This window comes from Heteronotia binoei, chromosome 13, assembly GCF_032191835.1.
Source record: "Heteronotia binoei isolate CCM8104 ecotype False Entrance Well chromosome 13, APGP_CSIRO_Hbin_v1, whole genome shotgun sequence".
NCBI classification, from domain to species: Eukaryota; Metazoa; Chordata; class Lepidosauria; order Squamata; family Gekkonidae; genus Heteronotia; species Heteronotia binoei.
Window position 1 is genome coordinate 65,152,304 of NC_083235.1, and position 70,878 is coordinate 65,223,181.

Below are 70,878 nucleotides of genomic sequence, written 5' to 3' on the forward strand. Positions count from 1 at the left end.
GAGGGGCAGGGAAAGAGGAAGGGAAAAGGGCAAGCAGAGTTGGGCTCTCCCGGGCACGGGCGAAGGAACTCGGCGCGCCTCGGCTCGGCGTCGAGGGCTCGCGCCTGTCGTGACCTTGCCCTTCCGGCCACGCGCTCTGGGACCCCCCTCCCCGCCCCTCGGCTGGCGCAGAAGCACTCCCTCCCCCCCCCCTCCCCTCTCACACACTCTTTTCCGCCCGGGCTGCAGATAGCTCCGCTCGCCTCGCCGGCGTTACATAACCTTGCCGCGCTCCCGGCCGATCCCCGAGCGAGTGAGTGAGCGAGTGGCGCACGAGGGAGGGAGAAGGACACCCGCGCACGCACCTTGGCGCAACCCTCGGCAGCTGGGAGGCGCGCAGGCCTCGGCAGGACCGCGGGGAGGGCCACAGGAACGGCTCCGGCCCGGTGCTGGGAGGGAGCGCGCAGGTGACAGACGCTGCCGGGCCGGGAGAGAAGGGGGGTGGGGGAGCAGGGGCCGGGCACCGCAGCCTGCAGGCTCACGCACGCCACCCCTTTCACGCCCGGCCAGTCACGCAGGCAGCTTTCCCGCCTGCCCGGGGGTGGCGGCGGTGGGAGCTCAGCATGCATCTCTGCAGCGTCGGAAAGTTCAGGCGGCGGCGCACTGCGGGGAGCCCAGAGCGGCTGGGTGGGGTGGGGAGGGGAGGCTGCTCCTGCGTTGCTTTGCCAAACTAGCGATGACAATGAAACTGGGCTTCCTTCCTTCTTTCCTTCCTTCCTTCCTTCCTTCCTTCCTTCCTTCCTTCCTTCCTTCCTTCCTTCCTTCCTTCCTTCCCTGCAATCTAGAACTTTCCTCCTCCAACGCAGACAATGAAACTGGGCTTCCTTCCTTCCTTCCTTCCTTCCTTCCTTCCCTGCAATCTAGAACTTTCCTCCTCCAACGCAGACAATGAAACTGGGCTTCCTTCCTTCCTTCCTTCCTTCCTTCCTTCCTTCCTTCCTTCCTTCCTTCCTTCCTTCCCTGCAATCTAGAACTTTCCTCCCCCAACGCAGCCTTGATGGGGGGTTACCTTTCCAGCGGGGGCCGCTCCAGCTCCTGACTCTGAGCCCTGCTTGTCGCTTCCTTTGCCGAGTGGAGAGTTTGCAGCTCCGCTAGCCGGCCGGGAGAGTCAGGGAGCGGGCTCTTCTCTGCGGAGGGGATTCATCCTCCTCGGGGGTGATGTCTGAAAGGCGACCTCGGGCTTCCCCTCCTGCTGGAGCGTCAGGAGGAGCGCTTGCTGCAGTCGGCCGCTTGCGCCATGCTCAGGCCCTCCTAGTTTCCCCGGCAGATTCGAGGAGCCCGAAGGTGGCTCAGCCTGGCGCGTCCGAAACCCATCCCGTTGCAAAGGAAGGAAGGCAGCGAGCTGGTCGTCTCTCTCTGTCTCCCCTCGCCGCCCTTGCAAGTTCGCTCTAGGGAGGAAACTCTCTCCGGCCGAAGGTGCAGCGTGTCGTCCTCTGTAAGAAATAACGTGTCTGCCGCGGCGGAGCGAAGCGGTGACAAGATCGTTGCTCTCTGCAACCCGGTATGAAAGTTGCTAAGCTTTTGGGGCCGGTCGGCTTCAGTTTTAACAGGATGGGGCGGGCGAGAGGCAGCGCTCGTTAACCGCTTCGGGCCCGCAGCCTGGTACTTGACGTTACTACCTGGTAGTACCGTGTCCTTGGTGTGGACCCAGAGATGATGAAAGCAGGCAGTGACTCACTTACTTGACACCTGCAGGCATCCAGCATGCCCAGGCTGGAATGTAGAGTGAGAAGCTGTTGGGAAGAAGTGCTAGCACCGATGGAGGATGCTCGGTCACTGGCCCTGGGTTGGACCAAAGCCGCTGGGTGGGTTCTGCTTGTACAGCCAGCACTGGAGAATAACCCAAGGCTGCTAATGGTTTTATTCGCTATTCAGGCAATACCTTTAGCAATATTTTGACAGCCATGATGACATATGGGGAGAAAGCCCACCCCCCCCCCCCTCAACAGCCCCTAGCAACTGAGCAAACATAACATTACAGAATAATTTATGTCCCTGGCTTTTGTCATCCTCATCGCCAAGCCCCAATCCCTCAGCCTCTGCCTTTTTTTGTATTGTAACGAGCAACAGCTTTAAAATATATATATATATTTGATATTGGAAGGCCTTGATGTTCTCTTGACTAAAAATACACCTTCTCCTTCTGTGATGGAGGGGAATCGGGAACTGGTTCCCACTAACCACCCACCCACCTACTGTGAGAAAGCAGGAGTGAGACCAGCCTTCTGTGTACTCTTTGAAAAGTCACAGCTATAAGTGGGATGCTGCAAAGATGATGTTGTCAAGGTGGCGATACCAGGAGATTAGGTGGTCATCTCGGGCAACAGATTTTGGGCACCATCTTAACTCCTGATGGCATAAAATACTGAGACTTTCTCTTGCGCAAGGCACTCTGAAATTACTAACTGCAAAAGCTAAAGGAGTTCTGAGCAACGTTCATTTCCAAAGATACTTATACATTGAAAGAGGGGATTGTATGGTACACCATCTCTATGGGAAGAGAGAAAATGCCTTTTTTAATTCTTCAAGTCCGAAGGCATCCTGGATTGGCCCTGTACCATCAGATAAAATAAAAGGGTTATTAAAGACTCTTCCCAGAAAGACCTCAAATCACAGACTTCATAATGACTTTCACTGTACAGTTACTAACTTTTAAAAAAAATATCAACAAAAGTGTCAGGCCGGTGAAATTTCAAGGTGTGAATAAAGCTATGAATGGTGGAGGAAAATAGCCTATTTCTCTGTCTGATCTTGGCCATCTCATGCTGAGAGTTTAAAACTTCTCTTGCAACTTCCTGATCCAGCTGTTAATCTCTCCAGTTCTTCCTAGTCATAGTTATGTTGTCTTAATTTTCTCCTCAAGCTTATGTTTATTTGATAATGCTCCATAGGAGAGAACTATGCGCCACAAAATCATTACTAAAAGGCAAATCAACACGGAGATTTAGGATAAGGGAGTTCTGTTGGGCATGTAGGCCTTTAAAAATAAAGACAAAAGATTAGGACTGAAGAACTCCTGAGTCATGTTGAGTCTTAGCAGAGAAACAATGTGTGTCCTCAGGTCTCTGTGTGTGGCTCTGTCCCATATTTTTTTCTTTAGAGAGGTGAGATCTATTAATATATGGAGGCAGGACTTTTCAGTTGAGGCTTTCAGACTGCACACCAGCCTTCCTAGATATGTTTACCCGTTCCCTAGGTGTGCTGAATAGTAAAATTGTTCCTGTTTTTGAAGCATTGTAGTTTATTATAACAAGTACCATGTTGTACCAGAGGGGTTATTTATTTATCGGAATTGCAAGCCTACCACTTCCTGGCCCAGAGCATTCTATACTGTTTGTCCCTGTACCTTGGCTACTGAAACCATATTTGAATAAAAAAAATGTCTTACATCACTTCTGGAAGATGTATATGCTTGAGCATTGGTGGGTGGGTCACCAGGGAAAGAAAATTCCAGAGCAGATGGTCAGTCACGATGAAAGCCCCTCTGTCTGTGCCCACTCACAGACTTGATTTGTTATGTTGAGGATGTCCTTAAGAGACCATTCTTAGTCAATGATAACGATAGTGGTGGAACTTTGTGTGTACTGGGCCCATGCAATTTAGGGTCATGAGCAACCTGCAATGTGTTCATACCAAACCACGCCCAAGATTGATCACTACTTTATATATAACCTACCAGGGCTAGAGGAAGTTCCTTTTGCTAAAGGAGCCTGCCTTCAACATATGTGGCTCTTCCATTGGAGGAAAACTTCAAACACTGGTCAGTGGGGTGGTAGAATGCATGTCAGTATGCTTGATATAATCTTTATGCCCTATTTGTTGTGGTTTTCGTTTTGCTACAGGTCATACTGAACACTGAAAAGGAGAGAAATTTTTATAAATTTGGCTAGAAGACACATATCAGCAGAAGCCTGAAAGGTCTCCTCAAATAGAGGTGTGCCAGAGCCACATTACAGCAACCATGGGTCCAACCTGTGGCTACTGGTCCTCTTATAGATGGAAATTTAGCCATTTAAAAATTGCTGCCTGCACTGTGGTGGTACCAAGTGATCATGTCATCCCCCATTCCTTTCAGGTTCCAATATAGTCATTGGGGGGGGGGGGTGTTTCAACACTTGAAGAGGTGGGGGCTGGGGAGACAACATCATCTGATGCAACTGTGGCATGGGCCCAGTCATACCACTGTAACATGTAGTTTGACCCTCAGAGGAGAGCTGAACAAACAAACACAAGTAGGTTAGCCAGACAACTATAGTAGACAAGGTATCATCTGAAGTAAACAAATGGAATTTCCACTGTGGCTATGTGACAACAGAATCCCTTAAAGGTTCATTCTTTTTTGACACAGCAGTTTGCTGGACGTCCTAAGAGATTTCCAGCGGCATGATATGCAGCATCGGCCCAAGGGTGCATGGCGCCCTAGGCAGACTGGTGGCCTCCCACCCTCCTCCACAGTGCCCCCACCTCCCCCACACGCTGCCGCACCCCCCCTCCGCACCTCCTCCCCCCTCTCTTCCCCACCCCAGGTCTATTTCAATGCCTGGAAGGGCAATCGAGCGCCTCCCGGGCTGTCTAAAGGCGGCTCCCCTCCCCCGTCGATCAGCTGATTGGCAGGGAAAGCCATGCTGCACGCTCACTCAGCGCCCAGGCAGGCCAGCGGCAGCACAAACAAACTGCATCCCGAAAGGGTGCTGCCACTGCTCCCTCCTCCCTACTTCCTAGATGGGAAGTGGGGAGGAGTCAGCAGCAGTGGTGCCCTTTCGAGACACAGTTCGTTTGTGCTGCCTCTGGCCTGCCTGAGTGCTGAGCGAGTGTGCAGCATGGTTTTACCCACCGATCAGCTGATCAGTGGGGGGAGCAGCCTTTAGACAGCCCAGGAGGCGCTCTATCGCCCTTCTGGGCATTGAAATAGACCTGGGGTGGGGAACTGAGGGAGGAGGAGGGGCACAGGGGGGGACTAGGCGTTTGCCTAGGAGGGAGGCCGAATTCGGCACCCCCACCCTGCCGGCAGCCTAGGCAACCACCTAGTTTGCCTAACGGGCAAGCCGGCGCCGGTGACATGGTTCAAGAAGGAAAATCAAAGCATCATTGCTTTTCTTGCTTTCAACCTGCTTGAATGGCATGGATGAGGTTTGCGATCTTTCACTTTCCTTGTCTCAAAGTCAAGGACAGAATCGCCTATTGGAACTGTGTAGTATGTCACAGAACAAATTAGAGATTGGTCACATTGGGGAGAAAGCCAGGCCCATGGCTTCTTTGCAGGGTAATAGGAGGGGGAAGAAGTCTTAAAGCACTTCTGTCACATATCCTGCTCATTCATGGCTACATTCCCAAAGTTTTTTTAATGCAGCAAAGTCACAGAGTGTGATACCTCTCTCATAAGCACTGAAAAGTTGTCATTTATGTACATAAAGGCGACATCTGCATCATAATGATGTTCCATATTCCCATTGCTACTGCAAGTGCAGAGGTGTTTTGCAGTGGCATTGGAAAGCCACATGGTAGTTTTCATCACACTTTCCTTACCCCAGATTTCTGCAATGCCCCCTGTACCACCAAAGGGCTTTTTTGGACTTTTTGAAAAAAAAATATCAGTAGTTGACTTATCACTATAGCAGTTAAGCTGAAGCAATATGTCGAGTTGGAGAAATGTCGACTGCAGGGTGACATGATAGAGGTTTACAAGATCATGCATGGGATGGAGAAAGTAGAGACAGAAGTATTTTTCTCCCTTTCTCACAATACAAGAACTTGTGGGCATTCCATGAAATTGCTGAGCAGTCAGGTTAAAACAGATAAAAGGAAGTACTTCTTCACCCAAAGGGTGATTAACATGTGGAATTCACTGCCACAGGAGGTGGTGGCGGCTACAAGCATAGACAGCTTCAAGAGGGGGTTAGATAAAAATATGGAGCAGAGGTCCATCCGTGGCTGTGTGTGTGTGTGTGTGTGTATAATTTTTTTGGCCACTGTGTGACACAGAGTGTTGGACTGGATGGGCCATTGGCCTGATCCAACATGGCTTCTCTTTTGTTCTTATGAGTACTGATTCTAAGATATAGCAATCTGACAGTTACATTTGGTAATATTACTACAACTTAAAATTGAGAAATATCTCTGTCGCTTAACACTATACTAATATCAATTACTTATTTGTTTTCCAATTTAAATTTTATTGAATTTTTTAAAAATTTAACTGGCATAACAAACATAAGGTGTTTCATTCCAAGCATTACAAACAATTAGTGTGTGAGATCAACATATGTATCCATAAACCAACGTTCAATAATGTATCCAATAATTTTTCGGGAGCCATATTTTCAGCAAGAGAGATAAGGAGTTACTAACACTGTCTCTGCTTACTGTTCTTTCCCACACAAGTCAAAATGCAGGCAAGGAGCTCTTCAACACCATCTGTCAATGAGAACAGCAGCAAAGACTTTTCCAGAGCCTGTCCCTCAGGATCCTCTAATTTTCTCACATATCAGTTGAGCATGGGAACGAGTGGAGAGGCATAACAGTTAAAGGTAGTCCCCTGTGCAAGCACCAGTTGTGTCCGACTCCAGGGTGATATTGCTTTCACAACATTTTCATGGCAGACTTTTTACAGGGTGAACATATGAAGCTGCCTTCTACGGAATCAGACCCTTGGTCCATCAAAGTCAGTATTGTCTTCTCAGACTGGCAGCGGCTTTCCAGGGTCTCAAGCTGAGGTTTTTCACACCTATTTGCCTGGACCCTTTTTTTGAGATGCCAGGGATTGAACCTGGGACCTTCTGCTTCCCAAGCAGATGCTCTACCACTGAGCCACCGTCCCTCCCCAGGTCTAACGATGCTGTCAATATGTAATCTATGGCCCTGAGAAATGCAAGGCAAGAAAGAGCTCATTCAAAACCTTTTGAGTAGTCAATGGCTACAGCTATGCCCCCTATGCTGCTTCTCCCTGGTCTCCTATCCCATATACTTCTATTAATTGCTCTTGTGTAAAATACACACATACACACTGTACCTTGGTTTGCCATTGCCTTCCCCAGTCATTTACACTTTACCCCCAGCAAGCTGACCTTGGAAGGATGGAAGGCTGAGTCAACCATGAGCCGGTTACCTGAACCCAGCTTCTGCCAGGACTGAGCTCAGGTTGTGCACAGAGCTTGGACTGCAGTACAGCAGCTTACCACTCTGCACCACGGGGCTCTTTGCATAACAGGAGGGGTTTTCTAAAACTTGCTTTGCACTGCCCTGCCTCGTTGTGTATCTCAGTTTCTGAAAAAGTGGTTGAAGTGCATAATAGTTATGGAATCGGGGTATGTGCCTAGGAGCCAGGTCAGACTACTGAGTCAATTCCCTCCAAAGGGAAAGTTACTTAAAAAACAAACAAAAAAAAGTTCCTGGTTAAGAACATAAGAGAAGCCATGTTGGATCAGGCCAATGGCCCATCCAGTCCAACACTCTGTGTCACATAGTGGCCAAAAAACCCAAGTGCCATCAAGAAGTCCACCAGTAGGGCTAGAAGCCCTTCCACTGTGCCCCCTGCCCAAGCACAAGAATACAGAGCATCACTGCCCCAGACAGAGTTCCAACAATAAGCTCTGGCTAATAGCCACTGATGGACCTCTGCTCCATATTCTTATCCATTCCCCTCTTGAAGCTGTCTATGCTTGTAGGCGCCACCACCTCCTGGGGCAGTGAATTCCACATGTTAATCACCCTTTGGGTGAAGAAGTACTTCCTTTTATCAGTTCTAACCTGACTGCTCAGCAATTTCATTGAATGCCCATGAGTTCTTGTATTGTGAGAAAGGGAGAAAAGTACTATTCCATGCATAATCTTGTAAACCTCTTATCACCCCTCAGTCAACGTTTTTCCAAGCTAAAGAGCCCCAAGCTTTTTAACCTTTCTTCATAGGGAAAGTGTTCCAACCCTTTAATCATTCTAATTGCCCTTTTCTGCACTTTTTCCAATGCTGTATCTTTTTTGAGGTGCGGTGACCAGAATTGTACTGCACCATCGATTTAGACAGGGACATTATGATACTGGTTGATTTGTTTTCACTTCCTTCCTAATAATTCCCAGCATGGTGTTGGCCTTTTTTTTAATTGTAATTGTCTTGACATTTTCAGTGAGTTATCTACCATGACCCCAAGATCTCTCTCTTGGTCAGTCTCTGCCAGTTCACGCCCCATCAACTTGTATTTATAGCTAGGATTTTTGGCTCCAGTGTACATTACTTTGCACTTGGCCACATTGAATCTCATCTGCCACGTTGACGCCCACTCACCCAGCCTCAACAGATCCCTTTGGAGTGCCCTTTGGTTCATTTTGAAGGGGAAATGTTTTGTCCTGTATGATGTCATAGGTACTATCAAATAGATGCCGGTGTGGGGGGGGGGGCTGTTTTCAGTTTGCTTTTGTTTCAAAACCTTTAACTGTTTTCATTATTTTTGGTCCTTGCCAGTTACAGTGTTGTGTGCTGAAGCTGCTCCTACTTGTCAGGCCAAACCAGGCCTCAGCAGCCAAATAATCTCTCTGTCTCTTACTGGCACTGTGGTGCACACTGGGAAATTAATTCACCTTATTCATATCAGACACCCCTTGATTACGTTTCTCAGGGGACGTATAGCATTTTCCAGACTGAAGCCACCTTCCAGTTTTTGTGGCTGTCGTGGCAGTTCTGATGATTGCGCTATCAGTGCAGTCAGTTCACACATACATCCCGCCCCCCCCCCCAATCACAGTTCTGCCTGTTCAAATTCACACTGAGGACTGATTTTCTGGTTTTTCTCCCCAAGTTTTTTTTTTTGTGTGTGTGCATGCATTGAAGCATTGAAGCACTTCAGCAGCCTCAAGGGGACTGCATTATCCCCATTAAAATACATTCCCTGCCCATCACAGTACAATTAAAGGCTGTTTGTGGTGTATGTAGGGACCACCTCTCTCCATATATCCCCCAGAGAGCACTGAGGTCTAGCTCCCAAAATCTCTTAAAAATCCCTGGACCAAGGGAGGCCAAACTGAAAACAACGCGGGAGCAGGCCTTCTCAACAACGGCCCCGCATTGGTGGAATCAACTACCAGAAGAGGTATGGGCCCTGCGAGACTATAATCAGTTCCGCAGGGCCTGCAAAACTGTCCTTTTTCAAATGGCCTATAAGATGGAATCCTGAAGTGACACCTAGCCATCTGATATATACATATACACCGCGTTGTATGGTAGCACCTTTAACTGTAGTGGTTTTTTTAATTAATTTATTAATGTTTTTACTGTATTTTATTATATAAAGTATTGTTATAATCATGGTTCATTCCATGTCTTGTAAGCCGCCCTGAGCCTGCCTTGGCGGGAAGGGCGGGATATAAATAAAATTTATTATTATTATTATTATTATGTGTCTTACTTATTAGTTGCTTCTTTTCCAGCATTTGAGTGGTCTCCCTAATTGCCCCCCCCCTCAATTTTTTCACCTTTACCTGACTTGCACAGTTCCAGTGATGCACCTAGCATATTTGACACCGGGAGTGGATCATTTTTAACACCCTCCTCCTCTATATGACAAAATTGTCTAGGTCAGAGCTCAAGTGGGCTTACTCCTGAAGAACTCAGTGGGGTTTACACTTGAGTAAGCATGTGTGGAGAGAGGCGCTTCAGGAGAAGCCTGCCCCAATCTCCAGCACCTGTGCCCTTTCTTGGGGAGAGAGGTTCCATGAAAGCCCCCTCCCTTGCTTCACTTTGCTGAGCTGCCAGCTTTGCACAGAGTGGTGGCTGCTCTCCCAAGAGAAGCTCTGCGCTTATGCACACAAACAGCCACCCCTCTGGACAGGTCTCTGACCAAACATTATTCTTTGAACATATGAAGCTGCCTTATACTGAATCAGACCCTTGGTCCATCAAAGTCAGTATTGTCTTCTCAGACTGGCAGCGGCTCTCCAGGATCTCAAGCTGAGGTTTTTCACACCTATTTGCTTGGACCCTTTTTTGAAGATGCCGGGGATAGAACCTGGGACCTTCTGCTTCCCAAGCAGATGCTCTTCCACTGAGCCACCATCCCTCTCCATGAACATATGAAGCTGCCTTATACTGAATCAGACCCTGGGTCCATCAAAGTCAGTATTGTCTACTCAGACTGGCAGTGGCTCTCCAGGGTCTCCAGCTGAGGTTTTTCACAACTATTTGCCTGGACCCTTTTTTGGAGATGCCAAGGATCGAACCTGGGACCTTCTGCTTCCCAAGCAGATGCTCTTCCACTGAGCCACCATCCCTCTCCATGAACATATGAAGCTGCCTTATACTGAATCAGACCCTGGGTCCATCAAAGTCAGTATTGTCTTCTCAGACTGGCAGCGGCTCTCCAGGATCTCAAGCTGAGGTTTTTCACACCTATTTGCCTGGACCCTTTTTTGGAGATGCCAGAGATTGAACCTGGGACCTTCTGCTTCCCAAGCAGATGCTCTGCCACTGAGCCACCGTCCCTCCCCCCTCACCGTCCCTTTCATGCTTCCATAAGGGCCAAGGGCTCCGGGCTTTTGACATGAGATAGTTCCACTGAACAGCTTGCATGCATAAGATACATCAGGTTGCAGAGAAAATAAATGGGCTGCTAGTGTCAGGCCTCCCAATGGTACTGACTGTTTGACAGCGCAGGCACCCTCCTGCACTGAAACCTTTCACCACTGGCATGCAAATACATATATTTTAAGTTTGCTGCCCAAACGTGCCCTTCTATGAGGGTTTTGGGTGGCAATCCACAAGGCAGATAAAAATGTTCAGATTCCAAGTCAGAGGCTATCTTGTGGATAGTACAAAAAAAGTACAGGAAAAACCAATTTAGGAAAGAATTGGGGGGAAAAAACAAGGAAAGACCTGGACAGTATGGGGATATTAACAAAGTTGTCTGGACACAAGAAAAAAAGAGTAACATTGGGGAATGGAAAAGGTACATTAAGGCAATCTGGGAAACACTAGAGACGCAAGGCCTTGGATGTGTGAGGAACAGCATCCTGGGGAGGTGAGGATTAGAGAGATTCTTTGCCCATGACTCATATTGCACTCAGCCTGGCCAGGATGGCAGCAGCAGCCCCCAACTTCAGGACACAGTATAACAAGGGGAACAGATTATGAAAAGCCTCCCTGTCATGATTATATTGTCTCTCATCTCCCTGAACTCTAAATCTGAGAGACACCTCATTGGCAGAATAATGAAGAGATCCAAATAATTAATAGATGCCATAGACTTTTTAATTTGTTACGATGACATTAATTAAAATGTCTTCCTTGTTCAACTTTTTAATTTACTAATATCCAAATGCACCCCCTAACCCTGATAAACAGCAGCAGCGGGCATGTTATAGTTTATTCTTTTCCCTAACACTGCTGACCAACAGGTGTAGAACACCAAGAAATGAATGTATACACCATAAGCAATGACAGCTGAACAACACGACTCACAAGGTCCCAAAGGGTTGTTATCTGTAAAAGGACTGTAGCCTTGACAGAAATCCATAGGCAGTGATAATTCAGGTCTCTGCAATGGCTGTGGAAGTAGCCTCTCAGAAAACTGCATGATCTAGAGGGCACCTGATAGACTATTCAAATGAAAATAATATATACTTCAGGGTTCCACCATGCAATTAATAGTTACTGTATAGAGTTCTACTACTGAGCAACAGCACCTGCCCTAAAGCTAGCAATCATAGAGGAAACACAAATATATAACATACAGCAACAGTGAAAGACCTGACGGTGCTATGATTATTTCTCTTTATGTGTCTAGATGCAGAATATACAGGACTAAGAGCGCAGTCTTAAACGCACTCACAGTCTTCAAAACTGAATAAAGTCTACGTGATTAAATAAGGTGTAATGCTGCTTGCCTTGACCTGTGTAGCCCAGGCTGTTCTGATCTTGCCTCAGAAGCGAAGCGGGTCAGTTCTGATCAGTATTTGCAGGGCGGGGGGGGGGGGAGAATACCGAGGTTGTTATACAGACGCAGACGATGGCAATCCACCTCTGAACCCTAAGCGGGTCACCATAAGACAGCTGCGACTTGACAAAAAAACGCCACTTAGGATGGCACTGATTAAACCTACCTGAGAGAGAGAGAGAGAGCACATTTGGGGTATATTTCTTTTTCTTTTTGCTGTCAAGTCACAACTGACTTATGGTGACCCCATAAGATTTTTCAAGGCAAGAGATGTTCAGAGGTGGTTTGCCATTGCCTGCTTGCGTCACGATAATGGAATTCCTTGGAGGTCTGCCATCCAAATACTAGCCAGGGCTGACCCTGCTTAGCCTCAGGGGTCTGATAAGATGGGACTAGCCTGGGCTACCCACCCAAGTCGAATTCCCCATATATCTAGCAATAAAAAAAGAATTTCACAGTTGTTGTTTTTTAATTGTGGTGTCAGAACTTATTGTACTTGAACATATGAAGCTGCCTTATACTGAATCAGACCCTGGGTCCATCATAGTCAGTATTGTCTTCTCAGACTGGCAGCGGCTCTCCAGGGTCTCAAGCTGAGGTTTTTCACACCTATTTGTCTGGACCCTTTTTTGGAGATGCCAGGGATTGAACCTGGGACCTTCTGCTTCCCAAGCAGATGCTCTACCACTGAGCCACCGTCCCTCCCCTAATATGAACATATGACGCTGCCTTCTACTGAATCAGACCCTGGGTCCATCAAAGTCAGTATTGTCTCCTCAGACTGGCAGCGGCTCTCCAGGGTCTCAAGCTGAGGTTTTTCACACCTATTTGCCTGGACCCTTTTTTGGAGATGCCAGGGATTGAACCTGGGACCTTCTGCTTCCCAAGTAGATGCTCTACCACTGAGCCACCGTCCCTCCCCATGAACATATGAAGCTGCCTTATACTGAATCAGACCCTCGGTCCATCAAAGTCAGTATAGTCTTCTCAAACTGGCAGCAGCTCTCCAGGGTCTCAAGCTGAGGTTTTTCACACCTATTTGTCTGGACCCTTTTTTGGAGATGCCAGGGATTGAACCTGGGACCGTCTGTTTCCCAAGCAGGTGCTCTACCACTGAGCCACTGTCCCTCCATTGGGACGCTGTTCCTCACACATCCAAGGCCTTGTGTCTCTAGTGTTTCCCAGATTGCCTTAATGTACCATTTTCGTTCCCCAATGTTACTTCACAGTACTTCCATGAATTTTAAAGAAAACATCCAAAACAGATTTCTAAGGTATTTGTACTTTGCCTCACAAATATGATCTTTCTTTGGCGAAGCAAATGTTCTCCACGTCGTCAGGAAGCGTTTTCAGATTATCACGAAGGGCTGTATCTCTCAAGAGTGCTTTAAAATTGTTCCCAAGATGATAAACTCATGGAGTAGAAAAACTACCTTGACGGCAAAAACCTCCATCAATTTCTGTGATTGCTTTTAATCCCGGATTAATTTTGGTTTTAAAAATCAAACTGTAGATAGTAACTAGCTGTGCTTTGGGGACATTGTTTACTGCCATACAGGTGACAGTGTTCCAAGAGGAAAAGGTTCTCAAGTCGCTTTCCTCTGCATCCTGCTCAAAAAAGTACAACTAAGCTGGTTCCAGACAAGCAGCTTGGGGCGCATGGGAGGCGTTTGGAAACCAGCCGGCTCAAAAAGGAATGGCCAAATCCCCTCCACACGTTCCAGCGCAAGGCACACCTATCCTGCCCATGGGGTGCCTTGGCGCAGTCAGAAGGCTGTAGCACACCATTCCCTTGGCACAGTTGGGGGTTTTCTCCATAGATTTTAATGGTCATGTGCATATGCACACATGCACTCTGGTGAGTGCCCAGAGTGGATTGGCAGGTGCACACCACCAATCTGCCTTGCTTGCACACTTCTGTGTCCAGATGCCAAAGAGGCGTCAAAAGTGATAGCTTTTTGAGCCGCTTTGAGGACGCCGGAGGATGGGATGAGTATGGGACCGGGGTGGGTGGCAGATGTGTGTTTGGACACGCTTTTCTGATTGGTTTCCAAGGCATCCCTGGGTTTCCTTAAACTGCCCATCTGGGACCAGCCCTGGGTTGCTAATTTCCATCAAGGGTAGTTTTATATTCAGGCTGTATCTGTGCATGTGCCCTCAAAGAGGCAGCTAACTGTGCCAACTGGCCCTTAGAGCTATATAAATTGCTAGTTTTATAAGCAAATGGAAATTGCACCGTCTCTCCATATAAACACAATATTTTATTTCATTATGAAATCAGAACCAAAAGCTGCTTTCTTCTTCTTCTCTAGAGCATCCTTCTTCAGCTCCTCGAAGAGAGAAAGCATTTTGCTTAACATTGAATTCAGTAATCCGTAGACCTAAAAGGAGAAGGCGATTCAAACAGTTTTTCAGCACAGCAAGTCAACAGAAAGCAGCACGTGAAAGCTGACATTAGACTAATGGTTAAGCAAATTAACATATTTTTCCAGAGATTTTGTATTCCACAACTAACTTTGGAAGGGGAAGGATGCATATTTGACAGCTACTTCACAAACACACACACAAAAAAATGCACTGCTAGGCTGTTGTCACTAGTCAGGATGGTGGGACACTGATTCCTGACACGAGGAGCTACATAGGCTGAGATAAAACAGGAATCCATTGACACCTTAAAGACTAACAAATGTTATTCCTGCATAAGTTTCTGTGAATCAGAGCATGCAGTTTATGGTAGAATAAATGTTGCTAGTTTTTAGAAGAAGAAGATATTGGATTTATATCCCGCCCTCCACTCCGAAGAGTCTCAGAGCGGCTCACAATCTCCTTTCCCTTCCTCCCCCACAACAGACACCCCGTGAGGTAGATGAAGGTATTGGATTTATATCCCGCCCTCCACTCCGAAGAGTCTCAGAGCGGCTCACAATCTCCTTTCCCTTCCTCCCCCACAACAGACACCCTGTGAGGTAGATGAAGATATTGGATTTATATCCCGCCTCCACTCTGAATTGTCTCAGAGCAGTTCACAATCTCCTTTACCTTCCCCTCCCCCACAACAGACACCGTGTGAGGTAGATGAAGATATTGGATTTATATCCCGCCCTCCACTCCGAAGAGTCTCAGAGCGGCTCACAATCTCCTTTCCCTTCCTCCCCCACAACAGACACTCTGTGAGGTAGATGAAGATATTGGATTTATATTCCACCCTCCACTCCGAAGAGTCTCAGAGCGACTCACAATCTCCTTTACCTTCCTCCCCGACAACAGACACCCTGTGAGGTGGGTGGGGCTGGAGAGGGCTCTCACAGCAGCTGCCCTTTCAAGGACAACCTCTGCCAGAGCTATGGCTGACCCAAGGCCATTCCAGCAGGTGCAAGTGGAGGAATGGGGAATCAAACCCGGTTCTCCCAGATAAGAGTCCGCGCACTTAACCACTACACCAAACCGGCTCTCTTTTAAGGTGCCATTGGACTTCTTTTTTATTTTGCTGCTACATACTAACACAGCTATCCCTCTGGGATTATCTACATAGTCAGAAGCAATTTAAAGAGGCAGATCTTGAAGGAGAGGCCATAGCTTAGTGGGGGTAGTATGCTTTACATGCTGAAGGTCCCAGATTCACTCCCTATCCCTATTTAAAAGGCTCCCGCAGGGCTAAGGACTGGGGAAAGGCCACTTAATCTTTGAGTACAATTCTAGGTTAGACGGACTAATGATATGACTCTGTATAAGGCAACTTCACGTACACTGGTTTGAGTTTCTTATATCTGATTTTACTGCTATTAGCCTGAACTTAATCCATTTTAGACAAGATAACTTTAAAAATGCACTATTGGGGACCCACAAGACGAGTAGGGTTGGGAAATCCCATCCTTTTCTCTCCCTTTGCCTGACTGTTTTCCTCCCTTTTAGCCTCCCTGCTGGTTTCTCTTGTTTCTCTTGTCCCTCCTGTTGGCCCTTCCCCTCAGCCATTCCCGCTGGACCCCTTTATCAGATGTTCCCTTTCCTGCTAGGTATGCTAGACAACTTCTCAATGCCATCCAGGATTTTGTGAGATCTTAGGAAGTATTCTCCATTTTGGATCAAATTTAAGTTCCTCTCACTATTCCCCCCCCACTTTCTAGATTTTTTCACAGACCTATGATGTTGCAGGTTTGTCAGAAAATTCAGCCTATCTCAATATGGCCTCATTGTGCAGAGTCCTTGATCTGTATTCTTGGCTCATTGTTCAGAATTAGATATATCAGATATATAACTGTGCGCAGCCATTGTTATATTTATGTTGGGCAAGTAGAGCAAGGACATCTAATTATGTACAACTCGCAGGCTACATAACCTCCTTTAAGCCTTGAGGGTGCCATGCAAAGAAACTAGGTTTCCTTCCAAATTCCATGCAAATACCCATGTGGTGACAAGTGTATGCCCTGCCAAAAGCAGAATACAAACAATAGTATAGCATAATGGCATCAGTGATTCCCAGGGGTCGTTTTGTAGAAAAATAAGTGGTGGAGCCGCTGCCCCACACAAAAGCAACCCGATGCAAGGAATGAGAGCCCCTGGTGACTGAGGCCTGCTTGGGCTGGCTAGAGATCCAGCCAGCCCAAGCAGGCCACGCTCTCCTGGGGCTCTCCTGCCCCACCAAAAAGGCCAGCAAGCCACTCACCACCCCAAATCACATAAGAATTGGAGAAAAGGTGGGATGGGCTTCTCCAGGGGTTAATGAGGGCTGCTGGGGGTGTGGCAAAGCCCCTGGTGGCTGGCTGGCTGCCCAGTCTCCTAATCCAGGGATTGTTATGCAGCTGCACCTACTATTCAATGGACATGGTAGGTGGGGAGGAAGAGGGGGAACCGTCAGAAAGGTTCAGGAGCTGTGCTCCTGTGAGCTCCTGCTAAATCTGAGGCCTGGTTATATCCTTGCTCTAGAATCGTGGTATTGGACATCAATTATGTGTTCTTCAGCAGCAGTGCCCCAGAACACAAGACTGGGCTTCAAGAGAAAGCTTTTCTATCCTTTAAATTTTACACCTTAATTCTAACCGTGTTTACTCTGAAATATGTCATACCAAATTTAATAGAATCAAATCAAAGTGTGTCTAGATACTTTGTAGCACCATCTTTCATAGAAATCATTTTACCACCAGTCTCCATTCAAACTATTCTGCATATATGCCGTCAGATGATCCTACAGCCCGTTAGTTATTAAGGGATGTAATAAGCCTCAGACACGGAACCAACATCACGGACAGTGCAAAGGAAATTGAAACTTGGTCCGGTGATAATGATTTCTCCACTTTAGCCAACAGAGACAAATAAAGACTAGAAAACAAACATCGGGGTTAAAAAACACACACAGAACAACATTCGGTTTCGCCTTTTCCCATGACCTATTAGGCCATCTATTTACATGACTCTATGAGGTCACTAACGATATTTTTCATAAATGACACAAAACAAACAGGAGGTAAAGCGGATCATTCCTAAGATACTTCGGTACACTAAATAATTCCTTTGAAATCAATACCGTTCTGACAGATTATTTCTGGGACAGTAGGCCAATGTCAATTGCCTTACCACCTTGCCCTGTGTGATTAGGAGAATGAGAGCAATTATCTTGCTTGTATTTAGGGCAGGGTTGTCGAGCTCATTTGTTGCGAGGGCCAGATTTGACATAAATGAGACCTTGTCAGGCTGGGCCATGTGTCATAACATGGAATGCCAGGTAGCGGAGATATAAACTTTATAAAGGACACAGACAAACATGATTAAATTTTTTTTTTTGAAAACTTCAAGTAAAACGTGATTAAAACATTAGCGCTCGTTGGTCTTGCAGGTGTTTTCTTTGTATCTCTCCGATGGGATCTAGGGAACTGGGCAAAGGAAGCTCTGGCTCTTTCCTTCTTTCCTCAGGGGACCAGGAGGGGGAGGAGCCTCAGCCAATAGAAGGAAGAGAGGCACGGCTCAGTAGGTCTGCTGCAGCACTGGTTCTACATGTTGTTTGAGGGGGGGGCAAAATAAAAAAAATGGTGCCCCCTTATGGGCCATTCTATGTTATGGTCCCATAGAATACAATGGACTCCATACCCAATTTTGCACCACCACCCCCCTCTGTCAGCGCCCGGGGCAAGCACTCCCCTCTGCCCCCCCCCCCCCCAGATCCGGCCCTGCTCTGCTGTGTGATTGAGAGAGCCTGGCAAAGCAAGCTATTCCTTCCACCCTTCCTCCCCAAGGGAGAAGCCTCAGCAAATGGAGAAAATAAAGACTGTAGCTCCTTTGCTATTGAACAAGCCTAGCAAAACAAGCTGCGATACAGAAGGAAGCAAGAGAGAGGGAGAAGGAAGCAGATGACAGCCAGTTGCTCAGGGGCCTGATAGGAGCCCTATGGGGGCCTGATTCAGCCCCTGGGCTGCATGTTTGACACCTCTCACTTAGAGGCTGGTAGAAACTCTGCTTTCTCTTGGCCTCAACATTCAATCCTCCATCAGAGTGGTGAGAGAGAAGGCTCTACTAGATCAGGCTGGGTCTGCAACCCTGATGCTGAAGCAATCTACCTTAAAACAAAACCATCTGACAAATTGCTCTGGAGAAGACACCCTTTCTAACTAGTGAAGTGTCTAGGACTCATCGCAAGGTGGTTTTAAGAATTCATATTAAATTAAATGTAGTGCTGGATGGAATCCTGACAAACTATTACTTGTAAAAAAAAAACAGTGCATAAAGAAAATGACTGAGAAAACAAGATTTGAACATTTGCTCACAGGTGAGCCTAACTAATTTTAGTGAGGTATGTAACTTCAAATAGCAAATACATAAGTAGCTAGAACAACAAAGAGACAAAGAACAAGAATGTATTCTAAGTGCACTTACTTCAACATAAAGTTTCTCGTGGTATTTTTCTTGCACAACTGGGTCCACCTGTTCATGTCGAGAAGGGAGAGCGTCTAATTCTACAGCATCTAATGCAAAAGGGGTGTGATCCCTTGTCTCCTTGGTGGAAGTTTTCAATTTTCGCTCTTCCTTGGATTTCAATTTTTTGCTGTTTGGACGTTCCTATCCAGAAAAATGCAAGCATGCCAAAGAGAGATCACAGCAAGTTTTTGTAGTCAATATACCTTCAGATTACCTTAAGATGTATATCACATGTGGCTGCAGGCCTGAAGACTCTTTCGACAGAGAGATCAGTTAATAAACCTCAATGATACGTCTTAGTAACCTTTCAAACATCATCTCTGAATCTTTATTTCCAGTATTTGTCTCGAAGGGCCCCCAAAATACCTCTTTGCCTGCCTTTCCTCCTTTTTTTTCATCCTTCCCAGCAGACTTTTTATCTTCTTTCTGAAGTCTTCGTTCTTCCTTCCCCCCTTTCGCAATAACTGGTTTAATCTCAGCTGCAGAAAAAAACAGCATTTCACTTATATGAACCCTAGGTAACAAGGTTGCTAAAGGTTTACTGGTCTCTCAGATGAATAAAACCATACTTTGGCAGATAACCAGCTCTGAAAAGCAAGTAAATTCATCAGCTGTGAAGATGTTTTGCTGCTGTCTGTCTGTCTGTCTGTCTATCTATCTATCTATCTATGATTTATAACCCGCCCTTCCCACAAAGATGGCTCAGGGCGGCTCACAACAGATAATAAAACAAAAATTAAATTAACATTTAAATATATAAGCAGTTAAAACAGTCAAAACATTTAAAACCTTAAAACATCAAACCTTATAACAGTATAAATAGCAAGAATCTGGTAAGCTACATTAGTTTCCCATATCAGTTAGGTGTAAGCTAGCCGGAAGAGGGTTGTCTTACAGGCCCTGCGGAACTGAATAAGGTCCCGCAGGGCCCTCACCTCCTCCGGTAGCTGGTTCCACCATGTAGGGGCCATAACAGAGAAGGCCCTGTCCCTAGTCGATTTAAGGCGGGCTTCTGCACTAGCAGTGTCTACCCAACCTCCACCCAGACAATTCTGCCGAGCTCCATACCTTCCCCTGTAATCTGGTCTTTTATGACTATAATTTACCTGGTTCTTCCAGGACTTCTGCATAAGTGTCCTTCTCAGGCATACCAAGCAGGGACCTCAGCAATAGCGAACAGCTCACTAGACCATCAACTACTTCACGCCACAACTGGAAACTAACATTAAAAAAAAAAATTGTGCTGGATGAAATAGCAGGGCAGGGACAAGGCAGGGCAGAACTTTGCTGGCTGTTATGATTTTTGTCTATAACCAAAGGACCTTAGAGTTCTGGAAGAGCCTCAAATGAACACATATTGATTCACAATGTTGATTAGGCTCTTCTTGCTTTACCGTTCCTACATACAGCCTTTTATTTATAAGAGATAAAAAATGGAGATACACTGACAGGTAAAGAAACCTAATGCCCAACTGAGATCTCCATAAACAAATTCTTTTACGTCTCTAAAGAACAAAGCAAGAAAACATGAGTCTGGTTCATCTCTGTAACAGCCTTAAACACTAAAATAGCTACACACCAATTCAGAATATCTCCCCTTCTCAATGCTCTTATGCAACTGGATTGTTCCATCTGTTGGAAGCCCCTCCTCCTTCTCTGGAGAGCTTTCTACAGTTTGCTAGATTAATTAGCCAGAAAAGGGTGTTTGTAGGCTGGCTCTTTGCAGTATTAACATACCAAATCTGGTACATGAGGTCTGTCTGTGGTGATATCTGTACATTACAAAGCTCCAGTGCAGCCTTATTGAGTTGGGCCAGAGCAGCTTCTCGCTCGTTTTCCACAGGGACTGCCAGCAAAGTCTGATGGGATAAAAATCACACTCGGTGTAACTGCAATTTTAGACAGACAAATTATCTTTGGCTTTCCACAGCTAGCCTAAGACCATCATGCCTTTTTAAATGAAAAGAATTAAAGGGCTGTTTCCCACTCCACCGTGATACAAAGTAAAACTCTCATTTCTATTATCACAGGCAGACCTGAATATCTGACACAAGAAATTCTACATTTCTATAATATGGGAAACAAGAAATCTACATTTCTATAATGAAAATATGAAGCTGCCTTATACTGAATCAGACCCTTGGTCCATCAAAGTCAATATTGTCTACTCAGACTGGCAGCGGCTCTCCAGGGTCTCAAGCTGAGGTTTTTCACACCTACTTGCCTGGACCCTTTTTTAGTTGGAGATGCCGGGGATTGAACCTGGGACCTTCTGCTTCCCAAGCAGATGCTCTGAGCCACCGTCCCTCCCCATGGGAGGGATCTCCTCTGATCCTGGATATTGTGCTCACTCAGAGGCCCACGTATGTCTTTAAAATATGTGCCAATTTGACATTAAAAAAATACAGTGTTAGTTTCCAGTGCAGACATTGTTCTAAAAGAACTGTGGAACTTAGTCTGGAAAATAAACATAATCAAATGGAAATGGGTAATATCCTTCTGATGTGATACAGGCATGTATACCTTAGCACAGGAGTCCTCAAACTTTTTAAATAGGGGGCCAGTTCACTATCCCTCAGACTGTTGGAGGGCCGGACTGCCGTTACTGTACAAGGCCGCGGGCTGTCAGTTCTCCGTCTTCTGCATCTCTCTCCCTTCCCCACACCACACACCCCGGCCTGGGAACTCACCTCACCTCGGTATCGCCTCACACTCTGTCTCCGCCACCTCAGCCCAGTGCCGGAAGTGTGCATTGCTAATGCGAGTTTAGGTCAAACGTCACTTCCGGTCTGATTTTGCCATAACCCGGCGAGCCGCATAAACGTCCTCAGCAGGCCGCATCTGGCCCGCGGGCCGTAGTTTGAGGACCCCTGCCTTAGCATATGCCTCTATGTGTGTGTGCACTCTAGTGTCTAGTGTCTTAATACTTAATGCAGTCTTGATACACTGCAATTTTTTAAAGCTGTCAGTAACAGACGTTCTTGGATACACTACTAAAAGGATGGGATATGCTGGGAATATTGGAAGGTAAAGGAAGAAGAATAAGGAATACTGGTCAACCACCTGTCTAAAATCTGCAATGGAAAGATTCCACTCTACACGATTCACATCTTCCTCATCATCGGTTACACTCAAGTGGCTCATTATCTCCTCCGCCACTGACTTCCGCGCTCCTGGAATATCCGGGGAGAGACTCTTGCTCGCGTCTTCCACGGGACTTTTCTGCTGCAACTCCAGAGCACTCTTTGGCCGCGAGATTTCATCCACGTTAACAGTGCTCTTCAGCTGTATGCCCCCTTCATACGCAGCTCGAGGAGGGTTCATGAGTTTGTCCCACAGTTCATGAAGCCCCTTCACCACTTGGTGCTGATAGTGCAACTGTTACAAGCACAGGACGGAAGAAGATAAGGCAAACGAGAATGGCGTAAACAATGACATAAAAGAAACAAGTGTCTAAACAGATTCTGATATCCACACAATAATCAGGGCCTCGGCGATGAGGAAAAACCCTTTCTTGGATACATTTTGATGCACCAACTATCAATACGTTAAAAGTGGGCCCAAATGTTTCGCAGGAGCGTTCTGAATTAAGTCGCTTTTCAGCAAGCGAGAGAGCCAGTTTGGTGTAGTGGTTAAGTGTGCGGGCTCTTATCTGGGAGAACCGGGTTTGATTCCCCACTCCTCCACTTGCACCTGCTGGAATGGCCTTGGGTCAGCCATAGCTCTGGCAGAGGTTGTCCTTGAAAGGGCAGCTGCTGGGAGAGCCCTCTCAGCCCCACCCACCTCACAGGGGTTTGTTGTGGGGGGAGGAAGGGAAAGGAGATTGTGAGCCGCTCTGAGACTCTTCGGAGTGGAGGGCGGGATATAAATCCAATATCTTCATCTACCTCACAGGGTGTCTGTTGTGGGGGAGGAAGGGAAAGGAGATTGTGAGCCGCTCTGAGACTCTTCGGAGTGGACGGCGGGATATAAATCCAATATCTTCTTCTTCTTCAAGCGGCCAATATGCCCTGAAACTGTCTTATACCTACTGTCCCTTCTCTTTCTTGACACTTCCTTCCTGCCTGATTAGGCAACTGAGTGATAAATGGCCAGCTAGGCAGAAATCATGAAGACCATTCAGAAACATCTCTGCCTCGACTGATATTTCTTTCCTGTCCTTTTTGCCTTTAGTCATTAACAACACACTATCCAGCTTCCAAACAAATTTTCTCTTCGGCCCATGTTCGCAAGCGGCACTAAATTCCCATCACCCATCACCCAAAGATTTGGATGAGAGAAGCAAAAGACAAAGCCACCATCCCTTTGAAAATATAAATGCCAGCAGTTCATCAGACAAACATAATGTAGCTCTAACTGGAACACAAAAGAAAAACCAAGAGATAATTTTTTAAAGGTAGAATTTCATCAGCACTCACGAGACTGTTTATAAAGGGGCAGCCAAATACCTATGGGCTGGGTTCTCGATTAAATTCAGTATCAATATAAATAGGAACAAAACTTTATAGAACAAACCAGGGCTTTTTTTCTGAGCAGGAATGCAGTTCCAGCTGGCTTGGCATCAGGGGGTGTGGCCTAATATGCAGATGAATTCCTTCTGGGTTTTTTCATACAAAAAGCCGCGTGAAACAATGGGCGTTTTCGCACAGACCTTAATCAGTAGCGATGCCCCTCTTCACCGCGCAGGATCGGCGCGGATTTCGCACTAATTGCCGCAGAGCACCCGGAAGAGCCGGAAAGCCCCGCGGCTTTTGCGGTGCAAACGGAAATCGCCAAACCCCAGTTTCCATTTGCGCCGCAAAAGCCGCGGGACTTTCCGTCTCTTCCGGGTGCTCCGCGGCAATTAGTGCGAAACCCGCACCGATCCTGCGCGGTGAAGAGGGGCATCGCTACTGGTTAAGGTCTGTGCGAAAACGCCCAATGTGATATCAAGGGGGTGTGGCCTAATATGAAAATGAGTTCCTGCTGGACTTTTTAAAAACGGAAGTGCAGAGTACCACTGGCAGGCCCATAGCCGGGAAATATTCAGTGGTGCCTCCCCAAAGATAAAAAAAATAAATAAAATTAAATTAAATTTTAAAAACTCACACACGCTGGCCCCTGCCCCAGATGCAGGATTATTGGTTGTTCTGAGCTGCTGTCCGTGGAGGCCTCTCACCCCCACAGCCCATTCTCTCGCTGAAAGATCTATCAGCATCTGGATTAAGATGAGCTGAAGTAAGTCTGGACTTGCTTCATCCTCATGTCTGTTCTCTGCCCAGAACAGGGGTGGCCAAATTTATTTTTATTTATTTTTATTTATTACTTTGCATTTATATCCCGCCCTCTCCGGAAGCGGACTCAGGGCGGCTTACAGTATCATAAAAACAATCATTCCATAAAACATATAAAACCATAATACATTTATCAGTTTAAAACTATTACGCTATCTTGATCCAGTCTGGCGGTATTGGGTTCAGACTATGACCACCAGCTTCTGTAGGATGTCCGGTGGCAGCTCATTTTCAGTCAACCAGAAATGCCTGTCTAAACAGTTCGGTCTTACAGGCCCTGCGGAACGCCGACAGATCCCGCAGGGCCCTTATAGCTTCTGGGAGGGTGTTCCAGAGTTCTGGTGCTGCCACCGAGAAGGCCCTAGATCTTGTTGCGCATAGCCTGGCTTCTTTTGGGCCAGGGGCAGACAGCAGATTTTTTGTCCCTGATCACAGTGCTCTCTGGGGGATATATGGGGAAAGGCGGTCCCGTAGATAGGCAGGTCCCTGACCATAAAGGGCTTTAAAGGTTAATACCAACACCTTGAAGCGAACTCAGAACACAACAGGCAACCAGTGCAGCTCTCTCAGCACTGGCTGAATGTGCCCCCGTCGTGGTAGCCCCATTAACAGCCGTGCCGCAGCGTTCTGCACTAGTTGTAGTCTCCGGGTTAGCTAGGAATTGTGGCTAGGAAATCGCATGTGGCTCTTTCACACATATTGTGTGGCTCCCGAAGCCCCCACCGCCCCATCAGCCAGCTTGGAAAAGGCATTTCTTTTTTTAAATCACTCCTGCAAGCCAAGCCAGACGGTGGCTTGGAGAATGCATTTGAAGTTAAAATTGCCTTCTTTCCACTTCTCCCTCCCCCGTTTATTTTCCTTCCTTTTTTTCTTCCTTGCAGCTCTCAAACATCTGACAATCGTGTCTTGTGGCTCTCAAATATCTGACATTTATTCTATGTGGCACTTATGCTAAGCAAAAATTTGGCCACCCCTAGCTTAGAGGAAAAGAAAAACCTTTAAAAATGGCTTTGCTCATCTCAAATCTCCCAGGAGAAAAACTGCATTTCTTCACACAGTGTATGAATAAGTAAGGCAGTGTGGAAGTCTAGGTGCCAGGCCCATAGCCATGGAGGGGGTCTGGGGGGGCATGCCCCCCACTCAACCCCCCTTGGACCTTTATGGCCCCTCCTTTTGCCCTCCCATGCTCTCTCCGCCACTCTGGAGGCCCCGCCCCCTCCGCATGGCACCTCCTCCTCCCTCCCACCCATCCACTAACCAACCTGGTGAAACAGTAAAGAGCAGGCTCCTGGGGCTCTTTCAAAGCGCCCCCCCCCCCGCCAATCACCTGATTGACGGAAAAAGCTGCGCCGAGGTCAGCAGCTTCTACACCGGCTTTCCAGCGTGCTCAGCAAGTTCAGCACTGGCTGCCCCAGCGCTGAGCGACTTTTCCCACCAATCAGGTGATCGGCGGGGGCGGGTGGCACCTTGAAAGAGCCCCAGGAGCCTGCTCTTCACTGTTTCACCAGGTGGGTGAGTGGGAGGGAGGGAGGGGGAGGCACCGCATGGAAGGTGGCGGGGGCTGTCAGGGCAGCGGGGAGATTGGGACCACCAGAAAAGTGGTGGTGGAGAGAGCGGGGGCCACCAGAGGGGGGAGAGGGATTCCACACAAAAAAAAATTCCGTGAGCCCCCCCAATTAGAATTTTCTGGCTACGGGTCTGCTAGCTGCTGACTCACTTCTGGTAAATAAAGTGTAAATAGATTATGGAATTCCAAAGGGTTATCAGGTTTTTTTTCATATATTATGAGATAATAATTATCCACTTACGGCTGGAGCACGTCTTATTGGTTTAGAAAAAGAGGTGTGAATCCTTCGTGGTAGAAAGTGCTGTCAAGTCGCAGCTGACTTATGGCCACCACGTAGGTTTCCAAGGCAAGAGATGAGTAGAGGAAGTTTGTCATTGCGTCCCCCTATGTAACAACCCCGGACTTCCTTGGCAGTTCGTCATCCAAGGCGAGCCCTGTTTAGCTTCCAAGATCTGATGAGACTGGCCTAGCCTGAGGCATCCTGGTCAGGGCTTCAATCTTTCAGCCGGAAGAGGTGTGGGCCCTACGGGATATTAGCCAATTCTGTAGGGCTTGCAAAACCGCCCGCTTCCGGCTAGCCTTCTAAGATGGAACTTGGAATAAACATCATGCCATCATTATTATAACTGAGATAGTAGCACTATAAGATATTTTTTAGATTGTTTTTAGATTATTTAAATATTTAATTGTTAATGGTATTGAATTGTATTATTTTGTTTTATTGTTTCACATGGCTTTTGCCATGTCCTGTAAGCCGCCCTGAGCCTGCCTCAGCGGGGAGGACGGGGTATAAATAAATTTTATTATTATTATTTCATAGTAATAGTTAGTGGGAATTACTGCTAGGACAGATTTAATAAAGATCTGGATCATGTATTCCTGAGGTGAACAACGAGTTTAAATACATCATACGTGAACAAAGGAACATATCATAAATGGTTTTTAATGATATAGTGAAGCAGACCTCTTTTGAAAGAATACAAGCCTCGTTTCTTAATTTCCTGGAATATTCTACTATATATATATTTTTTATTATTATATATTAAGCATCCACTAGTATTAGCTTAAATATGCTATGCAAAAGGAATATATCCATCATTTTCTGTTGGTTTTTTTTTTTTTTTTTGCCCCTATTCCGGTTATATGCCTTATATATGTTTTACAAAGTGATTTGCAACAATTTAAATTCCAGACAAGACAAGTCCGTTGCAGCAAAACAAACAAAACAAAAAGCAACAACAAACCCCCCACATGCACCTAAAAACAAAAACAAAAAAACCTCAAATCAAATCATAAAGCACTTCGGGCACCTTAAAAGGGCGCTGGCACTGCACTGGCTACCAACAGCAAACCGAGTTCGCACCATTGTCTATCTGTCCCTGGCCCAAAAGATGTCAGGTTGGCTTCGACTAGAGCCAAGGCTTTTTCAGCTCTGGCTCCTAAATTGTGGAATGAGCTGTCGAAAGAGACTAGGGTCCTGCGGGACTTCTTACAATTCCACAGGGCCTGTAAAACCAAGCTCTTCCAGATGGTATTTGGTCAACATCTCGAGGCCACCAGCAAGAGTGATCTGGCTCCCTGTTGATGTTACTGTTAATAAGAAACCATCTATGCCACATGGCCACTATTACTGACTGTAGCCTGTAGAGTTTCAATGCCTGTTTTATGGTGTTTATTGTTTATGATTTTAATGTATTATGTTGGAAGCTGTTTCCAGCCGTTCAAGGGAGGAGCAGGGTACAAATTAACATAAATAAACCATACTACGTTATTCTAGCATGAGTTTTCATATAAAAGATCCTTCTTCATCAAATAGAATATATATATATATATATATATATATATATATATATATATATATATATATATATATATATATATATATATATATATATATATATATATTCCTCTGAACTATAAAACATGCTAGTAATTTCCACAGATAGAAGGGATTTTCATCTATGGAGTTGAATTTACTCACCTTCCCCCTCCCACTGTTGCAGACCCCCAGGAGCAGCTGAAGGGGGCAGTGGGTCGTCTTAAGTGGAAGGAAGGAAATCAACAAAAGCACCTTCCATTCATGGAATTCCTCTATAGATCCAAACCATTGTTACCAGCAATTTGGGGGCAAAATTCAGATAGCATTTTCAGTCCCTTGAACACTTTAGCTTTCATTGCCTTCTGTTTCTTGCTTTTTAAAAAAGAATTAAATGCAGGAACTCTCCGTTACTGAGTCAGAAAACCAAAGGTTTAGATGGTAGAGCAGTACTCTGGAGAGTTCTCCGAAACTTCCCATAGTCTCCAATCTGGGTTCTCAGCACTGTAATTCAGCATCTTAACCTTTTTACTGAAAAGCAAATATGATACCTCTGGGTTCATTCTATGGAATAACTCTTCCTCTGAGACATAAGCATCCATAGGAGATGGTGTTAGGGGTGGTGTACGAATTCGATTAAGCAGCTCTTTCAGATTCTCCTCCACTATAGCAGCAGTTTCCCGGGCTTCTATCTCTCGCTAGAACACCAAAGAAAGGCATTCATGAGACCTGATAGTACAGTCCTAAGCAGAATTATCCCCTTTAAGTCCACTAAAGACAATGGGCTTAAAAATATGTGACTCTGCTTAGGACTCCATTGTAAATCAATTTGCAAATCTCAACTAATAAACATTTTTGCAATTTCTGTCTAAAGACTCAGATACATAAAACAGCAGCCATAGTACTGCATATATATTATATCGCTTTGATATTATTATTTAATATTTATTTCTACCCCAAACCTGTCAGATAAAAATTGCTTTGAAGAAAATCGGCTGCAAATATATTTTCTATCAACTTCGTTTAGCCTGCGAGATAGCCTCCTATCTTGAAGGGGCCAATTTGGCCAATTAAATCCATGCCACAGTAACATCAAAACCAGCGGTGTGCAAATTTTTTTATTTGTAAAATTCAGATTTGGGGGTATTTGGGGGCAAAGATATCTGGGGCCATTGAAGTAAATGGCAAAACATAGGGTGTAATCTCTGGGGGCTGGGGGAGGGGGGTTGAGGGAGGCATCAAGTTTGCCATGTAGCTGCAGGAGCCTCTCCTCCAGAGAACCCTCAAATTTCAAAAAGATCGGACCACTCCACCATTGTTTCCTATGATGGGAAAAACTAACTCCTTCCATGGCACTGCCCACTTCTGGGAGGGTCCCCGAATGCTATTCTTTTGTGGGGTTCCCCTCTGTCATGTCCCCCTGGCACTGCACTCACTGTTCCTGAGGAACCCCTTCACGTAGCCACCCCTTGCTACTGGATCCCCTGGCTTCGCTGGCTTCTGCGTAGATCCTTGGGGTCTCAGGGTGCTGGGTTTTAACTCGAGGTGTCTCTGGAGAACTTGAGGGAGTACTCTACCATGCTGAGTAAGTCCTTCCTCAGCACACCCTCAGGCTCCCTGAAAGGGGGGGATTCATTTCCCCCCCACACCTACACTGGTAACTTCTACACTGTGGGTTCTGGGGGGTGGGGGTGTTGGGGGTGGGGGAGGTGGGCCCATGGCACTGGAGTGGCTTGATACCCCCAGGGGCCTCTCTCAAACTGAGAAATTTCCCCCAAATTGACCCTGGGGGCTGTAGGAGGGCCACAGATCTATCATGCTTCCTTTCTCCACTTCCTCCCTTCTCTCTCCTCCAGATGATGGGGTCCCTGGGATGGGCTGGTTAGCTCCACTTATACAGGTGGCTGTACTAGGTGCTCAAATAACATCAGGGGGGTTCTGATTCAGCTGTATTAGGTGCCAAATGCAGCCAAATCAGCTGGCATTCGGGGTTATATTTTGTTCTTTCTCAGAGGCGGACCATAAACAAACAAAAATAAATAAAACTTAGGACACAGGCATGTGATTTTTTTAAAATATAAATGTGATGTGTAAATAGGCAAACACAGTATTCTGTAACATCACATATTTGTTTCTGAAACCTCTTCTCAGGATATGAATAGTCTTGTCTGTATACAACAGGAGTCTGATCAAAGCAACCTAAGGGTGCAAGCATTACTACTAAACACACTGAGGGGTGTAACTCCACTTAGATTTGGGCTGTTAACAGTTTGTATCACGAAGCTGCCAAAATGCTGGGTTTTATCTCACTGGGCCAGGAAGAATCAATGTTCAAATAAACTGGAATTCGCTTCATTTATTTATTCACTGTTCTATTTCTGCAAGATGAGAGGGGCAGAGCAGGAATTATGATTTTTTTAAAAAAATATGTATTTTATTGAAAAGAGGAAAAGGAAAATGTAAATCAAAAAGAGTGATAATGATTTTAGAGGGGCAGCTGTGTTAACCTGCTGCAACAAAAATATGCCAAAGCCTAGTGGCATCTATCTCCAAGACTTAACAACATTTTATTCTAGCGTCAGCTTTTGTGGACTGCAGCCCAGTTCTTCAAGGTGGGAGCTCATCCCTGGCTTCTCCTCTGGTAAATATTGTCCTTCGTTATGAACTCAGGAAGTTGCATTTCCCGGGTAAATCTAGCGCTTTGACTGGAAGCAGCTCTCCAAGGGCTCAGGCAGGGATTATGCCCAGCCCTTCAAAGCCTTTTATGAGACTATGCCAATGATTAAACCTGCAAGCTTCTGAACACAAAATGTTGTGTGTTCTACTATTGAACTAAAGCAAACAGAGGACGGAGGGGGCAGATCTTACTTCCAATTCTAAATAAACAGAACCTTCTTACAAAGAAGAGGAAGAACAGAAGAACAGTTGGTTTTTATATCCTGCTTTTCTCTATTTTTGCGGCCCCGTGGTGCAGAGTGGTAAAGCAGCAGTACTGCAGTACTGTGATCTGAACTCTCTGCTCACGACCTGAGTCCGATTCCGGCAGAAGCTGGATTCAGGCAGCCGGCCTAAGGTTGACTTAGCCTTCCATCCTTTCAAGGTTGGTCAAATGGCTGCCTGGCTTGCTGGGGGGAAAGTGTAGATGACTGGGGAAGGCAATGGCAAACCACCCCGTTAAAAAGTCTGCCGTGAAAACATTGTGAAAGCAACGTCACCCCGGAGTCGGAAATGACTGGTGCTTGCGCAGGGGACCTTTCCTTTCCCTTTCTCTATTTTAAAGAGTGTCAAAAGAGCTTACAGTCACTTTGTCTTCCTCTCTCCACCGCAGGCAACTTATGAGGTAGGTGGGGCTGCTGAAAGAGATCTGAGAGAACTGTGACTGGTCCAAGGTCATCCAGCAGGTTTCATAAGGAGGAGTGGGGAATCAAAGCCGATTCTCCCAATTAGAGTCTGCCACTCAGCTACTACACCACTGCAGGTCATTTTTATTGGCCCCAATGAATTTAGAATAACACCACAGGAACAAAGCTGGAGTCAAGTCTTTGTGAAAACTCTTTAGAGATTTAAGAAAGCGAATGACCAGAACCACAAGCCCCTCGCCCTCCCAAGGCTGTGCACTGAAATAATTATGGAGAGCTATCTGTAGTTAGTTAGGCTTAGCTGATCCCGCTTGATTGCAAGATTACATTTCTTTCAGACCAACCAGTTTTGGTACTGGGATCCCAAACGAGGGTTTGTATTATAAATCTGATCAAGCTTGGCTCCCTGGAACGGAAACGTACAGAATGTAGTTCTGTGGGAACACAAGGAATGGTCTACTATAGGTTCTCAAAATTAAACTTTGTTAAAGTTGGTTTAGAGTAAGAGAGCAGGTCTGCCCCAAAGAAAGAGATTACAAATCTTGTGAACACCCCTCTGCTCTGTAGGCTGAGGAGATGAGCATTATATTTTCCGATATTATACCTCTGATCTCATAGTAAGTATTGCAAGGTATAGGCTGGAGACTGTATGCCTCCAGTTTGGTGTAGTGAGAGCCAGTTTGGTGTAGTGAGAGCCAGTTTGGTGTAGTGGTTAAGTGTGCGGACTCTTATCTGGGAGAACCGGGTTTGATTCCCCACTCCTCCACTTGCACCTACTGGAATGGCCTTGGGTTAGCCATAGCCCTGGCAGAGGTTGTCCTTGAAAGGGCAGCTGCTGTAAGAGCTCTCTTAGCCCCACCCACCTCACAGGGTGTCTGTTGTGGGGGAGGAAGGGAAAGGAGATTGTGAGCCACTCTGAGACTCTTCGGAGTGGAGGGCGGGATATAAATCCAATATCTTCATCTACCTCACAGGGTGTCTTCATCTACCTCACAGGGTGTCTGTTGTGTGTGTGTGGGGGGGGAGGTAAAGGAGATTGTGAGCCGCTCTGAGACTCTTTGGAGTGGAGGGCGGGATATAAATCCAATATCTTCATCTTCTTCTTCTCCTTCCCTTTGTCCCTTCAGGAGTGTTCTTAGATGATATAAATGCTATACAATCCATGCTTGCTCTACCGCTACAGAAACACCCAATGCTGTTATTTTTTAAAATGTATATGTGACAGAAGAATGTTGCTAAGCAAGTTCTCTCATCTCAGCCCAGCTTCCTAAATCCCAGTCCCACCCCATAACCTACACTGAAGTACAAAGCTCACCTCTTTTACCCCAGTTGTTGAGTTACCTGTAGTTTCTCCCTACGCCCTGCAGTTCTATCTTCATACACAGCAATTCCCCAGAGGGTCACCTGCAACACAGCTCCCCCTAATAACACAGGGTGAGTGCTAAACTTCCAGGTTTCACTGAAGATTCCAGCGTTCAATGATTTGAAGATGAAGGAAAATTCCCTGGTTTCTCCAGGCAAGATAACACCTACGAGGAACAGAAGAAACATACAGGGAAGGAAAACAGTCTTATTTCCCCAGGCAGAATAATTCTTTTAAGCAATACCTCGATTACATTTTATGAATTGATTTATGCACTTGTTTTTAGGAACAATAAAAATATCCCCAAATCAGCTACATGCTAAAAAAAAAAAAGTGTGCTGGCTTCCAGTTACAAGTCCCAGAGAAGTAGGAATGGCCACAGCTTCCAACTATCAATACCAATACCATCAGGGAACAGATGACAAAGCCCTTTTGCTGCTTGAAACAGTTCAAGTAAATAAAAAAGCTTCTTTACTTGTTCCCTGATGGTGTTAACTTGAACAACACTGGCTCACCATGACTTCTTTGCCAGGTATTTCACAGATAAAATCACTAACACCCACCAGGATTTAGACTACATCAACTTGACAGACCAAGACAAATAATGTTACCAGAACTCTGTCAAGTTTTGTCTCAAATCCTTGGATGAGTTTCAGTTGTTATGACTGAAGGATGCTAACAAACTGTTTGCAGCTGTGTGACACAACCAACCACATCATTGCTAGACCCTTGCCCACTTTGGCTTTTGACGTCTTATCAAAGATTACCCCATGGAATTTAAGGAATGTTTTCTTTAGAGAGGGAACAATCCCAACAGTTTTGAAGGAGGCGGTCATGAAACCTCTCTTGAGGAAGCCCTCTCTGGCCATGAACAACTTGAACAGCTATTTAGTAACTGAAAAATATCTTTTTTTCGGATAAAATACACAGGTGTATGATGTGACCAGAACCATTTCAGCATGACTACAGGCCCTGTTTTGGAGCTGAAACTGCTTCACTCGAACTGATGATCTTCATTGGGAAAGAGACAGGGGAGTATGATCCTGTTGATTCTCCTGGATCGCATGGTGGCTTTTAATATCCTCTACCATAGTAGAGGATATTAAAAAGGATAGTATAGCATTGGAGAAAGTTCAGAAAAGGGCAAATAGAATGATTAAAGGGCTGGAACACTTTCCCTATGAAGAAAGGTTCTTTAGGGCTCTTTAGCTTGGAGAAACGTTGACTGCGGGGTGACATGATAGAGGTTTACAAGATAATGCATGGGATGGAGAAAGTAGAGAAAGAAGTACTTTTCTCCCTTTCTCACAATACAAGAACTCGTGGGCATTCGATGAAATTGCTGAGCAGACAGGTTAAAACGGATAAAAGGAAGTACTTCTTCACCCAAAGGGTGATTAACATGTGGAATTCACTGCCACAGGAGGTGGTGGCGGCCACAAGCATGGCCACCTTCAAGAGGGGGTTAGATAAAAATATGGAGCACAGGTCCATCAGTGGCTATTAGCCACAGTGTGTGTGTGTGTGTGTGTGTGTGTGTGTGTGTATATTTGGCTGCTGTGTGACACAGAATGTTGGACTGGATGGGCCATTGGCCTGATCTAACATGGCTTCTCTTATGTTCTTAATATCCTCTACCATAGTATCTTTCTCACTTGATGGTCCAAGATGGGGAATGGTAGCATCACGTCCCTGTGGTTCCAATTCTAATTGGTGGCCCAAGTACATAAGATGGTTCTGGGGGGGGGGGGGTCACCTGCTTGGGTCTGTGGGATTTATGCAATGGGATTCTAACTATCCATCTTGTCCCCCCCCCCCCATCTAAATGAAACTGCTGGGAAAGATTATTTGGTGATTTGGAGTGAGGTGACGTCAGTATGCAGATGAGACCCAGCTCCACTTCTTCTTTTAAGCTGACTCATTAAACCAGTAATGGAGTGGATGAGCACCAATAAATAATCACACGTTTAAGATGCTGATTGAGAATGCTGCCAGTCAGGGATTAAGGAGCCTGCTTGGTCTGTGGGGCTGTACTCCAGCTAAAGGGGCTGGTTTGCAGCTTCAGGACACTATTTGATTAGTGTCTACTTGTAGCAGCCAAGAGGTCTTCTGTGGCATTTACTGTATTTATCTATTTAAATTATTTCTATCCCTCTATCTCCTTCAGCTCAACGTGGCTAACAATGCAATGCTTAAGCCGCAAACACGTAAAAATGGTGCAGCAGTCCCTTAGCAAGATTAAAATTACATACAGCATAAAACTACAGCCAGGTCTGCCTAAACAGCCAGGTCTGCCCAAATGCCCTTCACCCAATGTCAGTGAACGCACCAGCTGCGGTCTTTCCTCGACAGGCACAGTCTGGCTAAAGCCGTCCATACTCTGATCACATCCAGATTGGACTACTTCAATGTACTCTACGTAGGTCTGCCTTTGAAAAATGCTTGGACATTTTAATTGGTGTAAAATGCAGCAGCAAGACTGCTGACTGCCACAGCACCCTGGCTGTCCAGTCATTTCGAGGCACGATGCAAAATTCTTGTTAGTAGCTTTAAAGCCCTAAATGAACTGGGACCGGTACAAAAGACTGTTTGCTCCCACATAAATTTGCCTGGTAGTTAAGATGATCAGCAAAGGCCCTGCTCTATCTTCAGAGTTAAAATGGATGGCTGGTCACCAGACAGAGCCTTGCCTGCTGTGGAACCTGATCTCTGCCTTTCCCACAGCTTCTCATCTGATGCCCAGTCTGGCTAGTTTTAGGCAGTAAGTGAAAAGTGTTTTGTTCACCAAAGTTTTTGGTTTAGTTGGCTGAGAGTGGGAATCATTGGGGGTGAGGCATTATTCAGTTTCTCTGCTGGCTGTCGGCTTTTATTGTTTACGATTTTGATGCATTTTGGCTGGTAGTGGTTCTTTATTTATTTTATGAAGCTGTTTTATTCATGATCATGTACATTACTGAGCAGTTGTTTTAACTGATAATTGTTTCCAGTTACATAAGCTAACTCAGAAGCCTTGAGCTGAGAGTTATACAAGATATAAATACTTTACATGAATAAACAAACAAATACATGTGCTGCTAACACTTCTTGGTCACTCTGTAACATTTGAAGTGATCCAATAGAAGAATCAAAGGACTATATTATTGATTTCATTTCACTAGCTGGTACTTTGCCAGGGCACTCCAAATTTCCTCACATTTGGGGGGTTATTAATTTCTTTGTCACACGCATGACCCAAGTGTGAGCTACCACCCTCCTTTCAGTCGCAGCACTTTATCAGTGCATAACAAAGACCTGCCTTTAAAAAATACACATCCAGTTGATTTTGAATTTTGAGACAGTACTCCAGGCAAAAAAGGTCAGACTTCTAACCAATTGGGTGAAACATATAATTTATTTATTTATTTATTACGTTCGACTTATATCCCGCCCTCTCCGCAAGCGGACTCAGGGCGGCTCACGACATCATATCCACACGGTTAAACCAATAAAACATATAAAACCATAATTTACCTTTTCCAGTTTTTAAAAACATATTACAATTGTTAAAACCATTATATAGTGCTGGATCCATACATTATAGGCGGCATTAAATTTCCAAGCAGTGATCACCGGCATTCTATGTGATGTCCGGTGGCAGCCATCTTTCCGTCAAGCATCGAAGGCCTGCTTGAACAACTCGGTCTTACAGGCCCTGCGGAACGCAGACAGATCCCGCAGGGCCCGTATGGCTTCTGGAAGAGCATTCCAAAGCTCTGGTGCTGCCACCGAAAAAGCCCTAGATCTTGTCACGCATAACCGGGCTTCTATAAAACGTCTCTACTATATTTTTTTTTGTATTTTGCATTTATATGTGCATGTATGTGTGTGTGTGCATGTGCACCTGGAAGTCATAGCGACCTCTGGTGACTAAGCCCTACTGGGGGCCTGGAGGATATTCAGGGAGGTGGCAGAATAAAGCCTGCCCTCACCTCCGGACTGGGTATTTCAAGGATAGTCTCCCATCCAAGTACTTGCCAAAGTCAATCCTGCTTAGCTTCCAAGATCTGATGAGACTGGATTTGCCTGGGCTATCCAGGACAGGGCAAAACGTTTCTACTTTTGGCAATTGTTTTGCATTGGTCATCAGTGCTGTTTCGCCACTGAAAACTGACACCAGAACAGCAATACGCAAACAGAAAGAGCTGCTCCCCTTTCTTATAGCTTCCCATGAAAGGATTTATCCAAAATATCTGGAGGGCATGGCCCATGACCAAACTGACATAGCGTTACAGATCCATTATTTTCAAATCAGTCCCCCATGGAAACTATCCTCCCTGTGCTTATTTGGCATTTATATGAAGTCGTGCATGTTGACTTTTTAATGCGTGTGTGTGTCACCTACCGGATCTGGTGTTGAAGTAAAAATATTGCATCCTGGTCGCCTTCTTCTTCTGAAAGGTTAAAGGCTGAGACTGCCTTCGCCAATCATACCAGATGGCTGCTGTACCATTGTTGCTCACCGTGAGCCGCGATTCAGCTTTTTCACCGACCAAAATTTCAAAGGTGACCCGAGCTGCAATGCCAATTTCATCCTATTTAACAAAAAAGAAACAAAAGAGATTGAAGCCCCCAATAGTCAGGTTTAGCCTTGCTACGACCTCAAGGTTAGGGTCAAAAGTCAATGGTGTTCCCCAGTTTCATTCCACCTCTTCTATCAAAGACCCAAAGATTAAATTTGAAAAGATACTAAAGCTGGGGAATCTTGGTTTACAGAGTTCTCCAAAGTACACAGAAGTAAAGAAACTACCTCCTGATACTCTTGAGGGTGCGGTCACACTCACCATTAAATCCATCTGCAACGCGCCTGTATTATAATCCGCACAACCAATTTTCCGATCAGACTCCCGTTCTATCCCATGTGGGTCCTGTCGCAGGTCGATCAGATTGCTCTACCGGACCTCGTTTCATGAGACGTCAATCTGCATTAGCCCAGGCGCAGTGATGCCCGCTATCTGCAGCGCGTCGCTTTTAAATGGGTCAGATCACTAAAGTTTTGCTAGTCCGTTGGCACTACTTTTCCAGCACGAGCACTACGCGTGCAGAAAAGAACCCAGGAATTCAAATCAGTTCACATCTAGTTCACATCTACTTTCAAAAGTGATTTTTGTTTCTGGACATAAGGGCGAGTAAACAATTTATCGAGCCAACATTCACTCGCTCATTCACTGGCGCAGTGATATCACTTGCAGGGGCTTTGGGAGGGAAGCGGTGGTGTGCTTCCGACGATGGAGCATTCAAACAGAGAAACTCCGCTCAGGAACCGTCAGAGGGATTTTGTTCCTGATTTAAAGCAGTATCAAATTAGTCCGCGCCCCAGTCGTCTCAACGCGGGACTCGAACGAGCTAACCACCATTCGCAGATGCTGACGTTTGGACAACCGCTTAAAATCCGACATGCTTCCGGACTCCACTCATGCTCGTAGCGGGATTTTATGAACGTCTGACCTCACCCTTGAGATATGCTTTTTGTTGCATCATTAGGAATTGTTAGGTGGCGCACAAAAATCCAAATTACCTGATGAGAAAAGTTGTTGATCCAGCGAGCTGGCTGTCCACAAAACATCAGAGATGGGCCCAACACTGGTTCTAGAAATACATCAGGATATGCCTCTAATGGATCCCTAACAAACAAAGTAAAATATCAGGAATGACTTTTTCAATTTTTAATTTTTTTTTAAACTGGAATAATATCGACAAATGATCATCCGGATAAAATTATATGAAGTAATACAACACATGGGGTATAGAAAATAAGGGAAAGGTTAAATTAAATATGACATGTCCACATAATGGTGCAGAACGGAAATAAGGCAGAAGTCAATGGAGCTGTCAATAGCAAATTCATTCCCCTTTGCAAGCTGGCATTTTGTTTTATTTGCTTAGTCATGACCTAGTGGCCTACCCGGAGTGAAGCAGGTCATGAAGGAATGTTCACAAAGGACTAGAACCTGTTACAGTATTTACTCAAATGTAAGACTAGTCCCCCCCCTTTCCCCAGATATGCCATAAAAAGAGGGGGTCACTTTACACTCATATACAAATTACAGTTAAGTCCAGTAATAGATTTTTTTTTGTGTGTATAACACTTTTAAGGGGGTCATATTATAATCAGGGCTGTCTTCTTTTGGAGTAAATACAGGTAGTTCCAAGTTTTGGAAGAACAAACTAGATATTATCTCAGAAAATATGTAGTTCCCATTTCACACACCCCCACCTGTTGAGCTCTCTTCAAAATATCAATGAGATTTTTTTTTTAAGTTTGAAGAGGGAGGGGGGAATTTGTTGCAGGTTACATATCCCAGTCTACCTACCAATCTTCTCCTGCAAATGCCTCCAATTCCCACTTACACTGTGAGGGAGACATGGGGTTGGAAACTCGGTGCTTCCTTTGTGTCTTGTTTGGTCCAGATTCTGCCACCCTGAACGTTACTTACTGGATTTCTCTTCGTTCATCAGATTCTTTAAAGTCATCAGAGACTACAAAACTTTGTGCTGATACATTGACAAAAGGCTGATTTCTGCCTATGACTTCTAGGCCATCCAGATCCTTGATGCAGGGGAAAAACAGGGGGAAAGTGTGGTATTTTTGTTAGTTTTTCTTCATAAAGAAAATCAATGTACTTAAATATAATTTATGTTACAGTCTCTTTGTGAGGCAGGATGGAAGCTATGAATCAAATTATATGGTGGTTTGACCACTTTTGTACAGTGGAGAAGAATATCATCATACCGGGTGATAAAAATCCATGTTTTCTAAGATCTCTTTCAACTCCTTTCGTCGATGCATTAGAAAGAGGCTCTTATCCCAGCTGCAATGAAAAGGGAGGTACTTTGGAGGTCTTGTACCTGTGGGAATAGTCAAATGTGAACTACAAATATCTACATTGGTGCCTGTATGCCTCCTTTGAAAGAGTAACCTGTTGGGCAATAGTTGGGTACGAAGGATTCTGCCCTTATACATCTAGCTGGTATGTGGGAACATCTATATTTACATTTTTTAAACTTTACACAAGTCAATTTTATCTCCGACAATGAACAATATGGTAGATTGACATTTTGTCACTGCCCCCAATAGATTCTGGTTATACAAATCTCTTCAGGGAATCTACTAAGTAATGCTTTCACTTGTGTGACTTCCTCCTCATACTGTCTTACAGAATGCCATGCTTATGACTCCTCACCCATCTCCATCCAGATGCTGCGTGGTCTCCCAACATGAGTCACTGGTTCCGGGAAGCCACATTCACTCTGGCCTAATGTCACCATCAGACCAGTGAGTTCATCTCCAATACACACAGGCTGGTTCCAAAATTCACATCCTGCATGTTGGCCCTAAGAAAGACAGCAAAACTGAGGGCTGAAGCGTTTCTATTAGCAAAGAAAGGCGCAGCAGGTGGACAGCTGTTACCAAAAAGAGGATGGCTTAAAACAAGACCAATCAAAAGGCTACTTGAATTATGCAGAGCGGATGAGGACCATGCCCAGTTTTTAGTAGCCAAAGTAGGATTAACATAAAATCTAGTCTAGGAAACTGCAGTTGGTGAACCAGCCTGAGGAAATAGAAATGGCATCCCTCGTCAGACTCTGCCTCTTACATAGGGAATGGAGGAAGTACCCCCAAACTATAAAAGTTAGTTGCTTGCTTTCCACCTCTCCCTCCTCTCCATCTATTTCACCACTCAGGAAAGGAAGGAAGGGAGGAGGGAGGGAGGAAAATAGATGGGAGAGGGAGGGAGAGGTGGAAAGCAAGCAACTAACTTTTATAGTTTGGGGTACTTCATCCATATCCCTATGTAAAGAGGCAGAGGTGACGAGGGATGCCTTTTATTACCTCAGGCTGGTTCACAAACTGCAGCCCAGTTATTACTGAGCAATATTGTTATGGGGAGGGAGGACAGCAGCATGGTCTAGCCTGATCTCATTAGATTTCAGAAGATAAGCAGGGCCGGTACTTGGAAGGGAGACCTCCAAGGAGGACTCTGCAGAAGAAGGCAATGGCAAACCCCCTCTGCTTCTCACTTGCCTGGAAGTTATCGTAAGTCTGCTGCAACTCGATGACACTTCACTCCAACAATACCTCCCCACTGCGGTCGTCCCATTTTGCAGATAAGGGAGTTTAAAGAGATAATTACTTGAAAGACACACCCCGTCCTATAAAGTTGTTCTGAGCCTGGAAGTTCCAAAGAGCACATTCACCTTCTCTTATTACAATGGATTTCTCTTCTGAATGAATAAGAAACCGCTAGACCGATTTCGCACTCACCTTACACCGCTCTCATGCTCATCTTCTCAGTGGAGCTTCCTTCCGATTTCACACTATCTGCCCCAGGGCTGCAGCAAGCATGAGCATTTAGTTTAGTTTAGTTTTAGTTTAGTTTATTTATGATTTATATCCCGCCCTTCCCACCAAGTGGCTCAGAACGGCTCACAGCACGTAAAATCTAACATAAAAATATTAAGTTTAAACATATTACACATAAAAACATTAAGTTTAAGCATTTTACACAGTTAAAACATTAAAACATAGCAGGAATCTAATAGAACTACACTCAGTTTCCTATGCCGGTTAGTTATAAGCCAGCCGGAAGAGGGTTGTCTTACAGGCCCTGCGGAACTGAGCAAGGTCCCGCAGGGCCCTCACCTCTTCCGGCAGCTGGTTCCACCAGGAAGGGGCCATTATAGAGAAAGCCCCGTCCCTGGTAGATTTCAGGCGGGCTTCCTTTGGCCCGGGGACAACGAGAAGCATTTTCATGGAGCAAACAGAAACTGGTTTTTCACTTGCTGCAGCCCCGGGGCAGATAGTGTGAAATCGGAAGCCACGCTGAGAAGACAAATGTGAGAGCGGCGTCAGGTGAGTGCGAAATCGGTCCTAGTTTTTTTTAAAACAAACAAATACCTCCTATTTTTGCAAATTTGCCCTGACCTGGCTGACCCAGGCAAGCCTGGTCTCATCAGATCTTGGAAGCTAGCAGGGTTGGCCTTGTTTGGTTGGGTGATCACCAAGAAGGTCAGAGGCACTATGCAGAGGTAGGCATTTAGCAACCTACCTCTGACTCTCTCTTGCCTTGAAAATCCTCTGGGGTTGCCCTATGTCAGTTGTGACTTGACAGCACTTTACATAAGCACATGTTTTTTGCAAATTGAACTCAGAGTTTTAAATAAATGAATGAATATTCAGGTTTTCACCAGTTGTATACAAATTCATTTTGTCTTCTTCCCCCCCCCCCCAACGACTTGATTTAAAGTGTTAACTTAAGTGTCACACGACCACATTAAAATGTGTACATCTGTAATCTCTTCACTGAATCAATGATCCTCTTGTCAAACATGGTGAACTAAAGGAATTAGACTGGACAGCGGCACAGCTGCTCCTGCCATTATTTAGCAAGGATAGTCCTGAATACACTTCTGCAGTACATTTCTGCTTACTAGAAATTATTCAAATATTTTTCCTTCATCCCACTGTGACGCATGTGTAATAACACAAGAAGTGATAATTCCAAGTTAACATTTTTTTTTCTGTACAAGTGCAATTCTTGGTACATTTCTTGGTACGGCCGACCAATTTCCATGGGTTTGCTTTAATAAGAAGCTTGTTATTTATTTCCCATTCACACCCCAACTTTGTTCCCAGCTTCGATCCTCTCTCTTCATTTTATCCGCACAAGAACTGTGAGTGTGAGACTGGCTCGAGGTCACTCGGCAACCTTCCACTGCAAAGCAGGGATCTGAACTGTCTCCCAGATCCTAATCCAACTCCCTAATCGCTTCACCACACGGGTTCTCTTGGCAGTGAGACAACCGTGTGGGCAGAATTCCTAAGTGCACGCAAATGAAATTTGTCACAAGTCTCACCAAAAGTAACCCTAAAAAGGAAGAGAGAATGGGAGGATGCGATACACTGCCTTGTGTTCCTTGGGGCGAGGGTGGGACAACAATTAGGTACACAGAAACAGTAAATCAGGGCCCTGAGCTAATATTACCTTCCCAGGGTAAAGAGCAGGGAGACAGCGATCGATTAGTGTACGCTCCTCCTGGATTTGCCTGTAATTGTCTGAAAAGTTCATCAGCAACTCGCTTTCCGATTTTTGGAGTTTTTCTAAAAACAAATCAAACAAGCAAAAGATTATTACAACTATCTCCATTGCCCAAAAAAACCAACCTTGCACATACATCACTTGGTCTTTAAATGGCCATCTCTTCCGCTCTCCAAACTCGCCCGAAATCTTCCCTCCATTCAGAGGTACAGAAAACACCATGAGCACTGAATTGCATGCCCTCGGTCGTCTCAAAGACTAGTCCCTTCAGCAGGCTTGCCCTTGCGGCTGATCTGGAAACTCCAGCTGGTGCAAAATGCGGCAGGCAGCATGCCTACCGACTGTGCCGCCTGCAGTGGCGGACTGGCCAGGGTGTCAGCTTGCCTGAGGGCAAGTGGGCCCCTGATAGCGGACTTCCTTAAACATTAGAGGATACGTTAAAAATATTAATGCCCTTTTAGTCGTTTGAAAATATGATAGACGTTCCATTGTTATTATCTATTTATTTACATTATATTTACATCCCTCCCGTTCTGTACAGGCTCAAGGCGGCTAACAGCATAAAATACACAGTAAACAAAAACAATATTAAAGCAATAAGACAACCAGATGAATGGCAATGGTGCTGCTTCAGGCGGATCGTGTAATATTTTTTTTCTCACGCGCACAGATCCTAGGCAGTTAGTAATAAAAGCGCTATGGATCCAGTTGTGGCGGCAGCCCTCTCCCATTAGATGTTATATGCCATCCGAAACAGTTCAGTCTTGCAGGCCCCGGGGAACGGCGATAAATCCCGCAGGGCCCTGATGGCTTCTGGGAGGGTGTTCCAAAGTATTGGGGCCGCAACCGAGAAGGCTCTTGCTCTGGTGGAGTTGAGCCTAGCCTCCTTTAGCTCAGGGACAGCCAGATTTTGAGAGCTTGATCGCAGTGCTCTCTGGGGAACATGTGGAGCAAGGTGGGTTCGCAGATAGGTAGGTCCTAGGTCATATAGGGCTTTGAAGGTTAATACCAGGACCTTGAAATGGATTCAGTATGCAACAGGCAGCCAGCGCAGCGCTCTCAGCACAGGCTGAACGTGCTCCTGGCGGGGAAGCCCCATTAGTAGCCTGGCTGCAGCATTTTGCACCAGCTGCAGCTTCCGAATCTGAGTCAAGGGCAGCCCCATGTAGAGAGCATTACAGTAATCAATTCTTGAGGTGACCGAGGTGTGGATTACTGAAATACAACTAAAATTTGCATTGTATTAAGGGTTGCCAGCCTCTAGATGGGGTCTGGGGATCTCCCACTTTTACAACTGTTATCCAGCTGGCAGAGATCAGCTCCTCTGGAGAAAACGCAGTCTGTATTTACATTTAATATCTACCGCATACTGTCAATAAAATGTATGATATATGTACTCTGTAGTTGCTAAAAATATATATAGATTTATTTCACAAAAAGTTTTAATTGTACCTTTTTTCCACTTACGTATTTTTTGAGCATTTTATTTATTTCTTATAAAAATTAAATGACAGCCTCATAGTTGCGGGTTGGGCCCCCTTTGTCTCCTGGCCACCAATATTTTTAGACCCAGTCCACCACTGGCTGCCTGTGCAGGTGCACATTCAGCCAGCATTACGTCAACTGCGCCAGCTGCCGTTGGAGTACCAGACCCGCTTCAAAGTGTTGGTGTCGACCTTCAAAACCTTGCCCGGTCTTGGGACCAACATTCCTGAGGGACTGCCTCTTCCCATATGTTCCCTTCAGAGCTTTACACTTTGTGGATCAAGGATTGCTGGTTGTCCCCAGCCCAAAGGATGCCCGCCTAGCTTTGACCAGGACCAGGGCTTCTTCTGGTGGAACGTGCTCCTGGTCAAGATCAGCGGCCCTACAGGACTTATTGCCATTCCGCGATAGCAGGAGCTGTTCTGTAAGACAGGAGCTGTTCTGCCAGGTCTTTGGCTGAGGAGGTCTCCATCAAACATCTGTCCCCTCTCCTGAAGTTGAAGCGACAATCATGCGCTGCCCAATCTGACGTTCCTTACAGGCCCAGCGGCGACAGCTGGAACTATGCTGTGATTTATTTATAATATGCTGTTTTTAAAACTGATTTTAATTCATTGTATTTATTGGATGTTTTAAAACTTTATTGTAATCTGCCATGATCCTGTTTGGAGAGTGTGGAGTATAAGAAGAAGAAGAAGATATTGGATTTATATCCCGCCCTCCACTCCGAAGAGTCTCAGAGCGGCTCACAATCTCCTTTACCTTCCTCCCCCACAACAGACACCCTGTGAGGTAGATGAAGATACTGGATTTATATCCCGCCCTCCACTCTGAAGAGTCTCAGAGCGGCTCACAATCTCCTTTACCTTCCTCCCCCACAACAGACACCCTGTGAGGTAGATGAAGATATTGGATTTATATCCCGCCCTCCACTCCGAAGAGTCTCAGAGCGGCTCACAATCTCCTTTACCTTCCTCCCCCACAACAGACACCCTGTGAGGTGGGTGGGGCTAAGAGAGCTCTTACAGCAGCTGCCCTTTCAAGGACAACCTCTGCCATGGCTATGGCTGACCCAAGGCTGACCCAGCAGGTGCAAGTGGAGGAGTGGGGAATCAAAGCCGGTTCTCCCAGATAAGAGTCCACACACTTAACCACTACACCAAACTGGCTGAAATAATAAATAAATAAATATTTAAATATGTCCAGAAGATATTTGCTATAAGGCTTTATGTTTGACCTGCCCTCGCCTAGGCCCTTCCCATTTTTATTCACCACACAACGCTTTCTTCTGTTTCTTCCTGAGTGCCATGTTCCGATGCCAGTTCTGAAGGGCCATGTGCTGTGATGTAGAGACTGGGGTGGTTTTCTCTTTTTCCTCATGTTTTGCTCTGTTCCTCCACCAAACTGGCACCGTGCTAGCCGTCTGTGGTGAGTCAGGAATCATCGCTGATACCTGAAAGTGAATATCCAAGAGTAGTTTAAGATCTCATTTCAAAGATGGCAGATAGTCAAGAAGCTGGCTTTATGTCTCTTGTCACTCATACATGATATGTCCCTGAAAGCATTATGAACACTTGCTCTTCTCCAGGCTTTGTCACTAATCAGAAAGTCTCTCCTTTGAGTCCAAGGAGCACTTCATTAAAAGATGCTGACTTTCCTACAGCGCCCTTATGGTATCTGGCAAACATCACAAACTGTCCCTCGTCCTCAAGCACTCTGCAGCGGTGCCTCAAATAAACAGAGAATCTCCTTCTGGCGTTACTTCTGTGAGGTGGCAACCGTTTCTTTCCATTATAACATCAGCCATCTGGGGTCATATGAGAGAAGTCTAATATGCTCCACCCCAAAATGGTAGTCTTATCCTAGAAAGTGGGGCAACGCTGATATGAGGAAGGATCTAAACGGTGGACTTCTCCCACACGGCCAAAGGCTTCCCATATTACTCAAGAAGTCGTGAAAAGAGCTACACTGCAGTTGATCTTACCTTTGTAACATGGGAGATTTGCAGCTTTCCAGTGCAACCCAGGCAATGCCAAATGCTTTTAGGATTCATCTGAAACATTACTGCTTCTCCCCATGGCACAAATTTTATGGAGGAGACAGGCTCCACCACATCATTTGCAGGATTCAAATGGACCTCTTCTGTGACTTCCATCAAACCAACTCAGAGGGGGTATCCCGTATGTACCGCCAGAAAGATACAAACTTTCTTCTCCATTCTCTTCCCTCTTTCTTAACCCCCGCTTCCTCACCACTCATTGAGTGAGGTATACTACCTTGGTGAGAGGCAGAAATGTCCACCAGTATTGAACATAATGTATTATCTAGCACGTTTTTCTTTAAATACTGCAGCCTTCAGAGTGCCTATGATCACCATACACAGACAGGAAAGCTGACACAGAGATCAGTAAGTAGATGGGTGACAAAGGACAGCAATAGAATTAAAAAAAAAATACAATGCCAAAACATGCCACAGGGAAGTACTGGTATGGGCATTCGCACTAACGAAAGGATAAGTTGTACCATAATTGTGATGACTGCGTGGAAATTTCTGAGCTTTCATAACACCGTAAGTGAGTTGGGTAAAGATACAGTGGACTACGTAATCTTGGATAGTACTTATGGCATTATTTATTTATCCAGTTCCATCAACTTTGCCTCTGAAACAACACTATACCACAGTTAAAACCAACATGAGAATGTCCTCTTGCTATGGCTTCTTTCTTGAATTCCTGGAGGGTTCCTAAGATGCTGTGGGACAGGATGTGTCCATAGTTATCAACTATTGGTCCTTCTAAACCTGCAACAAAACATACCACAGTGTGTCCTATAAGTCATAAAACCCATCCAAAGAGTTTTTTAAAAACCTCTATAGCATAGATCAGTGGTGGCAAACTCATTAGTTATGAGGGCTGGACTGGTATAAATGAGACCTCGTTGGGCCGAGCCATGTCGGTCCGGGCCGTATGCGTCCCTATTCAAGATTAGGTAGCAGAGATATAAACTTTATAAAGGACACAAACACAAATATTTTTTTAAAAAACCCTTAAAATACAACATGCTTAAAATATTAGCGCTCGTTAGTCTTAAAGGTGCTTTCTTTGCATCTCTCCCACAGGATCCATGGAACTAGGTAAAGGAAGCTCTGGCTCTTTCCTTCCCTCCCTGGGGGTCAGGAGGGGGAGGAGCCTCAGCCAACGGAAGGAAGAGAGGCTTGGCTCAGTAGCTCTGCTGTGCAATTGAGAGAGCCTGGCAAAGCAAGCTCTCTCTCCCCCTTTCCTCCCCAAGGAAAGAGCCTTTGCCAATGGAGAAAATAGAGACTTTGTTCTGTAGCTCCTAGGCTATTGAGCAAGCCTTGCAAAGCAAGCTGTTATGCAGAAGGAAGCAGGAGAGAGGGAGAAGGAAGCAGATGACAGCCAGTTGCTCAGGAGCCTGATAGGAGCCCTCTGAGGGCCTGATTCAGCCTCCAGGCTGCATGTTTGACACCCCTGGCATAGATCATCCTGGTATGCCAAAACTGTATTATGAACAGCATAAGCTAGAGATAACCATACCAGAATAATGCAGTGTTTTCTTGGTTTCATCTGGGACAGCTGGATAAGCAACCAGGAAGTGTGTTTTCTTCCCTGTTGTTTGGGGCTTGGATTTATGAACAAGAAACTTCTTTGTCACGGAAGGTTTCTCTTCTTCTTCAGGAGGGTGTTCAGGATGGAGCTACCAAAACAGAATATGGCCCCAATGAAGTAATGCAGAGTGGATGTACTTTTATTATTCCAATTATCCTATGGATAGCACAAACTAAAGAAGTCACATATAGTTAAATGAAACTTTGTAACCAATCCAATCATACATTCATTTCCTAGTAAATTAGTTGGCTGAAATAAGAAAGGATGATCCATGACACCCATTTTATACATGCGTTGGGACCACCTTTCCTGGTATATCTCCCAAAGAGCACTGCACTCATGAGGAAAACCTACTGGTGGTCCCTGGCCCCCAAAATATTTGGCTGTCCTCAACCAGAGCCAGGACTTTTTCAGCCCTGGGGCTGACCTGATGGAACTCTCTGCCAAATGATATCCGCGCCCTGCAGGACTTAGTACAATTCTGCAAGGCTTGTAAGGTGGAGATGTTCCACCAGGCTTAGGCTGAAGGCAGCAATGACTTATTTAGACCTCTCCCTCTCCATCCTTTGGGGGTTAGAATAAATCAGGCTTATTTTAAGGCACTATCTGGAATGGATACCAAATTTGTTTTACTGTTTTTAACTTCTTTTAAATATGATTGTATATCTTAGATATTGTACACCACCCTGAGTCCCAAGTACGGGGAAGGGTGGTTTAAAATAGAGGAAGGGAGGAAGGAAGGAAGGGAGGGAGGGAGGGAGGGAGGGAGGGAGGAAGGAAGGAAGGAAGGAAGGAAGGAAGGAAGGAAGGAAGGAAGGAAGGAAGGAAGGAAGGAAGGAAGGAAGGAAGGAAGGAAGGAAGGAAGGAAGGAAGGAAGGAAGGAAGGAAGGAAGGAAGGAAGGAAGGAAGGAAGGAAGGAAGGAAGGAAGGAAGGAAAACTTACATGGGGAAAATATTCCAGAAAAGAAAGTAACTGGTGGTGGGAAAGGAAGTCAATGTTGTATACTCACTTTTTGAAGGTCTTCCAACTTGATAGCCAGAGCTTGGATTTCATCTCCTTGCAGGACACAGCTCACAGGCTCTGGCTCTTCTGGAACTGGAGAGGAAGGCTGCTCAAAAGTTTTTGTTTTTCTTCTATCTGAAATAAAGGCATTGAATAAAATACAAGATTTTCTATGAAAATTTATTTTCTTTTTTTTTTTTTAACAGCAAGTATGTTGGATTATAACTAACATCAGGAAGATTGTATTTCTTCCGTTTTATATCTCTGGTCCAAACTGCCAATGCAGCAACCCAAGAAAAGGCCTTCTCACTTGTAGCATCAAAACATTGGAACTTGCTCCCTAGGAAAATTCATCTGTATCCCTCTACCATTGTCTTCCATCAGCAAGTGAAGATTTTGTTTTTTTTGCCGTTCCCTCACTAGCTCTTATTGGCCCTCTCTTGGGAAAATGAGGGATGCGGGAACCCTTTCATGCACTCCCATTTCCATTGTGGTCATTTGGGGAGGGAGAGAAGCTGGTTTCTCAATTGCATCAAGAAAGAGAGGCAGTTGTTAAAAAAAAAACCTCCACATTTATTTAACTTCAATCCCAAATGTAAATGCATTAACATATATAAGACCCAGTTATGCAGCATACAGACTTAAATTATTTAAATACTCAATTACAGTGCACTGTAATTTTATAAAGGATATATCCTTGGTTATTCTGTCAAGTCCCTTACCACAGAGAGGTTGGCCAGAACAACAAGGAACAAGAATATATTCATATATTAAGTACCTTCTTCCATCCATAGGAGCCAATGTAACTATCAATCAGTTCTGTGATAAACATCTGATCTATAGTGATGTACACAACAGAGCTCAATCCTTTCTCTTTATCTTTTGGAATCAAGAGATTCTGGGAAAGTTGGGTAAAGCAAGGCTGACTCAGAGAATTAAGGTTAACTAACAGGAAGCTAGGGTTGCCAATCCCCAGTTGGGAGGCAGGGGATCCCCTAGTTTGGAGGCCCTCCCTCCACATCAGGGTTCTCAGAAAGTGGGGGGGGGGGAAATGTCTGCTGGGCACTCCATTATACCCTAGGGAGACTGGTCCCCATAGGGTATAACGGAAAACTGATCTGTGGATATCTGGGGCTCGGGGGGGGGGGCTGTTTTTTTGAGGTAGAAGTACCAAATTTTAAGCATAGCATCTGGTGCCTCTTTTGAAAACTCTCACCAAGTTTCAGAAAGATTGGACCAGGGGGTCCAATTCTACGAGCCCCCCAAAAGGTGTTCCCATACTCCATGATTTCTAATGAAGGGAAGGTATCTGAAAGGAGTGCAGTCCCTTTAAATGTGATGGCCAGAACTCCCTTTGGAGTTCAATTGTATTTGTCACAACCTTGTACCCCCAAAGTCCCCGGATATTTCCTGTGTCAGACCTGGTAAACCTAGTTCTGATACTTATCTATTTAGAATTTGATAGCATATAAACACTCCAAAAGGCAAACTCATGTGAGGAAAAGACAGCATTATCTGAACCAGGAAGGTTACTTCACCTGAAGCGTCCTAAGGCCTCCAGGAAAACAGAACCAAGGTTTCAACTATAGAGTCTAATTAATATAGAAACCGAAATAGCATATGTTTAGCATAGGTAGAAGACTGAGATTCAGTCCAGCCCTGATTCCACAACACCCACTTATTAGGGCAGGGACTCTTATTTGGGCACCTCTTATTAGGGCACTAACTCTTATTAGCCCACCTCTTGTGAGGGCAGGTAGGGCCTCTGAGAGGAATTATATGAGGTAGTGCAAAAAAAATAAATTCAGGGTCCCTTTTCTGCTCCATTAGCCATCTTTCAAAAAAAAAAATCCACAATGGTTTTAAGCATAAGGTAAAAAAAACAATTAAAGGCTTCGTTTTTACTTTAAAATGAGCTTTCCTTGCCTTTTTTTGTGAAAAAATTCTGGTGACAGCATTAAAATTAACTGTTCTTGCAATGTTTGATTCAATACTCATCCTGGCCAGATCCACAAGAAGTTCTTGAGACACTGTAGACCTTAAAAATTCTTAATCTGCTTCAGTTTACTAAATGATCTCTCTGCAGAAGCTACAGTTGCTGGAATTGTTAAAAGAATTCATAAGCTGACACAAACATTTGGAAACAGGTCACCAAGTCTGTATTCTGTTAACACTCCACAGATCCAATGGCTTTAACTGTACATTTCCAAAATTTGCCCTATGTACTGATGGTAAATGCTGAATTTCTGTCAACCCCCCCCCCCCTCATCACTAAGGTCATCAGGATATTGTTTTGATAAAAATAAAGCTTTTCCTTTCAAATCACTTTCAGACATGGTGAGGTACGGTATTTCCACAAGACATCAAACTTTTCAGTCAACTGTTTCACAGCATTGAATCTGACAGTTAATCTTGCTATAACACTATCTACCAAAACATAAAACACAGATTTTCTGAAGTAGCCTTCTGGTGGATCATCTGTGTCATTTATTTCCAGCAAGTTAGCATCAGGTCTGTTATCGCACAGCCTTGCTCTCTTGTGTGCAACTCTACCACATTCACAAGAGAATTTGATTTCTATTTTAAGGATCGATGCAACAATTTTGGCTTCGCTCTAAATGCATTTCCAGCTGTTCTGAAGTTTTGTGAGACCTGTAAGGAATGTTTCAGTGTTTTCTGCTTCAACATCCAATGTATAAAGTGCAAAAATATTAAACAATATTCTATAAATGTGTTTACTGGCAAATCCAAACAATAATACCGTTCAAAACAAATTAGTAATTACAATGAAATAATAGTGAGAAAATCATTCACTACCCACAAGGTAACTACTCTGTATGTAACGACTTGTTCAGATTTCACAAAATTTCTAACGTGAGTCCGACGATGGAAGAACTGGTCCAATATCGTTTTGGATTAAACAATCCTTCCTGGGACAGCTTTCAATGCTGACGTGTAGGAAAACTGGCAGCAGTGTTCCGCAAGCAAATGAGTAAACATTAGAGGAAGCCAGGAAGAATGAAAACTCAATGAATTGTAAAAAATATTTGTGACACTACCAAACTACTGGACTCTTTAGACGGTCTACTGGACTCTTTAGACTAGACTGTCCCAGGAAGAAGGATTGTTTAATCTGAAATTATACTGGATTAGTTCTCCCATCGTCGGACTCATGTTAGAAATTTTGTGAAATCTGAACAAGTCGTTACATACGGACAGTAGTTACGTTGTGGGTAGTGGATGATGTTCTCACTGTATAATTTCATTGTAACTACTAATTCATTTTGAATGGCAATATTGTTTGGATTTGCCAGTAAACATATTATTAGTATGTTTGCACTTTATACACAGAGAGATGTTGTTACACTTCCATGATATTTTGTGACATCCAATGTAGCATATCTGGCTTGGTTTACCTTATTGCAGGTTGCCTATGTGAGCTAATATTTTGTAGCACACAGTTGACATTAATATATAGAGAAAAGATGTTACACAGAATAAAACAACATAAAATATAGATCTTATGGAACTTCATCCTGGGACTCCAGAAAAGTCTAGGGCACCTGCTGACCCCTCCCCGCCCCCCATAGGGCCTTTAGGGCAGGAAGGGTTGCTTAGTTCTTGCAACCCTTTCTTACATGCCCAAGGAAACGCTGTTCACCACTTTGGGGTCAAGCAGTAGTTTTTCTCCAGGCCAGTTTTGCCAGGGCTCTTAGAGGTTGTTGTTGGGGTTTTTTGCCATCTTCTGGGCGTGGCGCAGGTGTCACTGGGGGTGTCGGGGGGAGGCATTTTTGAATGTCCTGCATTGTGCATGGGATTAGACTAAATGACACTGGAGGTCCCCGCCATGGCAGACTGGATTAAGCTGAGTGGGCTGAAATTGAATCCAGCGAAGACAGAGGTCCTTTGCCTGGGTCGCGGCGGTTTAGGGAACGGGGTCTCCCTCCCAGTTTTTGACGGGGCGCAACTGGTAGCAGTGCGCAGAGTTAAAAGCTTGGGAGTTCTACTGGAGCCTTCCCTGACAATGGAGGCCCAGATAGCAGCTACTGCCAAGTCTGCCTTTTTTCATCTTAGACGGGCGAGGCAGTTAGCCCCCTTCCTGGAGCGCGGCGACCTGGCAACAGTGATCCACGCTACGGTCACCTCGAGGTTAGACTACTGTATTGCCTTCTACATGGGGGTGCCCCTGTACCGAACCCGGAAACTGCAGCTAGTGCAAAATGCAGCAGCCAGGCTGCTATTGGGACTGCCTCAGTGGGAACATGTGCAGTCTGGGCTGCGGGAGTTGCACTGGCTGCAAATTGTTTACCGGGTTCATTACAAGGTGCTGGTTATCACCTTTAAAGCCCTATATGGTCGAGGACCTGTCTACCTTAGGGACTGCCTCTCTCCATATGTTCCCCAGAGAGCACTGCGATCAAGCTCAAAAAACCTATTGGAAATCCCTGGGCCAAAAGAAACCAAATTAAAAACTACCAGAGAACAGGCGTTCTCTACAAAGGCTCCCCAATGGTGGAATCAACTGCCGGAAGAGGTGCAGGCCCTACGGGATCATAACCAGTTCCACAGGGCCTGCAAAACTGCCCTCTTCCAATTAGCTTTTTAAGACGGAACTCCTGATAATATCAATAACATCGAGACATCTTGCACATATTCTGATTGTACTATAGTGTTATCCTGTTTTATTGGTTTTACTGTTTAAATTATTAATTATTGTATTCTGTTTATTTGTATAATGGTTTACCATGTCTTGTTAGCCGCCCTGAGCCTGCCTAGGCGGGGAGGGCGGGGTATAAATAAAAGTTGTTGTTGTTGTTGTTATTATTATTATTCTAAATCTAGGATTATATGATTTCCTTTGTCTATTTTTATATATTAAGCTCTTTATTATGTTTATATTATGTTTTATTTATTTTAAATATTTTCTATATGTGTTTGTGTTTTAAATGCTTTCTAATGTTTGATATGTTTTAATAGTTTAATTTTTGAAATGTTTTAGTGTTTGCAGCCTTGGATATCCTGATTTGGGTGGAAAGGCAGCATAGAAATGTCTTAAATAAATAAAGTTGTCTCTGAGCCCAGTTCAAATTGTTGGCATTGACCTTAAAACCCCAAATGACTTGCGACCAAAACATTTGAGGTACCGTATGAGGGCTTGCTCATAATTTATTATTAATTGTAGCTGCATTTCTCTATATGCCTACATGGAAGCCGCAAGTGGGCACACAGGAGAGAGCTTTCGTAAGAATTACTACCATACTTTGGATTTCCCTGCACAAAAAGCCATCTAGCTCCCTATCTCACTTAATCTTCCATAGACCTGTGATTATACTTTTCTGGAGACTTTTGGGCAGCAGGTGAAGTTCAACTATGCTCTGTTGATTTCTATGGATTTATTACAGCGTCTATCCCTTCATGCTGTTTACTTCCATATTTATTTTGTTTATTTTAATGTGATATTTTTGTTTCTAACTTTGCCATAAACGGCATTGAATTCTGCTATTTTGTTAGCAGAAGTGTCACGGTAGATATTTCTAAAATAATATAAGAATAAATACCTTGAATAGTTAAAAGTAGATTAAATTCCAAGAAGACCCAGGGGGGAAATGTTATACTTCATCCTAAACATTCTAGATCTAGTCAAAAGCCGCATTATTACATGTGCAGAACTACGTATGCAAAGTTTCTCTCACCCATCACATTTTTCTAGCCATACAGTATTCTAAAAAATATCGCTTTAGAATGTAGAAATCCTTTATTAAGCAAATAAATCTTTTTTGAAAATATGAATTCAAATCGTTCTTCTCACTGCTTATAAACATTTGATTACAAATACGGCTGCAGAAATAGACGCATACAGCAACTCCCACACAACCCAAAAGGCTGGTTGTAGATAAGAACTTCCCACCTGCACTGCAATGCAGATGAAAACACACAGACTCTTCCATACCTTGTAGTGCAATTGAGGACTGTACTGGATGTCACACACCTATATCTACATCACAACAGAGATGCATACCTCCATCCAGTCTCCATGTGTTGCTAGCTCCCAATCTAGCAAGAGAATCTGGGTGTGGAAGCAGCTTCTGTATGTAGATTCCTTTGCTGGATGAAAGATCTATTAGAAGAATTGAATAGTAAAAACCAGGGCTTTTTTTTTTCTGGAAAAAGAGGTGCCAGAACCCTCAAGAGGGAAAATGAAGAAAAAACACAAGGGTGCCTCTTCACAAATTTTTAAACATTTTTTTTTTAATTTTGTTTCCACAAAGAGGTTCTGGAACTCCATTTCACAGCGTTCCCCCAGGAAAAAAAAAAAAAAAACTAGTGACAACAGCTTTCAACAGTAGCTGTCGTCTTTATAGGCATGCTGAGCCCAAGAGTTTTCAGCACAATTTGCTACTGATCTTAGCATAAGAGAGTGATACAGACCACACTACATTTCATGCTTACACTCTACTTCTGTGCTTTCTTGCAGAACATCCTGCACTTTAGTAAAGAGGTATAAATCCTTCAAATAGACTGAAGTCTCACACTACACTCTGGCCACTCTCCCAACTTTCAGCTACCATCATCAATCCAAGTTTAATAGGGAATTTTCATTTTTGCACCTAGGAAGACATTGCCTGGTTTAGTTAAAAGTTTCACATGCTTGGATACCAATATAAATGACATTAAGATCGTGGTACCTCCTTCACAGAAGATCAATGGAATCAGATACAAACTTCTAATGTATTGTGCAGTCCTGTTATCAACACGAAAATGCAATCCTATAAAATCCTCCCTCACTGGGACACCCAAAAAACTGGCAGTCATAACTCTAAACATTCTCCATTATGCTGGAAAAACTGCACGGAAGTGGGCACTTTTGCCCACTGCTGGTGGCAGTGTAGCTTATTAACAACTTCTGGTAAAGAAATATTACAACAAATCCACCTCATCACAGGCTGTGTTGTTCTCTTCTCTACCCAACTGATTTCTCTTGATGTTTGGCAGAACTCATAGATTCCTTACATCGTACAGACTTTAATCTCGAGCCTGCTAATAGTGGTGAAAGTCATAATTGCATTTATCATCATCATCCCTTCTATTGGCATACTCAGGCATAATACTAAATGAGGACAGACAAAATATACAGTCCAAGATTGAGAACAATAAACTAATAGAGTTTATAGCATAATTGCATCAAATTGGAAGTCTTCTCAAATTCCTTCAATTTCAAGCTGGCTCTCTAAGAAGAAGAACTGCAGATTTATACCCCGCCCTTCTCTCTGAATCAGAGACTCAGAGCGGCTTACAATCTCCTATATCTTCTCCCCCCACAACAGACACCCTGTGAGGTGGGTGGGGCTGAGAGGGCTCTCACAGCAGCTGCCCTTTCAAGGACAACCTCTGCCAGAGCTATGGCTGACCTAAGGCCATTCCAGCAGGTGCAAGTGGAGGAGTGGGGAATCAAACCTGGTTCTCCCAGATAAGAATCTAAGCACTTAACCACTTCACCAAACTGGCTCTCTAAAGTGTGGGATATCCTTATAATGGAAAAAAATCAAAGACTACATTCAGCAGTCTGACTTACATCTCAAACAATCACATTTCTCAGAGGTTTCCATTCATTGAATTACAATACATTACCTTCAGTCTCACAATCCAGACTATTTTAAATTACTATATATTTAATATGTCTTCTCTTCTTTCTGTATTTTTCCCTCTTCTTCACAAGTAGTCATGGTCTGAACTAATAGTTTTATACAACTAGATATCTTCTTCACTTCTAGTTGTTTTGTTTTACAAAAGTATTTACCATATTACATTTTAGCAGTCTTATTTAGTAGCTGCATTGATCACATCGATCTCCTACTGTCAATGATTATTTCTCCTTAAAACATTTATTATGATTTCAATATAAGTGTGATAAACTCAATTTTTTTATTATTATACCATGATTTGCTTGCTGTTTGTGTATATTTAATTGCCTGATATTATGTGTTGTATTATTGTCCCTACCTTTTAAAATTCAATTATAATGTTAATTTTTTTTTTTAAAGTTTCACATTCTTGCTTCACAAGCCAAGCAATTTTATGACCTTGGCTCATCACAAGACAGTGTCACTGCTGTGTCACAAGCTACAGGTACTTCAGTACCATATTCTCTCCTCAGACACATTTGCTCAGCAATTCACTATGGTAGTGCTCCCTCAAAGACAGAAGTGTATAAAACTGATATGAGTTGGGTAACAGTTATTTCTCTTGTAATTCTGAAAGTGTGAATCTTGTAGAAAAGCTTGCCCAACGCATACTGATCCTACAATCAAGCCCATTTGTGTGATGAGTAGGTGATAACTCATGTGCGAATAGAAGTCTCCAGACACTGTGGATTGCAGGGACTGAATGAATGGGGGGGGGGGGGAGGGACACCTGAACCAAACTAGATGTGGTGACATCCTTGTGGCTGCCACAAGGGTCCCATTGGCATTTTAAAGTTATTTTAAAATGCCCAAGGTTCCAGTCCTGATTGGGCATGCAGCACAGTGCTCTTGTTCCACCCCCACTTGTGCCTTTTAAAATTGCTGAAACAGCTGTGAGCTGTGCGTGTGTGGCCACACAGATGAGCCCCTCTGTCCAGCACAATCACTTTAAAATGGCAACAGTGGTCCACCTCATGGTGGTCACAAGGACACCTTCACATCTAGTTTGGCTCTGGCGGACACTACTGGCTTTTGTCACTTTCTGCAGTGCTCCCTGTGCTAACAGCTGCTCCCTGTGGCCAGTACATACGAATATTAGAAAGAGCTTTGTTGGTTCAGACCAAGGGTCTATCTAATTCAGCATTCTAGTCAGATGCTTATGGAGAGCTAGAAGCTAGTCAGATGCTTATGGAGTGCCCACAAACAGGGCATTGAAATTAACAGTTCATCCCTTCCATTGTATGCCCCCAGCATTTTACTTCACATGATCACTTTAGGCACTAGGGTTAATAGCCATTGATAGACCATCACACGGTCATTTATCCCACCCTTCCACCAAAGAGATAAGGGCAGTGTACATGGTTCTCCCTTCCCCATTTATCTACTATATCTCAAAGAGGGAAATTCTATGATTGCATTGTGTGAATAATACTTTCTCTTGATTATCAGGATCTGCTGCCAAGTGGGACACCCATTTGTTTTCACACCCCTTGTGGACCCTGTCACAAACCCTCAGACTGGCATCAGTACTGGTACCCTCAAGGTTGCAATAATGGCTGGACTCCCTCTAGTTTGCACAGCCTGTGCAGCACTCCAGCGCTCAGTCTCTTTATTTGCGGAGGGGAGGGGGGAGTATGAAACTAGCTGAGTCTAAAATTGTGCTAGTATCCTGCCCCCTCCCTCAACACACGCAGAGACCTTAATGTGAACTACGACTCAGCTCTGGGATCTATTTTAAAAGAGAGGACTTAGTCAACCATAGCAATGTGAAGCGGTAAGGTAAGGAAGACACTCTCAGGGAGACCGTGTAGAGATTTATCCCATCTGCTATTAAGGACATAAGAGAGACCATGTTGGATCAGGTCAATGGCCCATCCAGTCCAACACTCTGTGTCACACAGTGGCCAAAAAAATTATATATATATATATATATATATATATATATATATATATATATATATATATATATATATATATATATATATATATATATATATATATAATTATATATATATATATATATATATATATATATATATATATATATAATTATATATATATATATATAATTATATATATATATAATTATATATATATATAATATACACACACACACACATACATATATATACACACACATATATATATACATATATATACACACACACACACTGTGGCTAATAGCCACTGATGGACCTCTGCTCCATATTTTTATGTAACCCCTCTTGAAGCTGGTTATGCTTGTGGCCGCCACCACATCCTCTGGCAGTGAATTCCACATGTTAGTCACCCTTTGGGTGAAGAAGTGCTTCCTTTTATCCCTTCTAACCCTACTGCTCAGCAATTTCATTGAATGCCCACGAGTTCTTGTATTGTGAGAAAGGGAGAAAAGGACTTCTTTCTCTACTTTCTCCATCCCATGCATCATCTTGTAAACCTCTCTCATGTCACCCTGCAGTCGACGTTTCTCCAAGCGAAAGAGCCCCAAGCGTTTTAACCTTTCTTCATAGGGAAAGTGTTCCAAACCTGTAATCATTCTAGTTGCCCTTTTCTGCACTTTTTCCAATGCTATAATATCCTTTTGAGGTGCGGTGAGCAGAATTGCACACAGTACTCCAAATGAGACCGCACCATCGATTTATACAGGGGCATTAGGCTTCCCAATCCCCAGGTCCCAGAGGGGGATCCCCCGGTTTTACAGGCTTCCCCCCTCCCACAGCCAGCTGGCCAGCGGGGGAAGCCCCACCCCCACAGCCATTATGCACTCCCATGAACAATTCCCATAGGGAATGATGGGGAATTGATCAGCGGGTATCAGGAACTCGGGGGGGGGGCTGTTTTTTGAGGTAGAGATGCCAAATTTTCAGTATAGCATCTAGCGCCTCTCCCCAAAATACCCCCCAAGTTTCAAAAGGACTGGACCAGGGGGGGTCCAATTCTACAAGCCCCAAAAGAAGGTGCCCCTATCCTTCATTATTTCCTATGGAAGGAAGGCATTTTAAAAGATGTGCCGTCCCTTTAAATGTGAAGGCCAGAACTCCCTTTGGAGTCAATCATGCTTGTCACACCCTTGCTCCTGGCTCTGCCCCCAATGTCTCCTGGCTCCACCCCCAAAGTCTCCTGGCTCCACCCCCAAAGTCCCCAGATATTTCTTGAATTGGACTTGGCAACCCTAAGGGGCATTATGATCCTGGCTGACTTGTTTTCCATTCCCCTTGTGGTCCCTCCCTGTCATCTTGGCTTAGACGGGGTGTGACTTCCGAAGGATGAGCTGCCCTGGCTGCTGTTCAGAATGTCCCCTCCCCTTCCCAAGGCATGTCCGAAATCTTTCCTTCCCTACCGGGGGGCGTTTTACTATTGCGGGTATCCTTCTTCCCCGCCTTGTTCATCATGATCCACGGAGGGGGACGGGATCCCAAGCCACCCGGCGGACTGCGCCTCCACTTCCCGAGAAGGCCGCCGCGGCCTCCTACAGCTCCGGCGAAGAAGGAAGCCGCAGTGTACTCGTCTCCATAGCAACCCTTCTTTCTCTTTAAGCCCCACCCAGCGGCCCTCCCACGGTGAGCGGAAAACCAATCAGGTTGGCGTGCATAACCGTCACGGCCGCGCGGCGTTCTCTCTAGCGCGAGCCCATAGGACGGGAAAACCTGCACGCATGCGCAAACTGCTCACCTCAATGGATCCAGATGGGCAGCCGCGTTGGTCCGAAGCAGTAGAACAAAGCAGGAGTCAAGGAGCGCCATTAAGACCAACAACATTTTATTCAGAATGTAAGCCTTTCGTGCGCTCTAAGCACACTTCATCAGACAGTAGTAAAGAACGGCATGCACTCCTAAATATAGAGAAAGTGGGCTGTGCGTTAGTGTGCAGAGTCATGGAAATGATTTTTTTTTAGCAGATTAAAAGAATCATGAGTTGGAGTCTGGTGTTTGTGAGTTAGTGTTAACTGGGCTGAAACAACAAAAGGTGATATAAAGCAGATTGATGTGTCCATGCACTAAACCCATTAGTTAACCTGAAGTGAAGTGCAAGAGAAGAAGAAGAAGATATTGGATTTATATCCTGCCCTCCACTCCGAATCTCAGAGTCTCAGAGCGCCTCACAATCTCCTTTATCTCCCTCCCCCACAACAGACACCCTGTGAGGTGGGTGGGGCTGAGAGGGTTCTCACAGCAGCTGCCTTTTCAAGGACAACCTCTGCCAGAGCTATGGCTGACCCAAGGCCATTCCAGCAGGTGCAAGTGGAGGAGTGGGGAATCAAACCCGGTTCTCCCAGATAAGAGTCCGCATACTTAACCTCTACACCAAACTGGCTCTCATACACCAAACTGGCTCTCATACACCAAACTGGCTCTCATAAAAGAGAGTCTGTTGTAATGTTTTTGTTGTTGAGTGTCTGGGTTAAAAGGAGGGCATGGGTTACTTAGAGGTTTGATTTAAACATGCAACACACATATAAACGTAACTCTAGTTTGCCATTTGAAAAAAAGAATACATTAAAATATAGTGGGAGATGGGTTAGTGCCAACGGCAGCTCTCCAGATGTTTTTTGCCTACGTCTCCCATCAGCTCCAGCCATCATGGCCAATGGCTGGAGCTGATGGGAGTTGTAGGCAAAAAAACATCCAGAGAGCTACCATTGGCCACCCTATATGTAATGAGATAAACAGCCAGTAACCCTATTTGAGTATGTCAATGCAAAGAACGTTATAATGATACACTATTCTAAAAGAATACTGTGGATATATAGCTACATCTGGTGAAAGTGGTATTAGTATATGTAATGGGGTCATTTTGTAAAAAAATAGGTGGTGGAGTTCATTAGCATAACCATTAGCATATGCTGCCCCGCCCAGCCAAAAGCAACCCGATGCAAGAAAGGAGAGCCCCGGGTGAGTGAGGCCTGCTTGGGCTGGCTAGAGATCCAGCCAGCCCAAGCACGCCTCGCTCACCTGGTGCTATCCTTGGCCACCCCTCCCCACAGTCAAAAAGCCAGAAAGCCACCCAAAATCACATAAGAAGTGGAGAAAGGTTGGAGTGCACTTCTCCAGGGGTTAATGAGGTCTGCTGGGGGCATGGCAAAGCCCCTGGTGGCTGGCTGGCTCTCCTAATCCAGGGATTGCCATGCAGCTGCACCTGCTATTCAATGGACAAGGTAGGTGGGTGGGAGGAAAGAAAACCTTCACAAAAGTTCAGGAGCTGAAAGAAGCCACGGCCCTCAACCTGCAAGATCTGAGAATGGCTGTTAACTTTAGGACATTTTAGAAAACAATGCATAGGGTCGCCATTCATCCGAAGGTACTTGACGGCACTTAATGCGCAACACATTCAGAACTTCACCATGCTGGCTGGGGCTGATGGGAGTTGTAGGCAAAAAACATCTGGAGCACTGCCGTTGGCACTAACCCATCGCCCACTATATGTTAATGTATTCTTTTTTCTTATGGCAAACTAGAATTACATTTATTTCCCTTTCTTCCCCCCATTTCTTTATCTCCGTTCCTTCCTCTCTCTTTCTCTCTGTAGAGCCTGAGTGGTGGGCATTGTGAAGGACTGTTGCTGGGGTATGTGGGTGCCTTTAAAGGTCTGCTGGGAGCAGCTGCAGTTTCCGCATGAGGGGAGGGGTGGCAGGGGTGGGAGCCGGCTACCACCTCCTGTGGCAGTGAATTCCACATGTTAATCACCTTTTGGGTGAAGAAGTACCTCTTTTATCTAACCTGACTGCTCAGCAATTTCATTGAATGCCCACGAGTTCTTGTATTGTGAGAAAGGGAGAAAAGTACTTCTCTCTCTACCCTCTCCATCCCATGCGTAATCTTGTAAACCTCTATCATGTCACCCCGTAGTCGACATTTCTCCAAGCTAAAGCGTTTTAACCTTTCTTCATAGGGAAAGTGTTCCAAACCTTTAATCATTCTAGTTGCCCTTTTCTGCATATTTTTCCAATGTTATAATATCCTTTTTGAGGTGTATAGGATCAGGCTGTGACTATGGTAAATTTTGCACATGTGCTTTAATACTTGCATTATTGCTGTGCACAGTTCAAAGGCAGGAGGAGTCGGTGATACGGCATGTGTTGAAATGTGTTTGATCTCATTCGGACTTGGGGTATTACCAGCTAGGTGATGCTTGCCTGCATTGCTTCATATATTTTATTGGAATGAAAATTACGCTCAAGCATGCTGTCTTGCGCTGTGAAGTATTTGCCAATGGAGGGTTCACATAACAGCCCTCTCAATTGTCGCTATACCTTTCCAACCGCAAACAAAAACAAGTGTTGCATCAGAAGACCCTGAGAGTTCTGCCCAGCTCTAAAAGGAACAGGAATATTTACCCACTGGGTTAAACTGCTTCAGAGTGGCAATTTTCAGGAGGCAACAGTTAAAAGATCAAGCTGGGATGTTTTTGACAACACCTAGTATAATCGAAGGTATACATTTCTTAACGGATAAACCAGTTAATCGAGGATGCTGGATTTAAGATAAATACATTGGCCACAAGAGAAAGCCCAGTTCTTTTAAGTCCATGAGCGTTTTCGCACTGACCTGACTCCGGAGCGACGTCCCTCTTCACCGCGCAGCGTCTGCGCGGATTTCGCACCAATTGCTCCGCAGAACCCGGAAGAGCCGCAAAGTCCCGCGGCTTTTGCGTCGCAAATGTAAACTGGTTTTTGGCGGTTTACATTTGCGACGCAAAAGCCGGGGGACTTTGCGGCTCTTCCGGGTTCTGCGGAGCAATTGGTGCGAAATCCGCGCAGACGCTGCGCGGTGAAGAGGGACCTCGATCCGGAGTTAGGTCAGTGCGAAAACACCCCATGTTTTGGGCATGCTTACCTCTACATAGGACTGGGTTGTCAGTTGCATTTGCCCCACTGGAATCAACTGAACCTCTGGTTAACCTAAACCCCATTGACTTCAGTAGAATTTGTCACCAATGCAGTCTGGGTTGGAGATGTTCTATGGAATTAAATTCCAGTGAATCAATGCAATCAAAGCCCATCCATATTTATGACTGGCATCAGTTATATACCTACTTACCTATTGATTTCACCAAAAAATGCAAAGCAACTTGATAACATTTCTGTCTTTGAAATTTGGATCTGGTGCTTAGTCTTATTTAGTTATAAGGTCTACATGTGCTTTTCAACTGAAGTGAGGCAGTAGGTGATGAAAATCTCTCCTGTTGCAAAAGCTGTCATCACCAACAGATTCCAAACTTGCTTTGGGAAGATGTGAATAATACAAGGGTGGCCAACGGTAGCTCTCCAGATGTTTTTGCCTACAACTCCCATCAGCCCCAGCCAGCATGGCCAATGGCTGGGGCTGATGGGAGTTGTAGGCAAAAAAACATCTGGAGAGCTACCGTCGGCCACCCCAGGAATAATAGATATGTTCCTAGACTGCAGTGTCTTTCACAGAGGATGTATTTTTCTTTACTGCACAATCCCACAGACATGCATACATCACAATATGTGTACTCAAGTGGTGCCCTTCTTTATGCATTTTATGTATTTTTAAAAATAACCCTGCCTGAGTCTTATTTGCCAATTCGTCTTTGATCCAATTCAACTGATGAAATCAGGAAGGCTCCCACACTTCATTTGCCATTCTGCAAAATGTACAACACATAATTGTGAGGAAATTTTTATAAAGGGAACGGGAATGGCAAAATGGAACTGTTCAAGAGGGCTCTTGTTATAAAAAGGACTTGACTGTAGTCTTAATGTCTTTAAAAGACAGTTTTTCTCCCTTCGGATTGTCCATTGGATTGATTAAACCATTTAATTCTTGTCTAATTTGTAATCCAGTTTTATAGTACTATTCATTATTTGTATGGTGTTGGTCTTTATTACATTGTTTTCTAATTCTGTAATCTACAATTTCCAACAATAAAACAAATAAGGTTCTGTCTTGCTAATTGCAGAAGGGTAGTCATGCGAGTCTGTTGTAGCAAAATAGAACAGAAATCCAGGGACATCTTAAAGACTAACAGCATTTATTTCAACATGAGCTTCTGTGAGACAGAGCTCACAAAGTTAGAAGCTGAAAGTGTTCACAACACCAGATCAGAGCCTTTTCTCCTAAGGTGGTTTCCCCAAACCTGCTTCCCAAAGTTGACACTGTATGGCATGTGTTGCTCCTGAATTTGTCTCTGAATGCTTGGTCAGCAACCTAACAGAGGCTAAAGCTCCACCTAAGTGCTATGCAGATATGCCCTGTGTGTTGCTCAATGAGTAAGTTATGAATAGGAATGTATCGCGTCTAATGGGATCAAAGCAGCAAGATATGAATAAATGCAGAACTTAACACATAAAACAATGTTTTTTTCTTCCAGTTTGGTAGGCATAGCATACAGCCTCATGTGAGCTCTAGTGCTGTGGAAAGACACGTGGACTGTTGCGTGTCCTGAATATTTATTCCTCACAAGCCAGCTGTGGTTCATTGTGACTTGTACTGGAAAGAATGGCCATGTCTCTAGGTGAGAAATATTTGCATAACCTTTGCAGATATTTCTCATTTATGGCTTCTTCTGGTGTGGTCTGTTTACCATTCTGACAAGAACGCTTTCCCCCCTCCCCCCCTCAATATTCACTGGCTTTTTTATGCTGGTCGCATTAATTTATCAATACCTTAATTCTGAAGTTTTCAATCCTCTTGAACCCTCTTCTTATTCCTGTTACTTTCCATTCCTGTTGGTTTCAATCTTTTCTGAAACCCTCTCTTCTTAGCATAGCTGTTCAGTTTTTACTGTGACTTTAGCAGTGACATTACCACTGATAATCAAGAGTTTCACCGCCCCAAAAACCCTCTTTTCTCACTTTTCTTCCATTAGAATTTTTTTCACTACTTCACTTGCCTCCAGCTCAGTCTCCTGTTTTCTGATTGCATTTCCTTCTGCCATATCTCCCACATATGTCGTATCTATTCACATGACAGCATCAGCATCAGCTGTATCTATTCACATAACAGGGAGGGACGGTGGCTCAGTGGTAGAGCATCTGCTTGGGAAGCAGAAGGTCCCAGGTTCAATCCCCGGCATCTCCAAAAAAAAGGGTCCAGGCAAATAGGTGTGAGAAACCTCAGCTTGAGACCCTGGAGAGCCGCTGCCAGTCTGAGAAGAGAATACTGACTTTGATGGACCGAGGGTCTGATTCAGTAGAAGGCAGCTTCATATGTTCATATGTTCAGCTTGTAGATCAGGGACTATACCTACTTACTTGTTCTATTTTCAGCATCCAATTGCGGCAGCCACCTGATGAATATTAATTACTATTAGTCACAGTAAAAAAGGTTGGTATATTGCTTTAAGACGTTTTGTAAGCACACTTGAGTGGATGGAAATCCTGTGTAAGAAGCAGCTACAATTTAAGGAGCTATAATTATTCTCCTGCTTTAAAAGTTTCATTCCGGCCCTAGCAGTTTACTCCCAGAGTAATTGTAATAGACTTTAATTGCTTTACTGATTTTAATCAGCCCTTATATAGATGCATGTTTGTCTTTCTCCACATCTGCAAACAACTGCAACCTTATGTGAAAGAGATTATACACATATGGTTTGGGTATGGCAGCTGTTCAACTTCTGTGCAGTTGCCCTGAGGTATAAGGCTTCTGGAGGCTTTTGTACATGGTCAAGAACGCTGTAATTGATACAGTAATTTTACCAACATATCCACCCTAGAACAAGGTAATGAATTGCATATCTTCCCTCTTTACTTTGAGAAAAACAATGGTGAAGTAGAAATCCCTTCTCCCTGGAGAGCCAGTTTGGTGTAGTGGTTAAGTGTGCAGACTCTTATCTGGGAGAACCAGGTTTGATTCCCCACTCCTCCACTTGCACCTGCTGGCATGGTCTTGGGTCAGCCATAGCTCTGGCAGAGGTTGTCCTTGAAAGGGCAGCTGCTGTGAGAGCCCTCTCCAGCCCCACCCACCTCATAGGGTGACTGTTGTGGGGGAGGAAGGTAAAGGAGATTGTGAGCCGCTCTGAGACTCTTCGGAGTGGAGGGCGGGATATAAATCCAATATCTTCTTCTACCTCACAGGGTGTCTGTTGTGGGGGAGAAAGGGAAAGGAGATTGTGAGCCGCTCTGAGACTCTTCGGAGTGGAGGGCGGGATATAAATCCAATATCTTCATCTACCTCACAGGGTGTCTGTTGTGGGAGAGGAAGGTAAAGTAGATTGTGAGCCGCTCTGAGACTCTTCGGAGTGGAGGGCGGGATATAGATCCAATATCTTCATCTACCTCACAGGGTGTCTGTTGTGGGGGAGGAAGGTAAAGGAGATTGTGAGCCGCTCTGAGACTCTTTGGAGTGGAGGGCGGGATATAAACCCAATATCTTCTTATTACTCCCTAATTAAAAACTTCCAATAAATATCTGCAATAGACTATCAAATGTATGACTATGGTGAATCCAAAGTTTTCCTTCAACTTGCACTCCTCTGCTTGCAAACTTCACATATTTTAATTATTTTATGACTCAGATACAAAGTTTCTACTGACATCATCACAGTCCAGACTAGACCAGAAATCTATTTAATCAGTGTAAGGCTTGAGACCCCTCTCATGGATTGCTGCCTTGACGTGGCAAGAGGGCTTGCAAATGTGATCCACTGGAGAAGAAAATGGCAAACCGCTACAGTATCCTTGCCAAGAAAACCCCATGGACAGTAATAAAAGGCTAAAAGATATGGCGCTGGAGGATGAGCCCCTCAGGTCTGAAGGTGCCCAAAATGCTACTGTGGAGGAGTGAAGGGCAAGTACAAGAAACCACAGAAAGAGTGAAGCACCTGGACCAAAGCTGAAAGGACGCTCAGTTATGGATGTGTCTGATGGTGAAAGAACAGTCCGATGCTGCAAAGAACAATACTGCATTGGAACATGGAATGTAAGATGTATGACTCAAGGTAAGCTGGATGTAGTCAAACAAGAGATGGCAAGATTGAACATCGACGTATTGGGAATCAGTGAACTAAAATGGACGGGAATGGGTGGATTTAACTCAGAGGATCACTACATCTATTATTGTGGGCAAGAGTCCCGAAGAAGAAATGGTGTGGCCTTTATAGTTAACAAGAGAGTGAGGAAGGCAGTAATGGGATACAATCTCAAAAATGATAGAATGATCTCGGCCCATATCCAAGTCAAGCCATTCAATATCACAGTAATCCAAGTCTATGCCCCAACCACTGATGCAGAAGAGGCTGAAGTGGACCAGTTCTATGAAGATCTACAACACCTTCTAGAATTAACACCAAAAAAAGATGTCCTCATCATAGGGGACTGGAATGCCAAAGTAGGAAGTCAAAAGGTAACCAGAACAACTGACAAGTTTGGCCTTGGAGAACAAAGTGAAGCCGGGCAAAGGCTAATAGAGTTTTGTCAAGAGAACAAGCTGGTCATAGCAAACAACCTCTTCCAACAACCTAAAAGGCAACTCTACACATGGACATCACCTGATGGGCAACACAGAAATCAGATTGATTATATACTCTGCAGTCAAAGATGGAGAAGCGCCTTACAGTCAGCAAAAACAAGACCTGGAGATGACTGCGGCTCAGATCATGAGCTACTCATTGCAAAATTCAGGCTTAAACTGAAGAAAACTAGGGAAGCCATCAGGCCATTCAGGCTTGACCTTGATCACATTTTTTATGAATATACAGTGGATGTGAAGAATAGGTTTAAGGAACTAGAGTTGATAGACAGAGTGCCGGAAGAACTATAGATGGAGCTTTGTGACTAGGGGTGTGCAAAAAAAAAAAAATTCGGAAATAATCGGATTCGGAAATATATGGGGCCAAAATATTCGGAATACCGCATATTTTCGAATACTGGTACTCAAAATAGCCGTATATACAGGAGATATATGGCTATTTCCGAATATATGGCCCCATTATACCCTATGAGCCATTCAAATCAATAAAAAGTAGAGACATCACCCTGCCAACAAAAATCCTTATAGTCAAAGCGATGGTATTCCCAGTAGTAATGTATGGCTGTGAGAGCTGGACCATAAGGAAGGGCGAGCGCAGAAGAATAGATGCTTTTGAGCTGTAGTGCTGGAGAAGAATCTTGAGAGTTCCTTGGACTGCAAGAAGATCAAATCAGTCAGTCCTAAGGGAAATCAACCCTGACTGTTCCCTGGAAGGTCAGATGCTGAAGCTGAAGCTCAAATACTTTAGCCACTAAATGAGAAGGGAGCACTCAGTGGAGAAGATCCTGATGCTGGGAAAGGCAGAAGGCAAAAGAAGAAGGGGATGGCAAAAGATGACATGGCTGGACAGCGTTACTGATGTAACAAACACAAATTGGAGCAGATTTTGGAGGATGGTGGACCATGGGGTCGCAAAGAGTCGGACTCAACTCTGCGACTGAACAACGAACAACAACAACAAGACTTGAGACAATAATACAGAAGAGAGCTCACAGAATGTCCCTTAGTTGTGGGGTGAGTCTGTGGATCAAATTAGGCAAGATGCTGGGAATTCTGTGTTTAGACACCCTCCCCCCCCCCCCGATGTATATTTGCTTTTAATAAGGGGTTGGCCCTCCAATCTGAATGGGAAAGGGTGTTTAATCCTTTCTCTGTGCACTGTTTTCTTGAACTGAATTGGACCAAAGAACTGCTATTTACCACACTGCAGCAATCGTACAGGTCCTGCCTTTTTCTTGACTATACAACCAAAACGATAGATGTTCATAACAGAAACACTGACCTAGCTGCCATCACGCAGTGTTCTTTTTATTTAGTTTGTAAAACTAAAACAACACATTCGCATGCTAAATCTTCATTTGCTGCCTTTCTTTTTTAACTGATCCAGGAATTGGGAGAAGGAGGTTTCTCGGCAAAGTCATGGGAGCCAGTCAATCTGTACAAAGTACAGATAGACTGGCTCTCATGACTTTGCCGAGAAACCTCCTTCTCCCAATTCCTGGCTTTGGCTTTGCAGAACCCTGCCTTGCAAGCTTAATGCTGGAACACTTCAACATGTTAACACTTTCAGAGAAGCACCACTGGACTAAAACACTATCTCTGTATTTTTTTGTTGTTACCATTAATTTTAATACACTGTGCACATTAATTTTCTCCTCATTGAATTAAATTGCTTGTGGAAATCTGAATTTTATCAGTCCTTGCAATGTGTGACTGTCACATCCACACACACCCCCACTGTCACATTTGGAAAGAACTTTGAATTCATTTAACATAACCCTCAGAAACGGCATAATGCCTCGTTTTAAGTCACCCCTGAAATATAGTTTCTCTGAATTTGGTATGTTGATGTGATGGGGAGGGACGGTGGCTCAGTGGTAGAGCATCTGCTTGGGAAGCAGAAGGTCCCAGGTTCAATCCCCGGCATCTCCAAAAATGGTCCAGGCAAATAGGTGTGAAAAACCTCAGCTTGAGACCCTGGAGAGCCGCTGCCAGTCTGAGAAGACAATACTGACTTTGATGGACCAAAGGTCTGATTCAGTATAAGGCAGCTTCATATGTTCATATGTTCAAGGGTGGCTTTTTGGGAGAGGGAAAGTGTCCTTAGCCATGTGTCTAATTAGCAGAGCTTGAAACTTCATCCTGTGCAACTGGATCATCCGGTTGGATTCGTGTCTGGAGAGGTAATCTGAGGACAACTAGGCCCTACCCAGATCAATATGCCACATTCCATTAGGCTGCTTTATTTTCCTTTCCTTTGTACTAACACTACAAGAATGTTATGGCTTCATAGCGCATCTTTCATCTTCAGATCTCATATTCATTATTCCTCTTTTGATAGGTGGAGAAACCAAAGCCAAACTGGCTAAATTTATAGCCCAGAACAGGAAAAGTCAGTATGCGAAATGGAGTATTCCATATTTTATCTCCTACCAAGTAAAAATCTGTCTGCCATTAAGTAAAGCTGTTGCTCTTTTATTCAAGGTTTTGTTTGTTCTTACAACTCATGCAGACCTCTTAACATCTCACATTTTCTTATCTTCATATTATTCAATATATCACACATGAACTTCCAGTCACAGGAAATTATGCTTTTCTTCCCCATTTTTTTATTTTTTATTTTTAATTTTCTTATTGTGCTGCTTTTGTAGGCTGTAAATATTTTACCCACAGATTGGTGTTATTTGTTTTAACGATGCAAATATGTATTTCATAGATAACAAAATCATAGTCATTACAAGAATTGCGACAGGCGCTGTTTTTCATGAACCATGATGAGGCTTCTCAAGATTGCTTCTGACATACTCTAACATCAGAAGTTAAGTTCCGAGCCATGTAATATTTATCTTTCACGTTTAACACAAAGAGGCATGTTTAGCCTCTTATATGTGGGTTTTCAACGGGTGCTGTTAACCAAAGGTAAGCCCTACAAGAATGTGAGGAAGATCTTTCACATCCCTCTGCTCTGTAGCACTACAGTGAAGAGGTTGTATAAAGCTGTTTTAGTCCTTAAAGCTGTTTTAGTCCTTATTCCCTCTTTGCAGTTGTAGTCTGTCGGTACCATAAGGTGGGGATGGATAGGAGCAGGCAGCCTCTTCACCCACATGACAAATGACACAGAAGCTAGATTAGGAGTCATGCTAATGCTCTTTCCACTCCACAGTGTATGTTCATCATTTATAATTGATGGCTTTTAAAAAACTCAAGTGTATATCAAGTCTTGGATGCTGCACAGAAGGTTTTATTTATTTATGAAATTTATTCCTTGCTTTTCTGCTCTCATCAGTGCCATAAAGGTGGAGAATAGATTTTAAAATACATAATAAAACAAAT

At 44.5% G+C, this 70,878-nt stretch overlaps 1 protein-coding gene across 2 annotated transcripts; it reads right to left on the reverse strand.

Moving 5' to 3' along the window:
- Positions 1–14,199: 14,199 nt before the first annotated feature.
- On the reverse strand, positions 14,200–59,618 carry MYCBPAP (MYCBP associated protein). Of its 2 annotated transcripts, XM_060253041.1 has the most exons (19): positions 59,454–59,618; positions 48,439–48,566; positions 47,357–47,516; positions 46,496–46,602; positions 45,075–45,255; positions 42,264–42,379; positions 39,462–39,612; positions 39,011–39,126; positions 38,715–38,827; positions 37,796–37,901; positions 36,623–36,812; positions 32,220–32,407; positions 28,071–28,217; positions 21,927–22,241; positions 20,601–20,722; positions 19,970–20,082; positions 19,230–19,342; positions 18,822–19,004; positions 14,200–14,338 (listed from the first exon to the last, which is right to left on the reverse strand). In XM_060253041.1, exons 1-19 carry the CDS (start codon positions 59,503–59,505, stop codon positions 14,219–14,221), a joined length of 2,721 nt encoding a protein of 906 aa, XP_060109024.1. In that variant the 5' UTR covers positions 59,506–59,618; the 3' UTR covers positions 14,200–14,218. The 2 variants fall into 2 exon arrangements, with proteins under 2 accessions (XP_060109024.1, XP_060109025.1); XM_060253042.1 differs by lacking the exons at positions 47,357–47,516; positions 48,439–48,566; positions 59,454–59,618 and having other exon boundaries at positions 46,456–46,580.
- Positions 59,619–70,878: the final 11,260 nt, after the last annotated feature.

Coding starts and splice junctions, on each gene's coding strand:
- MYCBPAP (XM_060253041.1), bottom strand. CDS start 59,505: ATGATGAACAAGGCGGGGAAGAAGGATACCCGCAATAGTAAAACGCCC. Junction 22,242..28,070: donor TCCATAGAATGAACCCAGAG/GTATCATATTTG, acceptor TGCTTGTAACAG/TTGCACTATCAGCACCAAGT. Junction 20,083..20,600: donor GACCTCATGTACCAGATTTG/GTATGTTAATAC, acceptor TTTTAATGTTAG/TTTCCAGTTGTGGCGTGAAG.